General features: G+C 45.9%; 3 protein-coding genes across 4 annotated transcripts; 1 reads left to right on the forward strand and 2 right to left on the reverse strand.

Moving 5' to 3' along the window:
- Positions 1–9417: 9417 nt before the first annotated feature.
- Positions 9418–35315, forward strand: LOC310822043 (double-stranded RNA-specific editase B2-like; the record flags this gene model as incomplete). Its single annotated transcript, XM_083694332.1, has 9 exons — positions 9418–9532; positions 25125–26128; positions 28482–28602; positions 30329–30497; positions 31149–31300; positions 31588–31756; positions 32827–33008; positions 33891–34072; positions 35145–35315. 9 exons carry the CDS (start codon positions 9418–9420, stop codon positions 35313–35315), a joined length of 2265 nt encoding a protein of 754 aa, XP_083550458.1.
- A 2882-nt stretch (positions 35316–38197) lies between these two features.
- Positions 38198–51352, reverse strand: LOC310821738 (WD repeat-containing protein 37). 2 transcript variants are annotated; one of them, XM_083693918.1, is made up of 14 exons: positions 51230–51352; positions 49881–50056; positions 47098–47194; positions 46492–46587; positions 46057–46121; positions 42637–42772; positions 42110–42181; positions 41727–41771; positions 41267–41343; positions 40808–41042; positions 40512–40653; positions 40226–40360; positions 40016–40130; positions 38198–39659 (listed from the first exon to the last, which is right to left on the reverse strand). In XM_083693918.1, the coding sequence occupies exons 2-14, from the start codon at positions 50016–50018 to the stop codon at positions 39528–39530; spliced, it is 1485 nt and encodes a 494-aa protein (XP_083550044.1). In that variant the 5' UTR covers positions 50019–50056; positions 51230–51352; the 3' UTR covers positions 38198–39527. The 2 variants fall into 2 exon arrangements, with proteins under 2 accessions (XP_083550044.1, XP_083550043.1); XM_083693917.1 differs by having other exon boundaries at positions 47098–47197.
- Positions 51353–51620: 268 nt separating this feature from the next.
- gtpbp4 (GTP binding protein 4) lies at positions 51621–58705 on the reverse strand. The gene is made up of 17 exons (XM_083693916.1): positions 58612–58705; positions 58089–58259; positions 57876–57979; positions 57618–57754; positions 57215–57315; positions 56668–56760; positions 56029–56220; positions 55529–55594; positions 55282–55371; positions 54979–55089; positions 54418–54495; positions 54198–54249; positions 53985–54085; positions 53369–53566; positions 53180–53245; positions 52932–53078; positions 51621–52580 (listed from the first exon to the last, which is right to left on the reverse strand). The coding sequence occupies exons 1-17, from the start codon at positions 58657–58659 to the stop codon at positions 52428–52430; spliced, it is 1908 nt and encodes a 635-aa protein (XP_083550042.1). The 5' UTR covers positions 58660–58705; the 3' UTR covers positions 51621–52427.
- Between the last annotated feature and the right edge of the window lie 13055 nt (positions 58706–71760).

Below are 71760 nucleotides of genomic sequence, written 5' to 3' on the forward strand. Positions count from 1 at the left end.
TATTGTTTGTGTAAATAATGCTACATGAACACATACCACATTGTTTGAAATGTTCTAAAAATGAACACATTTTAAAACATTTCAACTGATTTCAAAACATTTCTGTTCCGGTGCTAAATCTGACCGAAGAAAACAAAAGAGAGAGAGAGAGGAACCAAGAGCTAGGTCAAATATTGCTTTGCCGGGGGAGCGTTTTGCCCAGCCCACGATCCTTGAGGACCTGGCACTTAGAATGGAATGAGGTCAAACCATATTCCATAATGTTTAGCCTTAGGAGAACACCTAAATGCACGATCTTGTAGCCTATTTCCCAGGATGTTCGTCTCATTGGGAGAGGAGTTCATTTCCTCTGCCTTGTGGGGGTAGAGCATAGAGATATATCACTAGAGAAGGCACCTGCTATCTTTCTCATTCATTACATTTGTGACAGTCTAGTACACTTTATCACCTATACAATCCATCACTTTCTAGGTAGGAAAGACGTGAGATGGACACTTCCTTCCTTATTGATCACATGACACTATCACTACCGCTTCAAGAGAAAAAGTGATGGATTGACAACGTGTATACTACAATTGCATGAGGGGCACCATGTAGCCAACTAGGGTGGGACTTCCTATGAGTTGGATCGCACGCCAATTGGATCACCGCATGTCTTCTTCTTCAAGGTTCATCTATTGATAATAAATGGCATTCAGGTGCATGACGCAATCTACTGGTGCCAATAAATGACTGACCTGAGACACTGGCGCTGTATTGATACTAACTACAGTGTATCACCAACATTTTAATTTAAGCCCACTCAAATCACAGATGAAAAAGGAAGTTCCCACCCTTCCTGTTTGTTAGGATAAATCCCAAATTGGGATTAAAACGGTTGGATTTATATTTAAAAAAAAGAAGAAAAAAAAAGGATTAAAACAAAACAAAAAAAGTCAAAAGCAGTAGAGGTAGGCCGGGTGAGATGAGAGACAGGGAGGGGGAAGACAAACTAACACAAACACGCACGCACACACGCAATATGAGTTTGAGAGACAGGGAGGTTAAATGCTATCTGGGAGATACGGTCCCTAGGGCCAGTCCAATCCCCACAGCACAGAGCTGGAGACTCAGATAACAAAGGAGGTACTCTACCAGACTCTCTCAGAGCAGGTTTGAATTCATCCTTATTTTACAAGGTAAGTTGACTGAGAACACGTTCTCTTTTGCAGTAACAAGAGTTGCAGGGGAGAGGAAAGGGATGAATGAGTCAATTGAAAGCAGGAGACGATGTGGTGGCCATGATAGCACTGAGGGCCGTGATTGGGACACACGATAAGTGCCATGATAACACAACCAATAAGGGGGACCCAAACAAACAGGCAACCTTCTGTATGCAGTTCCACACAGGAGCAACTGAAGCAATCAGAACCAGCAATCAGAAGGGGAACGTCACCCAAAAACACGCTCAGCACTGCAAAACTGACTTGATGGTAAAAATTGTAATATTTGGCTGCTAAATGCACTTTGTATGTATCGTAATATATTTGAATATTCTTCATATCGCTTTTCCCATTGTCCCAGAAATGGAGACAGTGTGTAAAACTGCGCAGGTTAGATCTATTTTTAAAAATCGGTGCTCAGCGATATGCCACGTGAACACTTGCTCATGTCTTTAAAATAAAATATTTTCACGCACAACAATGTTGCTTAATAAGCTTTATTTGCATTCTCCTTTTGAGTTTTCAGTAGAGGTTTAGCACGTTTGTCTCCAGATATTGTCATGGTATTCTCTGATGTGATGCAATCACTTTACCAGCGTAATAGCGATGAACTTTTTGATAACGTATTGTCAGAACAGTCGCATATACAGTATGATTTAAATCATAATTGCAATATCATTCATTAGGATTACCAAACTAAAGACAACGGCATGTGATTGACAGGGATTAAAAACCTGATGAAATGAGAGTGGTGGGATTATGCAGAATAGGCATTATGATGCACACAAGATGGGTTTGTGGGCTGTGCAGGATCAGACTCGAAGCACGGGAAATGCAAAGTGGGAATGTGTGGGACAGCCTGACGGATGTCACCCCACTGAAGTTGAGATTTTAAAACATTTAAAATTAGGTAGGGGTCAAGCCAAGGATCCTACTTGTTCTACCCCACAAACATGCAGAACACCACTTCAGTCTATGCATTGTTCAATGACAAGTTGTCACTCAAAACAGCTGGTAAAAGCAGGTGGCATGTGAGGTTCAGCCATTGGAATCCACATTAAGCAAAATTGGAACTCCATTGACAGGTATACCAGGGGTAACTAGTTAGCACTAATTTAGCAACATGCAGGAGATGCAGTCAAAAGGTATGGTGGTTCCGAAGAACAGCACAAAGCGAGGACGAATGACAATGTTTATACCAAGAGGGGGTTGGACCCAAACCTCCCACTAGGTGAAAGTCAGCCTATACTATTTAAATCCACTGAACCATGAATCACATTTTCTCGTCGCCCATAGACATTCAAGGTAAGGGACCATCTGACTAAATCCCTTTAACCCCAGCCATTAAGAACAGCCGAGATACTGAACAGAGTTCCTAGTGTAAGTTGCCTGAGTGGAGGCACCTTCAAAAATCCAAAGGCTCAATGCGTTGGGTAAAATATTTATTCAGTGAATAAACACCAGATACACTTTTGAGATCTCACTTCCAAGTGGCAACATTGGAATCTAAAAGAGAAAGATATCAGTGGTCAGTAGTCAAGACAAATTCATTCTGTAAAATGTTCATTAGGAATAAGACTCCAAATTGACTTTAGTAGATGTTAAAAACAGGCCTTACCCACGACAGTCGTTGCAGTAGAGGTGGCCTCACCCTCAAAGACACCTTCAGGCACGCCTTCCACTGTCAGGTCGCTCCCGGGCACGCCGTCCAATGTGAGGTTGCCGGCGGGCACGCCGTCCGCTGTCAGGTTGCCGTCCGGCACGCCGTCCGCTGTCAGGTTGCCGTCCGCTGTCAGGTTGCCGTCCGCTGTCAGGTTGCCGTCCGCTGTCAGGTTGCCGTCCGCTGTCAGGTTGCCGTCCGCTGTCAGGTTGCCGTCCGCTGTCAGGTTGCCGTCCGCTGTCAGGTTGCCGTCCGCTGTCAGGTTGCCGTCCGCTGTCAGGTTGCCGTCCGCTGTCAGGTTGCCGTCCGCTGTCAGGTTGTTCCCGGGCACGACGTCCGCTGTCAGGTTGTTCCCGGGCACGACGTCCGCTGTCAGGTTGCCGTCCGCTGTCAGGTTGCCGTCCGCTGTCAGGTTGTTCCCGGGCACGACGTCCGCTGTCAGGTTGGCGTCCGCTGTCAGGTTGTTCCCGGGCACGACGTCCGCTGTGAGGTTGCCGTCCGCTGTCAGGTTGGCGTCCGCTGTCAGGTTGTTCCCGGGCACGACGTCCGCTGTCAGGTTGCCGTCCGCTGTCAGGTTGTTCCCGGGCACGACGTCCGCTGTCAGGTTGCCGTCCGCTGTCAGGTTGTTCCCGGGCACGACGTCCGCTGTCAGGTTGCCGTCCGCTGTCAGGTTGCCGTCCGCTGTCAGGTTGCCGTCCGCTGTCAGGTTGCCGTCCGCTGTCAGGTTGCCGTCCGCTGTCAGGTTGCCGTCCGCTGTCAGGTTGCCGTCCGCTGTCAGGTTGCCGTCCGCTGTCAGGTTGCCGTCCGCTGTCAGGTTGTTCCCGGGCACGACGTCCGCTGTGAGGTTACCGTCCGCTGTCAGGTTGCCGTCCGCTGTCAGGTTGTTCCCGGGCACGACGTCCGCTGTCAGGTTGCCGTCCGCTGTCAGGTTGCCGTCCGCTGTCAGGTTGCCGTCCGCTGTCAGGTTGCCGTCCGCTGTCAGGTTGCCGTCCGCTGTCAGGTTGCCGTCCGCTGTCAGGTTGCCGTCCGCTGTCAGGTTGTTCCCGGGCACGACGTCCGCTGTCAGGTTGCCGTCCGCTGTCAGGTTGCCGTCCGCTGTCAGGTTGCCGTCCGCTGTCAGGTTGCCGTCCGCTGTCAGGTTGCCGTCCGCTGTCAGGTTGCCGTCCGCTGTCAGGTTGCCGTCCGCTGTCAGGTTGCCGTCCGCTGTCAGGTTGCCGTCCGCTGTCAGGTTGTTCCCGGGCACGACGTCCGCTGTGAGGTTACCGTCCGCTGTCAGGTTGCCGTCCGCTGTCAGGTTGTTCCCGGGCACGACGTCCGCTGTCAGGTTGCCGTCCGCTGTCAGGTTGCCGTCCGCTGTCAGGTTGCCGTCCGCTGTCAGGTTGCCGTCCGCTGTCAGGTTGCCGTCCGCTGTCAGGTTGCCGTCCGCTGTCAGGTTGTTCCCGGGCACGACGTCCGCTGTCAGGTTGCCGTCCGCTGTCAGGTTGCCGTCCGCTGTCAGGTTGCCGTCCGCTGTCAGGTTGCCGTCCGCTGTCAGGTTGCCGTCCGCTGTCAGGTTGCCGTCCGCTGTCAGGTTGCCGTCCGCTGTCAGGTTGCCGTCCGCTGTCAGGTTGTTCCCGGGCACGACGTCCGCTGTGAGGTTACCGTCCGCTGTGAGGTTACCGTCCGCTGTCAGGTTACCGTCCGCTGTCAGGTTACCGTCCGCTGTCAGGTTACCGTCCGCTGTCAGGTTACCGTCCGCTGTCAGGTTGCCGTCCGCTGTCAGGTTGCCGTCCGCTGTCAGGTTGTTCCCGGGCACGACGTCCGCTGTCAGGTTGCCGTCCGCTGTCAGGTTGCCGTCCGCTGTCAGGTTGCCGTCCGCTGTCAGGTTGCCGTCCGCTGTCAGGTTGCCGTCCGCTGTCAGGTTGTTCCCGGGCACGACGTCCGCTGTCAGGTTACCGTCCGCTGTCAGGTTGCCGTCCGCTGTCAGGTTGCCGTCCGCTGTCAGGTTGCCGTCCGCTGTCAGGTTGCCGTCCGCTGTCAGGTTGTTCCCGGGCACGACGTCCGCTGTCAGGTTGCCGTCCGCTGTCAGGTTGCCGTCCGCTGTCAGGTTGCCGTCCGCTGTCAGGTTGTTCCCGGGCACGACGTCCGCTGTCAGGTTGCCGTCCGCTGTCAGGTTGCCGTCCGCTGTCAGGTTGCCGTCCGCTGTCAGGTTGTTCCCGGGCACGCCGTCCGCTGTCAGGTTGCCGTCCGCTGTCAGGTTGCCGTCCGCTGTCAGGTTGCCGTCCGCTGTCAGGTTGCCGTCCGCTGTCAGGTTGCCGTCCGCTGTCAGGTTGCCGTCCGCTGTCAGGTTGCCGTCCGCTGTCAGGTTGCCGTCCGCTGTCAGGTTGCCGTCCGCTGTCAGGTTGCCGTCCGCTGTCAGGTTGCCGTCCGCTGTCAGGTTGTTCCCGGGCACGACGTCCGCTGTGAGGTTACCGTCCGCTGTCAGGTTGCCGTCCGCTGTCAGGTTGTTCCCGGGCACGACGTCCGCTGTCAGGTTGCCGTCCGCTGTCAGGTTGCCGTCCGCTGTCAGGTTGCCGTCCGCTGTCAGGTTGCCGTCCGCTGTCAGGTTGCCGTCCGCTGTCAGGTTGCCGTCCGCTGTCAGGTTGCCGTCCGCTGTCAGGTTGTTCCCGGGCACGACGTCCGCTGTCAGGTTGCCGTCCGCTGTCAGGTTGCCGTCCGCTGTCAGGTTGCCGTCCGCTGTCAGGTTGCCGTCCGCTGTCAGGTTGCCGTCCGCTGTCAGGTTGTTCCCGGGCACGACGTCCGCTGTGAGGTTACCGTCCGCTGTGAGGTTACCGTCCGCTGTCAGGTTACCGTCCGCTGTCAGGTTACCGTCCGCTGTCAGGTTACCGTCCGCTGTCAGGTTGCCGTCCGCTGTCAGGTTGCCGTCCGCTGTCAGGTTGCCGTCCGCTGTCAGGTTGTTCCCGGGCACGACGTCCGCTGTCAGGTTGCCGTCCGCTGTCAGGTTGCCGTCCGCTGTCAGGTTGCCGTCCGCTGTCAGGTTGCCGTCCGCTGTCAGGTTGTTCCCGGGCACGACGTCCGCTGTCAGGTTACCGTCCGCTGTCAGGTTGCCGTCCGCTGTCAGGTTGCCGTCCGCTGTCAGGTTGCCGTCCGCTGTCAGGTTGCCGTCCGCTGTCAGGTTGTTCCCGGGCACGACGTCCGCTGTCAGGTTGCCGTCCGCTGTCAGGTTGCCGTCCGCTGTCAGGTTGCCGTCCGCTGTCAGGTTGCCGTCCGCTGTCAGGTTGCCGTCCGCTGTCAGGTTGCCGTCCGCTGTCAGGTTGTTCCCGGGCACGACGTCCGCTGTCAGGTTGCCGTCCGCTGTCAGGTTGCCGTCCGCTGTCAGGTTGTTCCCGGGCACGACGTCCGCTGTCAGGTTGCCGTCCGCTGTCAGGTTGCCGTCCGCTGTCAGGTTGCCGTCCGCTGTCAGGTTGCCAGACAAGGAAGCAGCAGAGTGTGGAGAGGCTCCAAAATCCACTTCGTTAGTCTCCAAATACACTTGAATCAGAGAAGAATGTCAGTAATCAAGACCTGGCATAGTGAAGTGCAAGTTAGTCCCAGAAAATGTTTAGTGAACTCTTGAACAAGTATTCAACTAAGACGTTAAATGACAGGCTTTACCTTCTTTTACATTGTTTTTGGCAACAGATATCATGGACAGAAGCACCTTCAGGGAATTCTCGCCGGAGTCACCTAGAAAATATGGGGGAAATGTGGGTTAAGTAACAGTTGCAATTCAAACACGCCGCTCAGAGTGTCATCCAACAGAGTTGTGGTATCTGACGGCCATGTAACACGTTGCAATTAACTGAGTTACTGAATACCATTGGAACCAATCAAATCCTGCAGTCCTGAAACAAAAGTCACTAATTATTATCCCAGAAAAAAAGTAAATTAAAGCCACAATCCATCATCAAAATGCCATGCCTGGACAGACTGTCGATCATGCTAGTCAATGTTGTTTGAAGCTATACAGTGTTTTTACATCTCGATTGTTTGAACATTGCGAGTTAAAGTCCCACACATTATGGGTTATGCTGGGGTAAAACCGCTCATGAGGCATATTCTTTGAGAATCAATGGGTATAACAAATCTATATATCCAAAAAAGGCTTCACGAATTGTGGGTTGTGGCTTTAAGAACGCAAACTTCAACTACAGCAAGAGGATGACTACAAAGACGTTCCTTACCTCCGAATGGTCTCTCCACAGGGATTTCATTTTGGGAAAAAATGTTTCCAACAGGAGAACAAGAAACTATGGGGAAATAGCGCAAGCAGACGTTGATTTCACACACCTAAGCAATCTCATCAAATAATGGCTTTGACATGAAAATGTGTCAATGATTAAGTAACAAAATAGAAGGCCCATTTCACCCAACTGTAGCATGGAAACAATCCATTTTAATTATAACACTCAGTTTTCAAACCTTTGAGGATCCAACAATTGAGGGCAAAGCTCAGCAATACCCTCACAGCGTTCATGATGTGACTTCTGTTCCTCAAGAGTGAATATCTTACCTGTGCCTGTGAGCAGTTTATGAAGGCTACATCCTGTCTTCCACACCTGAAGCCAATCATGTCCTTATTAACATGTAGCAGCTTGATAGTCTTGTTAGCGCTTCAGCCCATTACAACGGACCCAGGGTTATTAGGTCTAGTTTGATATCGACCTTATAATCGAAGTGAATTTGGAGAATAGTATAGTTGCAGCTCGCAGCTATCTATATGCAAGCCATGCATAACCTACATGTGACATACTTTTCATCACCAATGCTATCCGTCACTTTTTGGCTTCAAGGGTTAGTGATATATTGCGATGTGGTCAATGAGCAAGGAAGGTCCATCTCATGTCTATCCTACCTAGAAAGTGATGGATTGTATAGATGATTAAATGTTTTCTGAATGTATGTATGTATGTAGCACGACAGTTTGGGATTGGACATAGCGCGCCACGCGCATTTGGACAGAGTTGTGGTGCACACAGCAGTGTTTTAATCCAAAATACAGTAACTCAGCGCGTGGTGGGGTTCTCATCAAGTAGAGATGAAGTGATGTCACTCTATGACATTCTGCACAGCAAGGTGGCACCCAAACACGAAGGTACGGGGTATGAGAAGTATGCGCACAAGCTTATACCGGTACCACATCGATGGCCCCTCGGTGGAATACAGCACAGTCCAAGACTGCTTAACGGAAGTGTGGACACCGCACAAGGTACACTGCACGAATATCCTCCCGAATGGCTGCGGATTTAGGAAGCGACACTCTAACGATGGGATCTTCAGACTTCTCAATAAAATGCAAATTCAAAAGTAAACGGCACAGATCCAAAAGAAAAGGTAGGTGGATATTATTATATATATATCCATTTGATATATATGTTACAACCATTTCATTCGGAATAGTTTTAAAAAGCCATGTCAACACAGTGTACAGTTGACTAACTTTCTCCAACTTCTATTAGAAGCAATAGAAAATCATAGAGGTTGGGTAAGACGATAGACTATTTCTCACATGATGCACTTTGTTGAATACTGTTTTTCATGGTGTTAAACTGTACTTACCGCTGGCCCAGGCAAGACTGATGAATACGGAAGGAAAATTATCAAAATAACTCCAATCAACAGAATGAGTTGACTAATAATTCAAATGGCTTTGATAAGTAAGCTCCGGTTATTTAAACGCGTTCTCTCATCACTATGACAGCCCTGACAATCTGTATAATATTTGGCTGCTAAATGTACTCCCACCGTAATATATTTGAATATTCTTCCTGATTTCGTTTTCCCCATTATCACAGAAATGGAGACAGTGAGTAAAACGACCAAGTTAGAAGATAAATTTTTAAAAATCGGTGTTCAACCACATGACCACTTGTATTCGCTCATGTCCTGAATATCCAATAAAAATATTTTCACGCACAACAACGTTGCTTAAATAGCTTTATTTTCATTCTCCTTTTGAGCTTCCTGTACAGGTTTGGCACGTTTGTCTTCAGATATTGTGACGGTATTCTTTGATGTGATGCAATCACTTCACCAGCGTAATAGCGATGAACTTTTTGATAAGTATTGTCAGAACAGCCGCATATACAATATGATTGAAATCATAACTGCAATATCATTCATTAGGACTACCAAACTAAGGAAAACGGTATGTGATTCAGGTTTTTAAATCCCTGTCATTAATGAAATGAGTGGTGGGATTATGCAGAACAGGCATTATGATGCACACAAAAAGGGGTTGTGGGATGTGCAGAATCAGACTCAAAGCATTGGAAATTCTAAGTTAAACAATACCATTTCAACAACTGAAGAATCCCTAGTGTAAATTGCCTGAGTGGAGGCACCTTCAAAAATCCAAAGGCTCAATGCGTTGAGTAAAATATTTATTCAGTGAATAAACACCAGATACACTTTTGAGATCTCACTTCCAAGTGGCAACATTGGAATCTAAAAGAGAAAGATCAGTGGTCAGTAGTCAAGACAAATTCATTCTGTAAAATGTTCATTAGGAATAAGATTTCAAATTGACTTTAGTAGATGTTAAAAACAGGCCTTACCCACGACAGTCGTTGCAGTAGAGGTGGCCTCACCCTCAAAGACACCTTCAGGCACGCCTTCCACTGTCAGGTCGCTCCCGGGCACGACGTCCAATGTGAGGTTGTTCCCGGGCACGACATCGGCTGTCACGTTGCCGTCCGCTGTCACGTTGTTCCCGGGCACGACGTCCGCCGTCAGGTTGCCGTCCGCCGTCAGGTTGCCGTCCGCCGTCAGGTTGCCGTCCGCCGTCAGGTTGCCGTCCGCCGTCAGGTTGCCGTCCGCCGTCAGGTTGCCGTCCGCCGTCAGGTTGCCGTCCGCCGTCAGGTTGCCGTCCGCCGTCAGGTTGCCGTCCGCCGTCAGGTTGTTCCAGGGCACGGCGTCCGCTGTGAGGTTACCGTCCGCTGTCAGGTTGCCGTCCGCTGTCAGGTTGTTCCCGGGCACGACGTCCGCTGTGAGGTTACCGTCCGCTGTCAGGTTGCCGTCCGCTGTCAGGTTGTTCCCGGGCACGACGTCCGCTGTCAGGTTGCCGTCCGCTGTCAGGTTGCCGTCCGCTGTCAGGTTGCCGTCCGCTGTCAGGTTGCCGTCCGCTGTCAGGTTGCCGTCCGCTGTCAGGTTGTTCCCGGGCACGACGTCCGCTGTCAGGTTGCCGTCCGCTGTCAGGTTGCCGTCCGCTGTCAGGTTGCCGTCCGCTGTCAGGTTGCCGTCCGCTGTCAGGTTGCCGTCCGCTGTCAGGTTGCCGTCCGCTGTCAGGTTGCCGTCCGCTGTCAGGTTGTTCCCGGGCACGACGTCCGCTGTGAGGTTGCCGTCCGCTGTCAGGTTGCCGTCCGCTGTCAGGTTGTTCCCGGGCACGACGTCCGCTGTCAGGTTGCCGTCCGCTGTCAGGTTGCCGTCCGCTGTCAGGTTGCCGTCCGCTGTCAGGTTGCCGTCCGCTGTCAGGTTGCCGTCCGCTGTCAGGTTGCCGTCCGCTGTCAGGTTGCCGTCCGCTGTCAGGTTGCCGTCCGCTGTCAGGTTGCCGTCCGCTGTCAGGTTGTTCCCGGGCACGACGTCCGCTGTGAGGTTGCCGTCCGCTGTCAGGTTGCCGTCCGCTGTCAGGTTGTTCCCGGGCACGACGTCCGCTGTGAGGTTGCCGTCCGCTGTCAGGTTGCCGTCCGCTGTCAGGTTGTTCCCGGGCACGACGTCCGCTGTGAGGTTACCGTCCGCTGTCAGGTTGCCGTCCGCTGTCAGGTTGTTCCCGGGCACGACGTCCGCTGTCAGGTTACCGTCCGCTGTCAGGTTGCCGTCCGCTGTCAGGTTGCCGTCCGCTGTCAGGTTGCCGTCCGCTGTCAGGTTGCCGTCCGCTGTCAGGTTGTTCCCGGGCACGACGTCCGCTGTGAGGTTACCGTCCGCTGTCAGGTTGCCGTCCGCTGTCAGGTTGTTCCCGGGCACGCCGTCCGCTGTCAGGTTGTTCCCGGGCACGACGTCCGCTGTCAGGTTGCCGTCCGCTGTCAGGTTGTTCCCGGGCACGACGTCCGCTGTCAGGTTGCCGTCCGCTGTCAGGTTGCCGTCCGCTGTCAGGTTGCCGTCCGCTGTCAGGTTGTTCCCGGGCACGACGTCCGCTGTCAGGTTGCCGTCCGCTGTCAGGTTGCCGTCCGCTGTCAGGTTGTTCCCGGGCACGACGTCCGCTGTCAGGTTACCGTCTGCTGTCAGGTTGCCGTCCGCTGTCAGGTTGCCGTCCGCTGTCAGGTTGCCGTCCGCTGTCAGGTTGCCGTCCGCTGTCAGGTTGTTCCCGGGCACGACGTCCGCTGTCAGGTTGCCGTCCGCTGTCAGGTTGTTCCCGGGCACGCCGTCCGCTGTCAGGTTGTTCCCGGGCACGACGTCCGCTGTCAGGTTGCCGTCCGCTGTCAGGTTGTTCCCGGGCACGCCGTCCGCTGTCAGGTTGTTCCCGGGCACGACGTCCGCTGTCAGGTTGCCGTCCGCTGTCAGGTTGCCGTCCGCTGTCAGGTTGCCGTCCGCTGTCAGGTTGTTCCCGGGCACGACGTCCGCTGTCAGGTTGCCGTCCGCTGTCAGGTTGCCGTCCGCTGTCAGGTTGTTCCCGGGCACGACGTCCGCTGTCAGGTTACCGTCTGCTGTCAGGTTGCCGTCCGCTGTCAGGTTGCCGTCCGCTGTCAGGTTGCCGTCCGCTGTCAGGTTGCCGTCCGCTGTCAGGTTGTTCCCGGGCACGACGTCCGCTGTCAGGTTGCCGTCCGCTGTCAGGTTGTTCCCGGGCACGACGTCCGCTGTCAGGTTGCCGTCCGCTGTCAGGTTGCCGTCCGCTGTCAGGTTGCCGTCCGCTGTCAGGTTGCCGTCCGCTGTCAGGTTGCCGTCCGCTGTCAGGTTGTTCCCGGGCACGACGTCCGCTGTCGGGTTACCGTCCGCTGTCAGGTTGTTCCCGGGCACGACGTCCGCTGTCAGGTTGCCGTCCGCTGTCAGGTTGCCGTCCGCTGTCAGGTTGCCGTCCGCTGTCAGGTTGCCGTCCGCTGTCAGGTTGCCGTCCGCTGTCAGGTTGCCGTCCGCTGTCAGGTTGTTCCCGGGCACGACGTCCGCTGTGAGGTTGCCGTCCGCTGTCAGGTTGCCGTCCGCTGTCAGGTTGTTCCCGGGCACGACGTCCGCTGTCAGGTTGCCGTCCGCTGTCAGGTTGCCGTCCGCTGTCAGGTTGCCGTCCGCTGTCAGGTTGCCGTCCGCTGTCAGGTTGCCGTCCGCTGTCAGGTTGTTCCCGGGCACGACGTCCGCTGTGAGGTTACCGTCCGCTGTCAGGTTGCCGTCCGCTGTCAGGTTGTTCCCGGGCACGACGTCCGCTGTCAGGTTGCCGTCCGCTGTCAGGTTGCCGTCCGCTGTCAGGTTGCCGTCCGCTGTCAGGTTGCCGTCCGCTGTCAGGTTGCCGTCCGCTGTCAGGTTGTTCCCGGGCACGACGTCCGCTGTGAGGTTACCGTCCGCTGTCAGGTTGCCGTCCGCTGTCAGGTTGTTCCCGGGCACGACGTCCGCTGTCAGGTTGCCGTCCGCTGTCAGGTTGCCGTCCGCTGTCAGGTTGCCGTCCGCTGTCAGGTTGCCGTCCGCTGTCAGGTTGCCGTCCGCTGTCAGGTTGTTCCCGGGCACGACGTCCGCTGTGAGGTTACCGTCCGCTGTCAGGTTGCCGTCCGCTGTCAGGTTGTTCCCGGGCACGACGTCCGCTGTCAGGTTGCCGTCCGCTGTCAGGTTGCCGTCCGCTGTCAGGTTGCCGTCCGCTGTCAGGTTGCCGTCCGCTGTCAGGTTGCCGTCCGCTGTCAGGTTGCCGTCCGCTGTCAGGTTGCCGTCCGCTGTCAGGTTGCCGTCCGCTGTCAGGTTGTTCCCGGGCACGACGTCCGCTGTCAGGTTGCCGTCCGCTGTCAGGTTGTTCCCGGGCACGACGTCCGCTGTCAGGTTGCCGTCCGCTGTCAGGTTGCCGTCCGCTGTCAGGTTGCCGTCCGCTGTCAGGTTGCCGTCCGCTGTCAGGTTGCCGTCCGCTGTCAGGTTGCCGTCCGCTGTCAGGTTGCCAGACAAGGAAGCAGCAGAGTGTGGAGAGGCTCCAAAATCCACTTCGTTAGTCTCCAAATACACTTGAATCAGAGAAGAATGTCAGTAATCAAGACCTGGCATAGTGAAGTGCAAGTTAGTCCCAGAAAATGTTTAGTGAACTCTTGAACAAGTATTCAACTAAGACGTTAAATGACAGGCTTTACCTTCTTTTACATTGTTTTTGGCAACAGATATCATGGACAGAAGCACCTTCAGGGAATTCTCGCCGGAGTCACCTAGAAAATATGGGGGAAATGTGGGTTAAGTAACAGTTGCAATTCAAACACGCCGCTCAGAGTGTCATCCAACAGAGTTGTGGTATCTGACGGCCATGTAACACGTTGCAATTAACTGAGTTACTGAATACCATTGGAACCAATCAAATCCTGCAGTCCTGAAACAAAAGTCACTAATTATTATCCCAGAAAAAAAGTAAAGTCCCACACATTATGGGTTATGCTGGGGTAAAACCGCTCATGAGGCATATTCTTTGAGAATCAATGGGTATAACAAATCTATATATCCAAAAAAGGCTTCACGAATTGTGGGTTGTGGCTTTAAGAACGCAAACTTCAACTACAGCAAGAGGATGACTACAAAGACGTTCCTTACCTCCGAATGGTCTCTCCACAGGGATTTCATTTTGGGAAAAAATGTTTCCAACAGGAGAACAAGAAACTATGGGGAAATAGCGCAAGCAGACGTTGATTTCACACACCTAAGCAATCTCATCAAATAATGGCTTTGACATGAAAATGTGTCAATGATTAAGTAACAAAATAGAAGGCCCATTTCACCCAACTGTAGCATGGAAACAATCCATTTTAATTATAACACTCAGTTTTCAAACCTTTGAGGATCCAACAATTGAGGGCAAAGCTCAGCAATACCCTCACAGCGTTCATGATGTGACTTCTGTTCCTCAAGAGTGAATATCTTACCTGTGCCTGTGAGCAGTTTATGAAGGCTACATCCTGTCTTCCACACCTGAAGCCAATCATGTCCTTATTAACATGTAGCAGCTTGATAGTCTTGTTAGCGCTTCAGCCCATTACAACGGACCCAGGGTTATTAGGTCTAGTTTGATATCGACCTTATAATCGAAGTGAATTTGGAGAATAGTATAGTTGCAGCTCGCAGCTATCTATATGCAAGCCATGCATAACCTACATGTGACATACTTTTCATCACCAATGCTACTCGTCACTTTTTGGCTTCAAGGGTTAGTGATATATTGCGATGTGGTCAATGAGCAAGGAAGGTCCATCTCATGTCTATCCTACCTAGAAAGTGATGGATTGTATAGATGATTAAATGTTTACTGAATGTATGTATGTATGTATGTATGTATGTATGTATGTATGTATGTATGTATGTATGTATGTATGTATGTATGTATGTATGTCTCCCGGAGGATCCTTCAGTCCTTCTACTCTGGAGCTGTGGAGAGCATCCTGGCTGGCAACATCACCGTCTGGTACGGTAACAGCACGGCCCAGGACAGGCGAGCTCTGCAAAGGGTGGTACGCCTGGCAGAAAAGACCATGGGAGCTCCAACCCCCCCTCTCCATGTCCTGTACACCAGGAGGTGTAGGACCAGAGCCTACAGGATAATGAAGGACCCTCACCACCCGAAAAACGGACTGTTCCAGCTGCTGCTGTCAGGCAAACGCCTTCGCTGTCATGCAGCAAGAACAGAGAGACTAAGACTGAGTTTCTTCCCCCATGCCATCAGGATCATCAACGATGACCCCACCAGCGCCCCCCTCAAGTCACTCACACACTCACTGACATCATAACACATATGCACACACATAATTATCCATTGCAGACTCATCCTCCACTGTAATTATCTGTACTGTCAACCTGTCATTGCCGTTGTATATTGCCATTCCATTGCGTACATTGCTTCACCGCTGTTTATACTGCTTATACTGTTTATACTGTTTATATTGTTTATACTGTTTATACTGTTCATACTGTTTATATTTTTTAGTACTTCTATTTTATTTTATTTTATTCTATTTTAAAACTTATTGTTGCACTACTCTGTGGCACTGTCACTTTTGCATTTCACTGTATACTTGTATGCACGTGACAAATAAAGAATCTTGAATCTTGAATGTATGCACAGTAGCTTGGGATTGGATATAGCGCGCCGCGCGCATTTGGACAGAGCTGTGGTGCTGCTGGGAAGCACCCAGAACGCAGCAGTGTTTTAATACAAAATACAGTAACTCAGCGCGTGGTGAGGTTCTCATCGAGTCGAGATGAAGTGATGTCACACTATGACATTCTGCACAGCAAGGTGGCACCCAAACACGAAGGTAGGGGTTTTTAGACGTATGCGCACAAGCTTATACCGCTACCACATCGATGGCGCCTCGGTGAAATACAGCACAGTCCGAGACTGCTTGGGTCGTGCAGTTTTTCATTTAATCGAAATAAAGTGGAAACCACACACATTAAAGGTAACGGAAGTGTGGACACCGCACAAGCTACACTGCACGAATCTCCTCCCGAATGGCTGCGGATTTAGGAAACACTCGAACGATGGGACCTTCAGACTGCTCTCTAAAATGCAAGTTCAAAAGGAAACGGCGCAGATCCAAAAGAAAAGGTAAGTGGACATATGTTACAACCATTTAATTCGAAATGGTTTTCAACGCCATGTCAACACAGTGTACAGTTGACTAACTTCCTCCTACTTCTGTTAGAAGCAATTTAAAATCATACAGTGGTTGGTAAGACGATAGATTTCTCACATGATGCACTTTGTTTGATACTGTTTTTCATGGTGTTAAACTGTAGTTATCGTTGGCCCAGGCAGGACTGATCAATACGGAAGGAAAAGTATCAAAATAACTCCAATCAACAGAATGTGTTGACCAATAATTCAAATGGCTTTGATAAGTCAGCTCCGGTTATTTAAACGCATTATCTCATCACCATAAAAGCCCTGACAATAATCTCTATTGTCCTCTTGGCAGGTCAGTTTTTTAGGATTACATAAACATTGTTTTTGAAACACTAATCTTCAGTAAATGCTGCAGGTTATTATTATCATTACCCCATGCTGGGCTATTGTACTCCAAGTCAAACCTATGCCATATTCAAAGTGCCTATAAGCGTATTCTGATCTATTAACGACCTATTGGCCTTTTTGTTGTGCTCAAGGTGCAGTGATGGTAATGTCCGCGTAAAACCGGCGGGGTTTGAACCGAGAGACCTCTTTCATGGATGCCGCAGACTTGAACCGTTCTTCCAGGATGCATACTCTTGGTATGATATCTATAACTGAGCGTACACCTCGCAGGCAGGGCTACCTCATCACGAGAGCTTGATTCCAAATCACCTCCGCTACACGTAATAATAACGTACTTGGTACTTGGAGACAGTACTTGGTTTTGAAATGTAGAATCATTGGCGTCCTTTTGAGGCGGCTTATTGTGGTGAGTTGACAAGAAGACTATTTTCTGTATTGACATTGATTGGATAGGTGTAAACAATCCTCTCAAATCAATCAAATGTATAGCACGATTTACATAGACAAATGTCGCAAAGTGCTTCACAACAAGAACAGTACTAAACTTTATAAACAATAAATACAGTACAAACAACATAAACTAACACCGAACCATAGACCCCCAAAAAGCAAGCCAAGCTAAAAAAAACAAAAAACATTGGTACATTGGGTAACAATGTGCTGTAGACTAGCTTCATCCTGTCCTCCATCTTGCATTGGACCATTCTACCAACCGTCCATCCTGCTTTATCCTCTTTGTGAGAGTGATTGGACATTGTCATACAGGGTCATACAGGGTCATACTATTACAAAAAAAGTAAACATTAAAATAAAAAATAATTTACCTTTAATCTATCTTATTTATTAACACAAAAATAGATGCATACATTGCAAGTCATAGATGGGAGATATTAACAATATCTCTGAATTTATTTATTTGTGAGCGTTGGTAAGACCAAGTCTGAATAGGAATGTGGAGAAATGATGTATTTTATGAAAAGTGAAAAACGTACAATTCACTCAGCCTAACGTAAGAGAGAAGTATTGATAAGCCCCATCATTCTCTGTTTAAATGCCTAGGGGGTAGATCAGCTTTGAAAGTTAGTAAATGCAGTTTAAATGTTGTCAAATAGAAAAGCTTCATTTCTAGTCCCGATTTCTTTTCCCCTGCCCCAACCCTCCCCTAAATGTCACAGCAAGGCGGCCATATTTGTTGATTGGATAACATTTTGACAGCCTATCGCAATCACACCTTGCAGAGCAAGCCAGCAATGCAATTTTACTACACTATTGCATTTTACACAGTGCAGTACCATAGTATTAGGTTGTATTGCAAGTCACTGGTGTCCAGAGAAGGAGACAGCAGAAACATGTGTTTTGTGCTCTTTCAGACACATAGTAGTAGTTTGTCGTAGTTATTTATGGCCTATGGGGTCTTCTATCATGTTTATCATGCTTAGGTAAACCTGAACTGCGTTTCATTATGTCGACACTTCCAAATGTGTTTTCCCAAACAACAAGTGCAGTCAAGATAATTTGAAGAGAGTGTCAGTGTGATTCAGTAGAGAGAGAATAGGCCTAATGACTGAACCATTGACCTTTCATATTCTAGTGTCGTTTAAAGCTGCCATGTTAGCTAAATGTATTTCTCATAATTACTCGGATAAGGGTATTTTATATATATATTTTCTGGTTTGGTGGAGTTACAGAAAAGCAGTGGAGGGTTGAATATGAAATGGAGACATTTACACAGCTGTCTGAACATCGGGGGGGTTTGCAGATTTATGCAACAGTGTTATTGTTATTATGCGCCGAATTCAATTAAATTTCACATCGCCATATGTTTTGAAAATAATATTTCTATCTTTGAGATCCAAGTAATGACTTGTCAGGCCTTTTCTCTGTGTAAGGCTTAGAGTTCTGAATAGCTTTTTGTCAGTGTTGTTTTTATTTGATTTGACATGGCGATGATTTATTTGATTTGATGGCTCTTCTTAAAGTCTGTCATGCAGGTTGGAGTGTGTCAAGTGGAAGGCTTGCTTTTTCTCAGGCTTGCACTCTCGGAGGAGGAGGCTGGTGGAGGTAGAAATCGGAGGACGGGCTCATTGTAATGCATGGAATGGAATAAGGAATGGTATCCTCATTCCATTCCATGCATTACAATAAACCTGTCCTCTGATTTCTACCTCCACCAGCCTCCCCTGTTCTCACTGGATGCGTGTGATGATGGGGCTTTCAGAATGAGGATTTGTTCAGGTAACAGACAGCTGATTGCTTGACTGGCTTTCACAGGAAAAATCATCCCAGGCCTTTGGTTGAGTAGAGATTCTGAGGAATCTCCTCTGTTGTCCAAAGGTATGAATGGAAATCATAACAATAATATCTCTCCAAGACATTTCTCTGAGTTTTTTTTTTAATTCAGCATGTTATTGTAGCCTGTGTCACGACAATCTGTTCCAACATACCCAATAGGAGTGTGTGTGTGTGTGTGTGTGTGTGTGTGTGTGTGTGTGTGTGTGTGTGTGCGTGTGTGTGTGTGTTCCAACATAGCCAGGAGGGTGTGTGTGCGTGCGTGCACACGTCTGTGTGTTGTCTTATGGATCAGCATTTCAGAGTATATCATAAAGGTTCTCTCTCCATGAGTCTAGAACTGTGTCAGTCTAGTGTGTGTGTGTGTGTGTGTGTGTGTGTGTGTGTGTGTGTGTGTGCGCGCGAGCGTGTGTGTGTGTGTGCAAGGTTCTCTCTATTCCACTGATCACCACTGATAGGAATAACCTGGTGAACTCCAAACAGCAGTGCTACACCAGCAGATTGCTTTATGATGTCAGTGAGCCTTGAGTTAAGTAGCATCAAAGGCAACTTACTGTGAAGTGTAATTATGACAGCAGCTCTTTATGCAATAACATCTCTGTGTTTCAACCCAGACATCTTTATTTGATGCCCTGTTGTCATCACTGTAGAAGATGCAGACAGCGTACATGAGTCTAGGACTGTGTCAGTTTGATCTGTGTGTGTATGTATGTGCGTGCGTGTGTGTGTGTGTGTGTGTGTGTGTGTGTGTGTGTGCGCGCACACGTTCATCAGAGTAGAGTACATTCTCTAGAAAGAAAGACATGTTTTTGTTTAGTGTTAGGGGAGACCGACTAGCCCTGGGGGAGGAGGAGGAGGAGGAGGAGGAGAAGAAGAAGAAGAAGAAGAAAGCTATACCTGGGAGAGGAGGAGGAGGAGAAGAAAGCTCGACCTGGGAGTGGAGAGGGAGGAGGAAGATAATAATACATAGTATTTTCTCAAAGTGTATCCAGTGGAGTGAATTATATACTGGCAAAGACAGTACCAATCTGCTAGCCCACCAGCCCCTTTCCCCTGTCATCCCCCTCTTCTCTCATCCCTCTCATCCTCCTCTCCGCTCTCATGTACTGTAGCTCATGGCTTATTTCTCGCCCCATTTCCCCTCCCCCTGTCTCTCCATCCCTCCAACGCTCCTTCCTCCACCTCTCTCTGCTGAGCCGGCGTATTACAGTTGGGAGAAACGAAGCGACCACCAATTTGCTGCCATTAGATGTGAAATGCTTGTTTGATCAACTAAATGGACTGTATTGTGTTTTGAATGTGTGTCTATTGGAAAAAAAGGTTTCCTAAAAAGATGATGACCATGAAAATATGCAGATCCTTGACAGTGGAGGAGGAGGAAGCTGAATGTTGTTTGTAGTCTGTAGAGTTGTGTGTCTGGGTGTAGCGGAGGTGGTTTGGAGTCATACTTTCGTGATGAGGTAGCCCTGCCTGAGACCTTGAGGATGTCCTCTTGGCTTCATGGTAGATGCTTGGGTCTTCCACATGGAAGACCGGGTTTGAGCCCTGCCCGTATTTTATTCTACTTTGAACTCACCAGCGGCATACTGAGGGATGTCAATATCATCAAGAGGCCGAATAACTATTAAACATTAGCGCCAAGTTATCATTTTGTTGATTGTTAATCATGTTGTATCGCATCATTTAATCTACTCCGGGGAATCAAGTCAACTCGAGTGTGTGTAATTCAAAAATACGCCCAAATGGATCTTTCGTACTTATGTGTCAATGTTTCTCCAATGTTCATTTTGTGATTGTGTACGTACAGTAACAACAACAACAACAACAACAACAACAACAACAACAACAGCTATCATTGACAGATGGGCATGTGTCTGTCTCCTCACATCATTTCTTCCCTCTTCATAAACTTCTATCTAAACTTCTAACTTTTTTCTATTTTTCTGTCTAATTCTGCTGGAAGGCACCATTACCAGCCTCTCTCTGCTGTGACACTATGGAGCTTTGCTGCTGTCTCTCTGTATCATTTGCTTAATGACTTAATGACAGTCACACTGGTGGCATTGAGTGAGCTACCAAGACAAAAAGTGATTGCCTGTTGAAAGTATTAATCAATGTCTGCTGACAGTTTTGTTTTTGCATATATTGATTAGGCCTCATATATACAATCATGCTGTATGCCATTTAGCAGGACTTTAATCCGATTTACAAGAAGATGCCGTAGCTTTTTGGACAGGAATGATGATTATATGTTGTTGCTTAGTTGTTGTTGTTGTTTATTTATGGTTAGTTGAAGACCTGTGCTGCCCTAGGAATCGTGGCTTTAATAAGATGGGTGTATTCTGGTCAGCCTATCAGATCAGACGATGCATTAAGTAGAGAGCAGGGGAGGCTGGTGCGGTTTCACAGGCTCATTGGAATGCACGGAATAGAATGCCGAATAGTATCTAACACCATTCGGCATTCCATTCCGTGCATTCCAATGAACCCATCCTCCGATTTCTGCCTCCTATCTATAATCTACAATCGGGCTATTCAATTACGGGCCTGGAAGGACGAAACACTGAGTCATCGTTCAGAAGGTTGGAACCTTTGTGGCGGAGGTGATTTGGAATCACCCTCTGGTGACGAGTAGCCCTGTCTGAGGCTTGTAAGGCCAGATGTAGCCCTCGTACCACGAGTATGTCCTCTTGGTATAACGAGTTATGTCTTTGTCATCCATACGAGAGGAACCTTGGGTCAAACCCCACCGGTTACACATCACAGAGATATAGTGTGTGTTTGTGTGTGTGTGTGTGTGTGATTTTGATGAACAATATAGTTGACTATTGTTGATACCACCAGTTAGATCATCAGAGAAAACTGTACACAAAGTTGACTCTTCTCTTGCCCTTGAGGAAAGACGGTACTTATTAGAGGAAATGAAACCACTTTCCTTTCATTAAACTGTAGCAAATGAGATTATCCACAGCTGTCATACTGTATGGCAGGCCACACACACACACACACACACACACACACACACACACACACACACACACGCTGTGCAACGGGTACTTTTCACTCAGCTTTCCATGCTTAATTTCATTATTCCATTAAATAAGCTTCATTAACAATGACTGGATTAACACATTGATCTCCAAGACATTTTAATCAGAATCCTTCTGGAATATGATATCCCCATCCTCACCATTGTGATTCTGTGTGCTCCTCTGTGTAATGACGTCTCTATGTAATACCATAGCCGTGAGTTAGAGGTGTCTGAGGGGATGCAATGGTAGATGCTTCGTGAAAAAGCTTTTAGCAGTGTGTCCTACAGTACAATAAGAACATGTTACTCATGCTATATGGAATGATGTTTTACATTTTACATTTTACATTTACGGCATTTAGCAGACGCCTTTATCCAAAGCGACGTACAACAATACATTTGTTTAAGTAAGTGAATCATCTATCCAACAGTCATCATAAGACAAAGTAATCAACGCTCACACCAGGGGCCATTGGCAGTCGTAATGCCAGTAGGCTAATTTTAATTTTAATTTTTTAAATAGATTTTATTAGCAGGAGAGAACTTGTACAGGGGGGTAGCAGGGGAGAAGAGGTCTCGGGGTTAGGGTTAGTATAGGGGGGGTAGTGAGGGTGAAGTTAGGAGGGACTGTTAAGCTGTAGCTTGAAGAGATGGGTTTTCAATCTACGGCGGAAGATCGGAAGTGACTCTGTCATGCACGTTGTGATACGCAAGGCGTACGAGGGAGATGAACGGTCCTCAATAGGATCCCAACTGTCACTGGCAGCTCAGCACTCATCTGATAGTTGGTGGTCTCACGAAGTCAAGTCGACTCTGCCTTCTGACAGTTGGTAACTTAGTGAGGGCCATTTTTTCCTCTTCATGCATCGTGTGTCACAACTTTCTCACAACATCATTGTTCTTAAGTGTCAGCTCAGCGCGACTCTCTTAGCTGACAGTAAATCATTTTGCGTGTCTATTGACTTGTGTACTGTGAGTGTAGTGGAGGTGATTTGGAATCACGCTCCCGTGATGAGGTAGCCCTGCCAGAGACACGTGAACTCAAGTGTCGTCCTCGGACCCTGAGGATGTCCTCTTGGCCTCGTGGTAGACGCTTGTGTTTTCCAAGTGGGAGACCTGGTTCGAAACCCCGTCCATCACATAAGCAGGGTTTGTACTGGTATTGCTAAATGGCCTTGAGGAAACAGATACATCTTAGTGCAATTGGTGTCAGTGGGTCCAGGGGCCAAAACCAAGACCATCTCACAAACCCTAACATGTTAAGATATGACTGGGGCCGCAGGAGAGGGACTTCCTCCAGCTATAACCCTGAATGAATAATGGAAAACAGACAGAGACCTCTACACACTCTCTCTGCATGGATAGTGGCCGCACTGGTTCATGTACAACACATGTATGTTCTGTTGTCATTGCTCAATATCATATCAATGTACCCTCTCTTCTGGTATGACCAAAGAAAAAACCTGTGTGTTTCCAATGGTGCATTTCTATCATTTTACTGCTTAGTTCAAACGAAGCAATTTTAAATAATGAGTAGCCGTTGTTTTCTGAAACCTGGAGACATCGGAATACCCACAAGTCATATTTTAACACCCAGTACAATGTTCTGAGCCTGAAGTGGTCCTGATGCCTCTCGCTCAGTTCAGGCACATATGAGGACGCCTCTCAAGCCCTCAGTCCTTATCACCCACACCTTTCAATTACCTCAGTTTGCTCTCAGCCAATCCTGTGTTTGTTTTCTTTAAATCCCTTCAGACCGAAATCGAATGCACCTCCAACCCCCCACATTAGGTTTGCATTATCAGCCAGAAATGTGTTTACTTCAATCCATTTCATTCCCTATTATGATATAGTTCTGCAAATAACTTTTTGCCTCTGAATGGTTTTAGATATCTTATCATTGATAGATGGGGGGCGGTTTTGCAGACACAGATTAGGCCTAATCCTAGACTAAAACCACCCCTATATGTACAATGAATCCATTTTTACAGAATTTTTTTTTTTAATCAAATTTCACCTTGATCAAATCTAACTGGGCGATGACCTCCCAGTAATGTCAGTGTAAGGTTATATGGGGTACAGTATGATGTGTGACATTTCTTCATACAATGGGATGGATTCCAGGGGAGGCTGGTGGAGGCAGAAATCTGAGGACGGTACATTGTAATATATGAATTCAAATGAGGAATGACATCAAATGTGTGTTTGCATGGAATGGAAGGAGGAATGGTATCAAATGTGTGTTTCTCATTCCATTCCATGCATTACAATGAGCTCATCTTCTGATTTCCATCGCCACCAGCCTCCACTGGTAAATTCCCCAGTAGTCTCTATACCTACAGGTAAGAGTAGAGTTGTAGTAGTGTAAAAGTAGGAGTTGGCAGGTGAGACTAATTTCCAATACCTACAGGTCTAGAGTCGGGCAAGAGAGACCATAGAAATAGAACGATTCTAATTCTGTATTTTATATTTTATGGTTTCAACTTTATTTTGTTTTAAAGTGCATTTTCACTAAGGTCTCAAGGCTGTGGCATTGAAGAGATGATTGATTGGTGTTAACGGGCCCAAAGTGTGCCAAGAAAACATTCCCCACACCATTACACCACCTCCACCATGAGGAGGTGTACAGGTGTTCCTAATAAAGGAAGTGAGTGTATTATTTAACATAAATAAAAGCATATGGGTCACAATAATCTGGACATGGGGAATGGGGAAAGGCAGTGGGGAGGGGAGGGGGAGTTGCTAAGGGCAACCGTATGCAGCTCTAAACAGGTGGGTCTTGAGGTTCGTCTTAAAAGTGGTACTGTAACTGTCAATGACCCCCTAACAAGGGCAAGCAGGTTATTCCACAGAAGTGATGCTGGTTAAGAAAAACCCGTCACAGCTGTTTTCTTTTTGATGCGGGGGACGACAAGCAGTCCCGCATCTTTAGATCTGAGAGTGTGAGTAGGTTGACAGGAATTGATCAGATCTGCTAATACTTGAGACCGTTAAAGGCTTTATATGTTAAAGACTTTATATGTTAAAGACTTTATATGTTAAAGGCTTTATATGTTAAAGACTTTATATGTTAAAGGCTTTATATGTTAAAGACTTTATATGTTAAAGGCTTTATATGTTAAAGACAAGACCTTGTGATTCTATCGTATTCTCATTCTTATTCTATGGAAGAGACAAATCCCCAGTAAACGTCTGCCTTTGTTGTTGTTCTTGGTATTGTTGATGTTGTTGTTGTTGTTGTTGTTGTTGTGTTTCAGACAGAGCCAGTGTGCTGTCATCCCTCATTGGTCCTATGAAGTTGAGAGACACGGGGACAACATCAATGGAGGACGGAGACACTTCAAGTAATTTTTTATGGGGATTAGTCAAATGTAGCGTCAATCTTTTTCTTCTTGGTTCACGAGTCCTTTCAGTCTAAAGGTTATTTTGCACAAAAGACTGTTGAAAGAACAAGAGTACTATTCAAAAGCCCCTCGTTTTAATGGCATTGTCAGAGATGCTTGGCTATGAGTAATTTATTCTCAACATTGTTTGTGAAAGCCCATTATGTTAAACGATTTTGAGAGGTAACCAAAGGGATGAGATGTGGGTGTTCTACCGTATATACGACGTATATACTCCCATCATTAGTTAGTCACTAACCTTGACTTTACCACATTTCAAGGGAACTGGCTCTCTCTTTGAACAATTCCATTTCAGTGTTTTCCTTTTCTTTCTGTTGATCAACATCATTTTGAGTTTCATGGAGGTTTTCCTAAACTGTGTTTTACTCTTCTCTCGTTTGGTGAACAGGTACCAGCAGTGTTGATGTAAAGGAGAACCGGGTCAGTAGGTACCACGTGGACTTCCCCACCACGCTACCTGGCCAACACCGCCCTCCATTCCTCTACACGGACATCTCCAGAGGCGGGACTAGAACACTGAAGCGGAAGCAGCCATTGGTGGAGGGCCAAGATAGACTCCTTTACCAGCTCCAGCTGATCTGTAAGAGGACGTCCTGGGCTGTCAATCAGAAGAAGAACGCCTTGGTCCACCTGAATGAGCTACGGCCAGGCCTGCAATATGAAACACTGTCCCAGACGGGTCCGGTCCACGCGCCTGTCTTCTGTGTAGGAGTGGAGCTGGACGGGCTCAGGTTCGAGGGCCGAGGACCCACAAAGAAGAAGGCGAAGATGAGGGCTGCAGAGCTGGCTCTCCGCTCCTTCATCCAGTTTCCCAACGCCTCCCAGGCTCATGTCGCCATGGGCAACCTCCTCAATGTCAACGCAGCAGCGGACTTCACCTCCGACCAGGCGGACGATCCCGATGACACGCTCTTCAAGGAGTTTGATCCACCGGTACAGGTCAGAGACAGAGATCTCCCTCACCCTAGGGCAGGTGGGTGGGAGCTGCTTTCCAGTAGGCCTGCTGTGTATAACCATGGGACGTTGGTGCGCCTCATGCTGGACCTGATGTCCTCAGACAACCCTAGGAAACACAGGGTAGGCTCTTCCATAGTGGGGCAGTGTCCAATGGGCCTCCTAAGTGAGCTGAGTCCAGTGGGCCTCCTGAGCGAGCTGCGTGAAGGGCTCCGGTATGTCTGTCTAATGGAGAGAGTCCACGGCAGGCCCGTTAAAAGTTTTGTGATGGCGGTGCGGGTGGACGGGAGGATATTTGAGGGCTGTGGGCGCAGTAAGAGGCTAGCTAAGGCCCAGGCAGCGACGGCAGCCCTGCAGGCCATCTTTAACATCAATCTAGGGCTGGAGAGGACAATGGGACTGACTAACAGCTGGACCAAGAGCTCTCAGTTACCCCAGGTGAGTACACGTCACTGAATAATCAATCAGTCAATCACATTGATTTGTATTGTGTCATTGTTTACAAAGACAGTTTGGCACAAAGTGTATTAGAACATGAACAATATAAACAATAAATACAATATGAAGAAACACCTGACTGTAACCCCCCCCCCCCCCACACACACACACACACACACACACACACACACACACACACACACACACACACACACACACACACACACACACACACACACAAAAAAAAGCAAGCCAGGGAAATAGATTATGGATTATGAATTGAACAGCTTTGGAGGTCATTTCATTTACAATATCAGTTGACGTATAGAAATTGACTAAATTAGAATTCAAACTGACCCTGATGTTCAATTGGGCATTCTGTGATTGTGAATGACCATGGAGAAGATAAAAGCCCATGAAAAAAACTAATTTGAGAGCATCATTTGAATCTCAATCTATTTTGCAGTCAGTTCTACGCTATTGAACGCCTTCCTCTAAAAAGATGTTGTTCAGCGTTGTTGAACACACCCTGGCCCATTGTCCATGCTACAGTGTGGTCATCCTAACTCCTAAAAATTCCTAAATGACCCATCCCATCCACGTAATGTGTCTGAGGGGTGCTCGGGGAGACACCAAATGGGGTGTATCAGATCAGCATGGCCTCCACGTCCAGAGGGCTGGAGGCTGGGGGCTGTAGTCCTGTCCGGACAGTCCTCCTGTCCTGTCTTGCCTTACCAAGCACAGCAGCCTAACAACCCTGTTATGTCTGTCTGGCCTCATAGCCTCTCAGCCTCTCAGCCATAGAGGACCTGTTATTGTCTTTGTCACCTTTTGCTGCCTTGCTTAATTGCAGGATATAAGAGGACTTTTCAAGTTGACAAGTGTGACTTGATCCTAGGGTGGGTGATTTTATCATGGTGGATGGAGAGAGGTTGTCTCGTGGTTGAATATGATTGGGGTTTAGATTAGAACAGCAGAGGCTGGTGGAGGTAGAAATCAGAGGACGGGCCCATTGTAACGCGTGGAATGGAACAAGGAACGGTATCAAACTCGTACCTCCACTTTAACTTCCTCTGCTGGGTCATTAGCTGGTTTCTAGCAGACACATTTCTTTTTCTGACTGGATTTTTCTTTTAATTATCCCCCTTTCACTAGGAGCTGTCTGTCAAGCAGCGAGACACTTTAATGAACATTATTATATTACACCATCTGATTAGTGAAGGGGGAGGAGCCACAGCCTAGAGGAGATAGGAATGAGCGGAGGAGGCAGTGGGAAGAGCATATTCATCTGACTGATAATTGTTTTCACACAGACATTCAGAAACAACCTTGTGCCATAGTTGTTGTCTGCTGCACCACATAATTTTCTCCTCAACAACTTCCTCCTCCTCAACTCCAAACATGTTCAAGGGGGTACTGACGGATGGTCGGTACTCGTTGTGGATGAGTCAGCTGTTTTTGGTACTAATTCATGCCTAGGTTTCTGTTTTCATTAAAATGTGGTAGATTTGATTTCAACAGTGAATATTGTCAACAGATTCTCATTATTCTGGCTGTACAGTGCTCATTACGGTAGTATTTCTCAGGAGAATGGCATGTTGGGAGAATGTGAAGAGGAGTTATATTCAGGGGCACCATTTCTGTCTTCAGCCTCTGGGAGAGCTGACAGAAAGAAAAGCAACATCTATCAGAATCATCGAACGACTGTCACTGTCACAGTCCTGTCTGACCGAGATCGTATCTGTTTGTTTTGGTCCTCTGTCGTGATGAGAAATCTGACAGAGGTCATGGTGTTATTGACTTGAAAACTAGAATTATTCTACTCTTGGTGAACTTTCCTGGGCCTACTTTAGGTCCATGTTAATGTGAATGCAAACCGACTCCCGATCATTTAAGTGCACTTTGGATAAGTGCACACTCAATTTAAGTGCATTACAGTTTTCCAGTCCCTTTTTCAATTACGTTCATTTTCATCACTCTCTAGATAATTGCATGCTACGATTTAATGTACGCTGTTATGATAAGCCCAAGACATTGCATGGCTGGTGGAGGTAGAAATCCCCAAAGGACATATACAATATATATCCGGGCATTTGTTCATTTGCAATGCATGGAACGGAATGAGGAATGGTATCAAACACATGTCTTTGATACCATTCCTCATTCCATTTCATGCATTACAAACTGTTTGATTTGGAAGTAAGATGATTGGAACTCAGAAGTTAGATGTTTAGAAGTTAGATGTTTGGAAGTTAGATGTTTGGAAGTTAGATGTTTGGAAGTCAGATGTTTGGAAGTTAGATGTTTAGAAGTAAGAAGTTAGATGTTTGATAAGATGTCTGTGTGATTCCAGTGTTTTGCAGAGTCTATATTCCACCTGGTGAGAGAGAAGTACGAGGAGCTGACTGAGAGTTGCTGCTCGACCTCCTTGCACACCCGTCACAAAGTCCTGGCTGGGATTGTCATGACCCGAGGTACGACACACTTCACTGCCTTCTAGAATCTCATACTTAGAACTAGAACAAACTGACATGTTGATTAATTTGCACTGTCCCCGTCAACTCCATTGCTAAATCAATAAATTAGAGCAAACTTGTAGTTGTTGGCGTAGCACATGCAGTAAAATATTAAACAGGTCTAATTTAAGGAGAACTGGTGCATCTTGATACAACTGTTGATACCAGTGTCAAAATGTATTTATTTATTTATGTAAATTATTTATTTATTTATTTATCTATTTGAAATTCTGGTGACAGTTTTAAACCCCTGAAGATGTATCATCTCTTAATTATTAACATGCTTCTGAATATAGATACATTCACATCAACAGTAGTCAGTCAATTGGTGTGCATGTTAGTACAATTGAAGGTAGAATTCATTATCTTGTGTTTGGCCTGTCTTTGCATTATTCATCTTCTGCTTACTATTAAAGGGACGCTTCACCACTTTTTAACCTCATATTCATTATCTCCAAAAACAATATCTTCTGTTTGCTCTGAGAACTGTTGCGTTGGTATTTTACCCAAGAGAGAAGGTAAGCAGTTAGACTGTGTAGCAACCAGAACATACACACATTATAACGTTGTAACTTTATATCTACTTTATACCACTGATGCAAGGAGGCAGCCATTACTCTCTTATAAATATTTCATGAGGCGCTGTCGTAACCACGCAACAACATAATAAAAGTAGAGCATTATACTTCGTAAAGTACTATAAGTCGTTTCTTATTCATAGACCGTTCAGGTTCTCTTCTGAGTTATAGTAGGGTGACAGCACGATCAGATGAGGTCATGTGTAGGGAATTCTGAGTCTGAGGTAAAATGGTAAAAAAAGACAAGCCTTTCATTGGCCAATGATATTGTATGTCAGTCTTCATGATGGAGTGGAGGCAACTGGTTCCAATGTATGCATAAAATGTATACGTACTGTTCTATTCTATTCCCCAGGGCATGTTACTTATGCGGTCCTCTGTGGCTCAGTTGGTGGAGCGTGGCACTAACAACGCTTAGGTTGTGGGTTCGATTCCCGCTGGGACCATATATACTGAAAAATGTATGCACTCACTGCAATATAAGTTGCTTTGGATAAAAGCGTCAGCTAAATGGCACATCTATATATAGAAATTGGAGGATGGGCCCATTATAATGCATGGAATGGAATGAAGAATGATATCAAACACGTGTGTGGAAACTAAATTGTAGTATTTTGTAGCCTCGTGATAAAGCACGATTATTGATAGGCCAAGTCATTACTGCGGACAAGGCGTGCGTTTGATACCGTTCTTCTTCCGTCCCATGCATTACAATGAAACCGTCCTCCGATTTTCCACCTCCACCAGCCTCCCCTGGGTCACAGGTGCATCAATTATGCATTGCCAGTTGTCATGCCGGTGCTGTGTTGTTTAAAGTTCTGATCTATGGCTAGCCCAGATGGTGGCGCGGAGGACACAACAACGATTTGTTAGATGAAGAACTGTTCTGGTCTAGGAGAGGTGTGGGTCTGGAAGCGCTACTATATCAATCAATCAATTCAATGTGTTTGTCTAGCGCTTTTTACGAAGACAACTTGAGCTATGAAGCTTTCAGGAAACTCACCCTAGGTCTTGTATTCCTTTAGGTTTCATCTTGCGCTTTTTACGAAGACAACTTTAGCGACCATGCTTTCAGGAACCTCACCCCAGGTGTTGTGTCCCTCCAGGTTTTGATCTGAGGCGAGCCCAGGTGGTGGCGTTGGGGACAGGTACCAGGTGTGTCGGCGGAGAGAGCGCCGGCGACCGGGGCCTCAGCGTCAGCGACTGTCATGCTGAGGTCATCACCAGGCGAGCCTTCCTCCGCTTCCTCTACTCCCACCTGGAGCTCGTGCTGAGGTAACTTCACACCCAATAACGTCCCTTTTCTGTTTCGTTTAGTGCACCACTGCCAGGAGGCTGGTGGAGGTAGAAATCAGAGGACGGGCTCATTGTATGTGTTTTGATACCATTCCTTCTTACATTGCATGCATTACAATTACAAAGAGCCTGTCCTCTGATTTCTACCTACACCCCCCCCCCCCCCAAACCCACACAAAACACACACACACACACACACACACACACACACACACACACACACACACACACACACACACACACACACACACACACACACACACACACACACACACACACACACACACACACACTACCTGTGTCATGTATTATCACTCAGTGTCACTTATTTGTTTAGTTTTGACAGACAAACAAACAATCAAAACAATAATGTTATGGCCTTAGGACAAAGTTGAAAGATATTTCACCACTTTATTGATTTCAACTTGATTAATTTCAAGTTACACAGGTGTACATCAGGTGAATGATGTTTCATGGTGGAAATGAAAATATGTGGAGCTTTTTTAATCATTTTATGACATTAATTACTAAGCCCTTACTAATCAAATTCATTTCCACAGTCCTCAAGTGCTCGGCTTTATTAGTTCACACAGATTGAAAAACATCTTGCTAATCTTTGTCTTTGTACAGCAAGCGGCCAGACAGTTCAGAGCAGTCCATCTTGGTGCCAGACCAGGGGTGTGGCTACAGACTGAAGGATGGGGTCCTCTTCCACATGTATGTCAGCTCTTCACCATGTGGTGACGCACGCCTCAACTGCCCCTACGAGGTCACAGCCACACGTAAGAACCAGGGGAGGCTGGGGGAGGTAGAAATCAGAGGACGGGCTCATTGTAATGCATGGAATGGAATGAGGAATGGGATCAAACACGTGTGAAAACGTATGAATGACATATACGTGTGAATGATTATACACTATTGTTCTGATTGAAACACCATTGTCAGAGAAAAGTTGCATTTGTTGCCACATCATACCATGTTTCCTCTGTGTGTGTGTGTGTGTGTGTGTGTGTGTGTGTGTGTGTGTGTGTGTGTGTGTGTATATGTGCATGTGTGTGTCTTCTCTCAGACCGCAGCAGCCACAGACTAGTCAGGAAGTTCCGCTGCCACCTCAGGATGAAGGTGGGCGGCGGGGAGGGCACACTTCCTGTCAACGTGCGGACAGCCAATCAGAGATGGGACAGGTCGTTGCCGTGGGAACCTCCCGTGACCATGTCCTGCACAGACAAACTGGCCAGGTGTGCTCCATCTAGACAAGATTCAACTTTTAACTGGATTTAGTTTTAAAGTGCAATTTTCACCAAGGTCTCAACACTCTATACATCATACAAAAACACATCATACATCATACATCATACAATTTTCAAAACACACAAGATAAATAAAAGCATATGGGTCACAATAATATTGACATGCAGATTGGGGAAAGGCGGTGGGGAGGGGGAGGAAGAGTTGCAACCGTATGCAGCTCTCTTGAGGTTAGTCTTAAAAGTGGTAACTGCCGCTGGCCCCCTAACAAGGGCAGGCAGGTGACACAACAAGAGCATAATGCATCATTTCTTCGTACAGCAGCTCTTACTGTTCCAATCGGAATGTTCCAGAATCTCTTCCTTACACAGAGATAGAACAGTGTAGTGCTTTGTGCTTGATTGTCTCTGCAGATGGAGTCATAGAATTAGAATTAATGTGTGGAATGCTCTAGAACTGCTTGGTCACTACCCCGCTGGTCTCTAGAACCAGTCATGTACAGACTCCAACACGTTCAGAATTCAGCTGCCCGCCTGCTCAGTAGAACCCAGTCCAGAGACTCACCCCAGTTCAGAGATCACTCTAGTCCTCCAAAACCTCCATTGGCTCCCAGTCCAATGTAAGATTCTCCTAACCACCTACAAAGCCCTCAACAACATGGCACCCTCCTCACCTCTCTGACCTCCTCCTCCAGCACACCCCTACCAACCTCCTTGTCCCCATCACCAGGACTAAACACTGGACCTGGGTGGACCGGGCATTCTCCACTGCAGCCCCAACTCTTTGGAACACTCTCCCAAACCACATGAAAGAATCCAGCACGCTCTCCTCCTCCAAACGTTCCCTCAAAACCCATCTTTGTCAAATTGCTTTTAATCTTTTAACTATTTTTTTTATTGTTGTTTTTACTGACTGTGCTTTTGTTTTACTTTTTATTTATTGATCTGTTCTTGTTCTCTCCATGAAATGTAGTGTCTTTGAGTACTGAAAAAAGCGCTGCACAATATTGTTATTATTATTATTATTATTAGATTGACCCTAGCTTGCTGTATCTCCTCAGGTGGAACGTTCTAGGGCTCCAGGGTTCTCTCCTCTCTCTCCTGGTGGAGCCGGTGTACCTCCGCAGCCTGACGGTCGGCACGTTGTGCCACACGGGCCACCTGGGCAGGACCCTGGCACGCCGCCTGGGGCCCGTTGCCCACCTGCCCCCCTCGTACAGACGCAACCAGCTGCTGCTCGGCTGTAAGTCAGGGACATGATGATTGTGAGTGTAGTCACGTACACTCACTGAACACTTTATTAGGCACACCTGTACACCTTCTCATGGTGGAGGTGGTGTAATGGTGTGGGGAATGTTTTCTTGGCACACTTTGGGCCCGTTAATACCACTCAATCATCGTTTGAATGCCACAGCCCATTTGAGTATTGTTGCTGACCGTGTGCATCCCTTCATGACCACAATTTACCCATCTTCTAATGGCTACTTCCAGCATGATAATGCACCATGTCACAAAGCAAAAGTCGCCTCAAACTGGTTTCATGAACATGACAATGAGTTCAGTGTTCTTCAGTGGCCTTCCCAGTCACCGGAATCCAATAGAATCTCAAAGGAATGCTTCCAACATCTTGTGGAATCAATGCCACGAAGAATTGAGGCTGTTTTGAGAGCAAAGGGAGGCCCTACCCAGTATTACTATAGTGTTCCTAATAAAGTGTTCGGTGAGTGTATTCAGTAGTTGTGTAGCATGTGAGGTGATTTGGAATCACACTCTTAGAGTAGCCCTGCCTACGACTTCTAAGCGCAAATGTAGCCCTCATACGATGAGGATGACCTCTTGGTATAAAGGTTTACATCTGGGAGAGGTCCCTGGTTCAAACCCTGACTGTTACATGAGGGAGCTCCACTACAAGGGGGAGGCTGGTGGAGGTAGAAATCGGAGGACTGGCTCATTGTGATGCATGGAACGGAATGAGGAACGGTATCAAATGAGGAATGAGGCGTGTTTGATACCATTCCTCATTCTATTCAAGGAATTACAATGAGCCCGCCTCTGATTTCTACTTCTGTCAGCCTCCCCTGCTCCACTCTCTCACCCAGCCTGTCCTCTGGTCTCTGTTCCCCAGGCCTGGGGGGCAGTGAGGCTCATCAGGCAGGGACGTCCCCCAGCGTCAGCCTGAACTGGACCTCTGGGGACGGGCAGCTGGAGGTGGTCAGTGCCTCTACCGGCCGGAGGAAAGACTCAGGGACGCCATCTCGGCTCTGCAAGCACTCCCTCTTCACCCGCTGGGAGAGACTGCAGAACCAGGTAAGTTGTACGTTCTCGACGGAGGTAGAATCCTCAAAAACGTCTTTCCTTGACTCCTCTTTTCTTCAAACACATTGGAGGAGTTCTGAGAAGGAGGCGAGGATGGAGGATACGAGAAATCGAGGAAAGACTTGTGAGGTTGGACCTGAGAAACTAGAATGCTGCACCTTCAACCCAGACTAGATGCTACACCTTCAACCCAGACTAGATGCTACACCTTCAACCCAGACTAGATGCTACATCTGTCTGGAACCTGGAAACAACAGTATATACTTTATAACCACATTTGAGTATTCACTTTAAGGGCAAACCCAAGCCTTTTTCAAATGCTACTTCCACTTTACTGTACTTAGCCCAACCAATTGTGTTTGTAGCCCTCAAACAAATCATTTGCTTCATTACAGTGAACACAGTGCTTCATTAGTATGCAGATCTCATTTCATTTGCAACGTTTGCTCACCAAGTCGCTCTGTGTTCATCTAATTCTCCGAAGGATGATGATGGTTTTTTTTAAGTACAGATTGATTTCCATTGTGAAATTTAAATATGGATGCGACACATTCCGCTGTTCTAAATGATGGCGGTGGAAATTTTCACGACAGTAAAAGAGTGTCATCATTATTTTAAAAAAAGAAACTAAAAAAATAAAAACTTTTGGAATTGCTTCCTGCAGCTAATGCACTCAGCACTCAGAGAGAGAGAGAGAGAGAGAGACCGAGACCGAGACCGAAGAATGTTAATTTGCTGGTGAAATTTCAATGGGGGAAGATAGCCCAGCTGTTGAAGTTAACAGTTTGTGTTGGGTCATTACTTTTTATTCTGGCTGGGTGGTGTGCTTTATTAACCCTAGCCCCTCTCCTCTCCTCTCCTCTCCTCTCCTCTCCTCTCCTCTCCTCTCCTCTCCTGTGTCTCCTCTCCTGTGTCTTCTCCTCTCCTCTCCTCTCCTCTCCTGTGTCTTCTCCTCTCCTCTCCTCTCCTGTGTCTTCTCCTCTCCTCTCCTCTCCTCTCCTCCCCTCTCCTCTCCTCTCTTCTCCTCTCCTCTCCTCTCCTCTCCTCTCCTCTCCTCCTCCAGGTGTCAGGGGCAGAGAGGGCCCAGACCATGCAGACGTACTCTGGGGCTAAGATGGCAGTGGGGGGCTATCAGAGAGCCAGGCAACAGTTTGTCCTCTCACTGCAGGAAGCCGGCCTGGGAACCTGGGCGAGGAAACCACCAGGACACCAACACTTCCATGGCAGTGTGTGATGGACACGCTGTGTTTGTGTGTGTGAGAGTGTGAGAGAGAGCTGCCCTCATGGGAATAGCCATAGAAGCCAAAAGATAGATTTGTCATCTCCCTTGGTCACACACACACACACACACTTGTTGAATTTCCTACAACCACCTGTTGTCTCTTTCAAACAATCCTCTTATCTTATCATGCATTCATGCAACCATGCTCGTGAATTATTGTGTTTTTTATTTGAAAATGAATCTTACTTAAACACTTTAGACATAGTTACTGTAGCCCTGGAGTGATGAGTGAGCCAATTGCATGGGAATCTTCTTGCCTAAAGCAACATGAATAAGTGGTGACATCTAGTGGCACAAAGAGTACATTGCATAATCAACTGTGATAAAGTGTGATCATAGTTAGGGTTTCACCCTGGTCATGAACATTAGTCTGGTACTGAAAACACGTGGCGGAATCGTGTAGTGTATGCTCAGCATAAGGCTGCGTGAATGAGTGTCACTCAGGGGAGGCTAGTGGAGGTAGAAATCGGAGGACAGGCTCATTGTAATGCATGGAATGGAACGAGGAATGGTATCATTGTAATGCACAAATACTTATTTTATTCCACACATTACAATGAGCCCGTCCTCCGATTTCTACCTCGAACCAGCCTCCCCTGGTGTCACATTATGTCTCTTGTTGTAGTTATGGTCGATCTTGTTAAGTGTGTCTGAAATTACGTTGTTCTTCTAGACCATAATGTATTCTCCATAATATATTCTCTCCCGTACTTTAGTTTGTCCACCCAAATGTCTTGTATTTATTTATATTTATTCCACAATCGATTTCATGCTTCACATATAAATCTCAGAACTAAAATGATTGAACTATAGTTACACTTTCTATCAATATCACTGAACTTTGCTATTATGTGAAATATAAAACAGTCATTGCTATATTTTAATATAATAAATATTAAATTTGCAATTTTGTGTTTGCCTGTTTCCTGACAAATGGATACAATATAAACTATTCCATGTAAAACACATCTCAACATCACTCAACTGATTTCAAAACAAACATTTCACACACGTAATGAGTTAGGAGAAGGGAGTCTGAGACAGAGAGGTATGTGTGTGTGTGTGTGTATGTGAGAGAGAGAGAGAGAGAGAGAGAGAGAGAGAGAGAGAGAGAGAGGGAGAGAGCAGCTTGGAACCCGGTACTCCCTGCTCACAGCTGTATTGGTAAATTGGGGACAATAAAGACAAGGACACAAGGTGAGAGAGTGATGAAACAGCACAACATTTTTATTTGATTTCACAAGTTGTTCCTTATACATAGTTATCTCACACAACATCGGTGTAGGCAAAAACTATTTCATGTGTTTATGACATCCGTGTGGCGGTACTTTTCTTGTTAAAAACAAACCCCTTTTATCACAAGTACAGCATCAACGGGGAACTACGCACGCCACGAGGCCACAGTTTCACAAGGTTCTTATTGTTAAAAAAAACAGCTGATTTCTAGGTGGGATGTTGGTCGTTGAATGGGTATGGTATGATGGTGAGGTATCTCCAGTGAAATGTATACAGGACAAAGGTTTATGAAACATAACAAGAGGGCAAAACCATAAACCTGTAAAGAAAACCATGCAAACGGTGAAACTTAATGCTGCGTCTCAGATTGAGACTGTGTGTCAGGTGCGTTTGAATCAAGTTCTAAGAGTCTGCTTTAGAAGAAAATCATTGGCAAACTAGGAAATAACATATTAAAGACACATTCACAGGTCACCCAGCGTTGGATATATCTGCCATTCAAACGAATGTGTCACTTGCATCTGGGATGGATGTCGTCAAAGACGTTAGCTACTGGCTGATTACTATTGTCAGTAGTAGGGTTGGGGTCAATTCCATTTCAATTCAGTCAATTGTCTGAAATTCCAATTCCGAATTCTCCTCATTGGAAAGCATAGAAGAACATTTGGAATTGGAATGTCAGTTTACTTTCTGGAAGGACTGAAGTGAAATGGAATTGACCCAAACCCTGGTAGCATCCTCTCTGTATCCTTGGTTTACACCAGTGGAGGCTGGTGGAGGTAGAAATCGGAGGACGGGCTCATTGTAATGCATGGAATCAAACACGTGTTCTATTCCATGCATTACAATGAGCCCGTCCTCCGATTTCTACCTCCACCAGCCTCCACTGGTGTATTAGTATGCTCGTCATGTACAAGACCGCACAGCACAATCTTCCGTAGCCCTCAAAGATAAGGGATCAGTCATCACCATCCTTGATGGAAACGATATAATCACATGGGACATTACACTAAATAAGTGTTGCAAACCCTCTACAGACGAAGCAACGATACCGGCGCCAATGAAAAACGTTTAGGCAATAATGCGATAGATTTTCACAGGATGAAATGAAATGAAAAGAACACCTCATAATCATGAACTCAAAAGGTTAATAATAAAATCTGTCGCAGAAATACGCCATCAAAGCCATAGGGGCCACTTTGAAACTCTCTCAATAATATATTACAATTCATATGGTACAAATGTGACACTTATAGCGGGAGAGGATTTACAATACCCACACTTAAAAAAAACGTAGCTTCCCCCACACCCGCCTGGCCTGAACACCCGATACCGACATGATCACAATGATGATTTTGTTTTGTGTATCAAGTCATTGATGATCATGTGGATGCGAGTTAAATGACTTATCATTTTGTCACATATTGGCAAAAACACAGCGCAAAAAAGTCCCCACAGAAGCGTTTAAACAGCCATGAAGTTGGCTTGGGTCATAAACTCATGTCTTGGACATATTACAGGCACCGATACAAACACACACCGTCGTTGGTTTTGGTTACAGAGGAGTGCAAGTCATCTGTTCTTGCGAGACTAGAGTGACTCTTTTAACATACAGTTTTAATACGCTCAAAACTGTTTTCACATCGACATTAATTATTCTTCATCGAAAAACAGACACAGGTATCGTTATAGTGACATCGAAATGTCCCCCCCCCCCCCCCCAGACACACCACGGACAATGGTCTCGTTGTTATTTTTTTTCGATGTTTGTTTGATATTTCGGCGTCGACAATGGAGCATTACAGGCAGTTAGATGACAGCTATTGCATAACAAACGCTCTAAAGAGATTCCACTTTCTAATGCATGTTAAGCGAGTACCTTTTGGTAACAAACAGGACTGATCTACCACCTTGTAACAGCGTCTCAATACTGACAACTAAAGGGCACTACCGGAAAAAGGCTAAGAAGCACAGATCACCATTTAGTATTGTTCATAAATCCTAATATATCTAACAAACACATTTTTATAACGTCATGATTTTCATATTTCATAACGTCATGATTTGCCCCCCCCCCCCCAAACATCCCTAAAAGTCCTTTAAAATGGCACAACATATTGTCTTAGAATAGGATTGAGTCAATTCTGTACAACACCTGCAAATCAATCATGGTATTTAAAACAATTGAACAATGAGGGAAAATGTAACAGCTATTGGGGTTTTCAAGGTGCATGGAGAGCCATGTAGGGGCTCTCTGTCTGGCTGACCAGGGCTGAGCTGGGAAGCAGAAGACAGGGAAGCCTATCCACCTGTCCACCGTGTCAACGTGTGATTCTTCCAGGTTAGCACAGAAGCTATTCTAGCTCTTCATTTGAGCAGGTTGGAGGGGCAGAATATGCTGCGTTTCACCAACACACGTCTACATAAAATGCCATCATTATCATCATGCATCGAAGTGTGTGTGTGTGTGTGTGTGTGTGTGTGTGACTGATCTTTTCTGAAAATGTAAGGCCCCACTTTTTGTCACGGTGCTGTCATCTTCGTCCGAAAATTAATGAATTATCCATGATTAAAAAAATAGGATGAACGACAAAGCAGGGTCCTCATTTTCTTTTTTGTTACTTTTGTTACTTGGGGCAGTTTGAAAACCGCACGCACGCACACGCGTATGTACTGTAGGCTATATTCCATGCAGACTGTGCACATTGGAAAGTGTGAGAAGAGAAGAACACACACAACGTCACAACAGAGAGCTGGGAGGGGGGGGGGGGGGGTGTTGTTGGGTAATGTAGTTCCTCGTCTCCCCTCCCTTCCCGAGGGAGAGTGTCTGGTCTGGCTGACCAGGGTTCTGCTCTAAGGTGAGGCTCAGGGAGCAGACTGTGCCAGGCCGGGTGGCTCAGGGCTGACCCTGGGTCAGAGGTGGTGAGGTCACTTCTCCTGCAGCAGAGCGGGGATGTTGATGTTCCAGCCAATGGCCTGCCGGTCGAAGCCGCAGCTGAACAGGTTACAGGAGGAGTTGTCCTCGCTCCAGGCCGAGCAGCACACCATACGCCGGTGGCCCTGCACACACACACACACACACACACACACACACACAGGCAGACACACACAGGCAGACACACACAGGCAGACACACACAGGCAGACACACACACATACACACGTTTACACTGCTATTTCCACTTTGCAAATTCACAGATACCTCAACATTAATACAGGAGTTATTGCACTATTTGTACTATGGATACATCCATCCAGACCAGGGTTTAGACCACATCATTACAACCAGGAATACCGATGCAGACTAGCCTACATGTGGATCAGTTTAAATCCTGGAGGGGGGGGGGGGGGGGGGGGAGGGCAACTTCATAACACCACTAATACCAGCAATATACCCCTGGGGGCAAAGCTGCATACCTGTCGGTTGCTGCGGGGGAGTCGAGCCAGCCGCACCCCGGACATGTCAAACAGACGGACCTGGCGATTGTCGTGAGGAAGAGCGATGATTCTTTGGGTCGTCGACACGCTTATCCTGGGAGAGAGTTACATCATTATCATCATAACACAGATTACGTTTTCTGACTTCACATTGTTCAAATGACATGAAAGAATATAGAGAAGTCTTACCTATTGACAGCAGAGTCTGTACGAATAGTTGCTATGGGTGACCTCATGTTCTTCAGGTCCCACACCTTGACCGTGCGGTCGTCGCTCCCGGAGACCACGTTGTCCCCGACCGTGAACACAGCTGACGTCACCGTGCTGGAACACATGAGAGAGAGAGAGAAAGAGAGAGAGAGAGAGAGAGAAAGAGAGAGAGTCAGTCACGCTCACCACAGAGTGTGTTTGTGTGTTACTGATTCTGTGTGTCCCTGGAACACATGGAACGTGTGCGTTTGTGTGTGTGACTGACTCGGTGTGTCCCTGGAACACGTTGACAGAGTGGATGGATGGATCCCTGAAGTCCCACAGGCGGAAGGTTGTGTCTCTGGAGGAGGTGACCACCAGACGCTGGGTAGGGTGTGTGCAGCAGTGGGTCAGCTCCTGGTCATGACCTGGACACACACACACACACACACCAGAATGAATCACAGAATGTCTATATAAGCTACCCAATTGGCAAATATATATATATATATACACACAGCCAAAAAAACAAACTTGACCATATTCTAAGAACACAGTGGAGTGTCCAGCTGAGTGACTGACCAGTGAGTGAGTGTACAAGTTCAGACGTCTCCACGTCATACAGATTGGCAGCCCTGTCCCAGGAAGCAGTGACCACCTGCTTCCCCCCCACCAGCCAGTCTGCAGCGATGACCACCCCCTGGTGGCTGCGGAGGGTAGTGGAGGCCACGCGGATGGAGGGACACTCGTTAGGCCCGTCGGCATCCCCTTCTGCCTCATCTTTGTCGGAGAAGTCGATGTCGTCGTCACAGGGCAACTGGTAGTGTTACACACGAACAGACACACACAGATGCAGACACAAAGACACACACACGCAGTTTTTAAGTTGACCTACAGGTGGATTCTAAGACGAACAGATCGAGAACACTGTATCTAAAATGAAACAACTGATTAGGGCCCAGAGTTTTTCCTTTTCCCCCCTGACCTGACCAGGAAAACCTCAAGGCCCTACTCGTACTACGACTCAACAACCCAGCTTACACTGATGTCTGCAACAGGCTGGGGGGTGGGAAGCTGCACCATGTATCTCCAGATATGGGCGGTCTGGTCACCAGAGGCTGTTGGGGGTGGGCGTGGGGGGTGGGGGGGGGGCAGAGAGAAAGAGAGGACTCAGAGAGGGAACACATGACTTCCAACCAATCCACGATTTTATTGCCTTTTAACCTTTTTGGATGGAAGATATGTCCCTCTCATTTCCTGTTCAATCAATCAAAGTAGCTACGTCTCCCGGGTGAGAACGACAGCCAGCTAGGATAAACGCGGAAAGCTATTTCCGCAGGAAAAAAAAAAAACGGGACATGAAATGTTACTACGGCGACACGCTGGGGTGATGCCAATAAAAATGGTGGATAGGCGGCTTGGAATCAAAGATAAGAGTGTTGTGATCAAAGCCGTTTTCCGGTCGTTCTGGACATTCGGGAACACATTTCTCCTTGCTCACCTGTAAGGGCCATCTGTTCAGTGGGGTGGAACTTGATAGAATTTACTGGAAAGAAACAAACATATCACACATGTATGGTTTGCTAGGTGATAATGGTCAAACAAAGACATTCTATCACTCAGAAAATGTTGTACCTGCTCATTAAAAATGCTCAAATAATATCAGACCAACTTATTCATGCATATCAGGAGAGGTTGGCGGAGGTAGAAATCGGAGGATGGGGCTCATTGTAACGCACGGAATGGAATGAGAAATGGTGTTTGGTACCATTCCTCATTCCATTCTGTGTGTTACAATGAGCCCGTCCTCCGATTTCTACCACCGCCAGCCTCCCCTGATGCATATGCGTTTCATGGGTCACATGACCACAACGAGCCTCTCACCTGATCCTGCGTGGCCCACATACTTGAGGAGGCACTTCCCTGTCTCGATGCTCCACAACATGGCACTGTGATCTACACAGACAGACACACAGAGACACACAGAGAGACACAGAGAGACATAGAGAGACACAGAGAGACACAGAGAGACACACAGACACATGGTGAACAGTAGCTAAGACCAGCAGGATGCATTTAGGCCACTGAGGCTTTGTAATCATTGACAAATACACTTTGTCTCTGTCAATGTGTTAAAGTACAATAAGCAAAAATACTCCTGTCTGAAAACAATCATTACAAGACCTTATGATCGCCTTATTACCAGCCTTATTACCAAACACATCTTCTGGCAGTTAGGGGACTAAATATTAAACCAATGTGAAAATGTCCATTTAACCTTTAAAATAATTTAAAAAAAAAGTTTAATAAATGAGTGAGTGAAACCAAAGTGTCCATCCAGAGTCTTATAAATAAAATAAATAAATAATAGCTGAGCAAGGTCTGGACTCAAGACATTGAGCTGTTCCTACCGGCTGATGCGGTTCCCAGCACCACAGGCTGGATTCTGGTGACACTGAGGTCCCATATGCCGTCCCTGTGGCCCACATACTCCTTCACCAGCTGGCACACAGCCCGGGACGTGGTGGCTTTAAAACTGGACACGATCTGGGAGGGGCAGACACGACACTGGTAAAGGTCTCGAAACCTATCCCTGCTGCGTCCCCGATTCTCCACCCTTCTCCTTGAAGTGTACTGTACACTTGTCTTGTTCACTTCACTCTCCTCACATGGATTTAAAAGAATAGGAGTGGTGTAAGCAAGGAACTAAGTAAGTCAGCTAAGCTCTTACAACAGTCCTATGCCTTTAAATCCATGTGAGGTTAGTGAACAAGTGCATACTTCAGGGAAAAGGGAGTAGAACCAAGACACAGGGAAGGAGTTGGTGCCAAGCAGGGCAGGGGTGGAAGCAGGGACTGCAGAAGCGGAGAGGAGGGGGACATTACTGCAGGAAACCAGTCAGTAAGAGACCTCGGGCACAGCTAAGAAGCTCTGGTTGGTTTCATCATCATTCATATCAACCAGGGATGCAGAGGAACAACGTTAAAATCTGCTATTTTTTTTGTAAAAAGTCTGTAAATGCAGTTCGACATAAAAAAAAGGTGCGTAAATGGCATTAATGTGCGTTTATCCTCCGTTACATCCCTGATATCAACTCAGTATTGTGTCGGAGTTGGACACACACACACCAACAAAATATGTTGCATTAATCAAACTTGATTTTTAATGCAAAGCTGTGAAAGAAAATGTTGTTTGACGGGGGACAAAGAATAGATTAAGCAATATAAAGTTATTAAACATAGGAGACATAGGAGTTATTAAACATTGAAATAATATTGAAGTCAAACAGTTATCATCAGTATCCTGATGGTTTAAGGTGTTTACGTCTAAGATTGAGATAAAACAGGCAGGACTTCTGTTGGGCGTTGGAAACAAACCACTTAATAAGTCCCAACTGTGAAGGCAGGAGGGAATAAATCATCAGGTCATCAGGTTTTACACAAAACAAACAAACAACAACATGGAAACAAACAAACAAACATTAAACTGTGTAAATACAATCTAATAAAAATGGGGAGTCAAAATAAGAACACGCAATAAACATTTATAAAAGCACAATAACACCATTTAACACCAAAAATGTTATGTCCGAAAAGGTTGATGTGTCGAGTTGCAGACAGTTTGTTTTCCAACTAAATTCTGCATTTGTTGAGGGGATTGATGGTTTATAAGCAAGCAGTTTGGCAGCCTAACTACACGTAGCTTAGCTAGCTAGCAGCAGCTCTGAATTTCTCTGGTTGGTTCAGCTAAAACATCTGAGCATGAACGTTGAACACAGACTATACTGAAGGGGAATTTTCTGTATGAAAAAGGAAAGCTGAAGCTGAGTTAATGTAGTAGTATAGTATAGTATTGTAAAGTATAGTTGTAGTATGTATCAAAGTAATATCAAAGTACACCCACGTGTATGGTTGTAGTACAAATAGCCTACAGTAGCAGAGAGAACTGTTGCTGAATTCAGAACCTGTGTTAATGCAACATGAGCACAACATGCTACATTTAACAATGAGGCAACAGGCAGTGGAATGTGTTAGATACCGCAAAGCCTTGCTACATCAGCTGGAGTAGGCTAAGCTACATAGCTACATCTGTGTTGCTACATCAGCTGTAGTAGGCTAGGCTACATAGCTACATCAGTGTTGCTACATCAGCTGTAATAGGCTAGGCTACATAGCTACATCAGCTGCAGTAGGCTAGGCTACATAGCTACATCAGTGTTCCTACAACAGCTGCAGTATGCTAGGCTACATAGTTACACAAGTGTTACTACATCACCTGTAGCAGGCTAGGCTACATAACTACATCAGTGTTGCTACATCAGCTGCAGAAGGCTAGGCTAGGCTATCTGGGGAACAATGGGGTGTACTTTCAGTGCATGATTAGTGGTCTGCCATGACCATATCAAATTGCTGCTTGTTTTACATCTGGGATAGACTTTGCCTCAAGTGCCTTTCCCGAAAATGGCACTGTACTTGAATTTGCAAATTAAAACCATGGTGACTCTATAAATCTAATTAAGTAAGTGAAAACAGACAACAATCTGAGACGGACCCAGGTAGCATTATACGATGATAGAGGAACATCAAAAGATCTTATTGCCTAACTGATCTAACTGCCACTATGGAATATAGGCCAACACATGCCCTTTAACCCGTAGGGCTCCGACATTAACATTAAATGCATTCCACTGAGCTGTTTTCTGCCCATAGACCTACTACAGAATATGACGGCATCAGGGGATTCTGGTGGTAGTGGAAATCAGAGGGCAGGCTCATTATAATGAGATCCCTCATTCCATACCATGCATTACAATGAGCTCATCCTCCGATTTCTGCCTCCACCAGCCTCCCCTGATGACTGCATATATGAATTCAATGTGCTTCCACTGCATAGGGTTCCTTGTGAAGGCAAAAATGTGTTAGGTACCTAGGTGACAAATAAAGGGTACAGCCTTAAATACGTTTTAGTCTGGTGAGTGAAACCAATTAGTGTCCGTCCAGAGTCGTCTTATAAATAAAATAAAAACTCCTACATTTGAATGGCCAATTGTCTTGGAGAGGGAGGGTCCGCCCCATGGCTGGGCTGCTCATGCATATTCATAATGGCACACACAGGGTGGGGGTGAGGGGGGAGGGGGGAGGGGGGGTGGAGGGGTGGAGAAGTTACCCATGAGTCTCCAGCCCACAACTCCCAGTTTGTCACATTGAAGTTGCGAGCTGGTCCACCTACTCTGCCATGGAACGACTGTGAGCGCTACAGAGCACAGGTGAAGAGGAGAGCAGGGTGAGTTTCCCAAGAAACTTCGTGGCTAAAGTACTTTATCTATTTTGAAAATCCAGGCCCACTCCTCCCCTAGACAAGCAGCCAAGTTTCTTCATTTAACACATTTCGTTAGCTGACGCACAGAAGATTGACCTGCAAACATTGATTTTACAATTTTTACTGTCTCGCGGCTTTGTAGTCGCGTCGTCAGGGTAAATGAAGTAATACTCAAGCGACGAAGCTTTTGTGAAACTGACCCCAGTTGGTTTTTTTCTTGAACTCCCAACATCATCTGAATTCTTAGATCAAACCTGTCCCCTGTTTGATTACATCTAGATTGTGTGTCACCAACACACAAAGTAACATTCACTTATGACCATTTCCAAAGCTTCTTCTACAAACATACATACCACATAACGTACATTCCACACCTAGAATTATCAATGCATCCCAAAATAATTTCTTCAGTAATATGTAATCAAATATAACCAGTATTGTTAGGCCCAAAATCCGTTCCACATACAGTCCAGCTACAGTGTAGGATGCATGCCAGAGTGGAGGGCGTTTACCTTGCTTGTAGATGCCTTGTATGTGGTCTTCAGCTTCTGGGAGAGTTGGCTTGTGCTATGACTTGCTGTGGACAAAAAGAACAGACCGCATGATTACAGGAAAGATTGAGGGAAAACAATTGTAGATGATAAGTGATCCTTGGGACGACCCTACCCTGAATCCTAACCCTAACCTTAACCCTTATCCTAAACGCTTTGAATCTCATCTCGGGGTGACATCAGGGTCGGGCAGTCCAAAGCATCCCACTTAGCATTTACCGAAAAACAACAATGAAGACTATCACAGTGTAGTCCTAGTGTATTGTTGTAAAATCGTGGATCTCTCATTACATTTCTTTTGGTTGTTATTAAAGTCCTAAGTCCTCTGTATCAGTAGTATCATGTGGTTAATGATGTATAAAACATCACATCAACAGTAATTCTGCTGTCTCAAACCTTTTGCTTTAAGTGCCCCCTTGGTCAGGTCTCCACCCTCGATGGTTTGTCCTTCCGCCGTCAAACGATCGTTCAGGGTTTCAATCTCTCTGCGCACTACAAATAAGTAGAATCCATGTCAGGTGATACTAATAGCAATTGGCTTGTTAACCAAACAGACCAATCGGAATTGGGGTCCTCTGTGGCTCAGTTGGTAGAGCATGGCGCTAACAACGCTTAGGTTGTGGGTTTGATTCCCGCTGGGGCCATATATATACTGAAATGTATTGCACTCACTGCAATGTAAGTCGCTTTGGATAAAAGCGTCAGCTAAATGGCATATATTATTATTATTATTATTACATTAATCGGAATCAATCAAATACGCTGTAAAATATGCTCCAATCAACAACCTTACACAGGAAGACAAAGGTAATGTCATCCACCGTTATTAATGTGATGTATAAATAAATGCAAATATCAGAATCAAATCAACACATTTCTATGGTTTCTTCTGTAGACAGAGTAAATTAAGTGAAGTCATCTGCTGAAATAACCCTACATAAACACCATGAAAATGTCAACCACCAAAAGTGTGCTACATTTGACATTTTATTTAGTACTTACACTCAATATTTTCAATGTAGAGGTTCTCAAACTCCCTCTCGATCTGGCCAAACAGGTCTAGAAGATTGCTCCTCAAAGACAACGGCAGTTTGGAGTCCTGCTGAGGTAAAACGGGTAAGAGACGGACACGCCTAGAAACCAACCATTAACAGGTGGGGGAAGGGACACCACAGTAACACACATACATCCAGTAGGGCTGGTTACCCGGACCTAGATTAACCCTAGTCGTAGACTAAGCATAATTGTCTATAGAGAATCTCCATTGACAGTTTGGTTTAGTCCAGGACTAGGCTTAATCTGTGTCTGGGAAACTGGGCCATAGGGCCCAACACAATAGCTACAGTACCAGGGTTGGGGTCAATTCCATTTCAATTCAGTCCATTCAGGAAGTAAACTGAAATTCCAATTCCATTTCCAAATTTCCTCTATGCTTTTCAATGGGGAAAATGTAGAACATTTGAAATTGAGTTTACTTCCGGAATTCACCCGCTAACCATTGTCTTACGACAGACAGCGCGACTCCCTCAACACTGTTGGTAGTAGTTCAGGGTGAAGCAGGAGTCGCGCTAGAATGACAACACCTGACATAAGACAATGTCCCGTAACACGATAGATACATATGCTGTTACCATCACAACAGGCCAACTGACAAGTATGTCTAGGACTCTAACAAACACAAAATGCTAACTGCTTGTCAAACATCTTTGAAAACTAGGCCTAACATGTCAACTCAACAACATGGTACCCTAGAGTTAGCGACTGAGCTAAGGTTGTGGGTTCAATTCCCACTGGGATTACACAAACAAAAAATGAATGCACTCACTGTACTGTAAGACGATTTGGAAAAAAACGTGTGCTAAATAAAAAAAATAAGAGGCATATAAATGTCACAGGAAACCACATCTGAGGGAGGAAGTCAGGAACATAGCAAATGGTTTCTGTCTTACTGTTACAAACCAGATGAACGAATCTACCCAAGTCACTTTAATTCTAACACAGAAACACTCATTCTACCAGAGCCTGGATCTCGGCTGAAAAGAGACCCAGCTATAAATGCACAGACACAGGCCTATTCGGGGGTTATACAGGCTCATTGTGTCCTTGCTTCCAGCTCCAGCTGCTTTCTAAGGAGCTCAGTGGAGAGCGCTCTTTGCATTCATAGGCTCACAGTACTGTAACAAGGCCTGATGCCAGGGGGCAAACACATGTACGCTACAGTGCACACATTAACAGTACAGCCAAGCAAGAGCATGCCGGTTTGATGAGTCAAATGCTCCAGGGCATTTGAGAGAACCTGTATAGCATCATAGAGAGACTTGCTAAAAACGCTAAAAACATAACATTCTCTTCATAAGAGCAAAGCTCATTTGAAATGCATGTTGGACTGGGCTTCCTGGGGATTCATGACACGAAACCTTGTTGGCAAAAGGGGAAGGAAAGGTATGGCACAAGAACCCAACACTCTAGAACACTCGGGAATTCAAGAACATAACACAATACAATACATCTAGTCTAGTCTATCTACTGTAGTAGGCTACTTGATGGGAAATCTGTTGAGAAATGACGCTACTGTACATTGTAAGACACAGGGGTCAATGTTTCCAAACACCTAACTTACCTCCATTCTCAGGAAGTTTTCCAGATTATCAGAAGATTTAGACTATGACCGTTCAACGAGAGTGGGCCAGAATAACAAAAACAAAACAAAACAAAAAAGTTATAAAACAAGGATTAGGTAGTGGTTTAACCCCATGTCCTGGATCGCTGAGATGAAATGATTCCTCCACAAGTAATTCAAGTTAAAAATACACTGCACTTCCAAGAGCATTAGCAGACATGAACTGAAGAACAGAGCCCGAGGTACTTGGCTGTTGACCCTTTTTCTCAATAAGCTCCTCAACCTTGTGGCTGAAAAACTGGGCATCTCCTTCGTAACCGAATTTAGGCCTAGAATTTGGCAAACAAGCAGCTAATCTCCTTTTTCAGATTGTAGAGGAAAATACTTGTTATTATTACTAGCCACTGTCGAATTAATACAAGAGATGCAGTTACAGGAACTACGAAAAAAGAAGAGCTTTCCACAGAAACATATCCACGATTCAACGGATCAAATTCATCATTCATATCAGCTGACATTCCAACTGCTGGTGAACTTTGTGGAAAAGAACCAGTGATGCCTTAGGCTGTATAGAAAGGGAAGACACTGTGGCTCTTCAGACGAGTGCGTCTGCAATCTGTTTTGTTAATCTATTTGTCCGTCCATGTCAGCAAACATCCCCTCACTTCAAACGTACTGTTCTGATCTGACGAAACCACCCTTATATTGATTGAACTAAGTGATGTCGAAATGGATGAGTTTGTGCCAATTTGCTTCAACTAGAGAGTGGAAAAAAGCAATCAAGTGCTGATTCTGACACCGGTTCAAAGCTTGGTGCTCTCTAAACTGACATAGTAACATAGTGTAATCGGCTTAGGCCTACTTTGGGCCAGTGTGATCTTAAAGCTGCTAACTAAGCATAGTGTATCTGCAATAGTAGGTAACAACAACAACAACCACAGAAATGTGAGTGGACTGCTTCACTGCTCAGTCTGCCTTCAGTGTTCACCACATTGCTAGAATGATTAAGCGTGTTCATTTCATGTATATATATATATAAAAAAACATTGTCTCTCCCAGTCATAGAACACAAAACACTAGACAGGCTGCATAGAAATATGTGATCTGATTGGCTAAAACCACGTTCCTTTCTCATTGGCTCTCCCAGTGCTGACCCTATGCTTACCTGTCCCTCCAGCATCTCCCTCTGCAGGCCTGTCCGCTCCTGCTCCGTGCTGTTGGTCCTGCGGATGGACAGGCTGTGGGACTTGCGCTTCTGTTTGGCCTGGCGTGCGGCTGCACTGCTTCCACTTTCTACAGGCATCCCTCCTCCTCACAGACCACTGAACGCTCAATCTGAAACTGTGGAAGACCAAGGAGGGAACGGCAAGGGGTTGGTTAGAGACCATGTAGACCGCTCTGTTATGCTGCATTCAAGTGCTCCCCCAGAACTGGAAAACGCAGAAGTTCGGCAACTTGTGTACCTTTGAGATCTGAGTTTCCCCAAGCGATCTCAGAATTAGCCAATAGGGAACTCCATGCAAAATGCTACGCTAAATCTTGATGGGAAGCTCAGAGTTTCAGAGGAGCACTTGAATGCACCGTTAGTCTGGATCTATACGAGAAGGATCAAGGGAGGAAGGAATGATTTGATTCAGTGGAGGCCGGTGGAGGTAGAAATCAGGCTCATTGTAATGCATGGAACGGAGTGAGGAATGGTATCAAACACGCCATTCCTCATTCCTCCGATTTCTACCTCCACTTATTTGATTGAATAGCATCAGTGTGGATCTGTGTGTCTAAGGTAAACAAACATAATCGCATCCAAGAGGCATATCCATCTGCTCATTATTGTGACAGCATCACAACTTCAAGCACTGTGTCACAGTAATAACAGAGATAGAAGAAACAATACACTGATCATCATGTGAAATAACATGTTAGATCAACTTAAGGGTTATGCTCATTGAGACATAAAATGATCAAATCACATGTCAGCATAACAACCTTAAAATCAGAAACCATTTTGCCCTTGAGAAAGTGTTCGGAAGGTGAGATGTGAACAAAAAATGCAATGTTGAGCACTTTTTAAATGTGCTTTAGCCAGCTAATTATGAAACATATTCATCTGAGATCACAGGTGCGAAGATTGGCCTAAGCTTTGAGCTGCCTGAGTCGATCAGCTCCGTCTGTCACCCTGATCCGCTGCCCTGGCAAACCAGACAGCTAGCTAGCCAGCTAGCAATCAAGCTAACGTTGTGACAATGTTGATGTCACTGACTGAGGTGACAGTTAAAAAAATGAACGAGAGAGGTTTGCACAAAACTGAACTTGTGTCCCGTAACAAAAAATTACCAAGGTGGGTGACTTGACAGTCCAACGATTGCAAGACGAAATGTTAGCTGTACATAGCTAGCTGGCTAAGCTTGCCACACTGACTGACTGAACATGAGTTGTCATTGCTGGCAGGCTTGGCAGGAAAAGCTAGTTTAGCTAGCAGTCTAGGCTAATATGCAAACGAGAGACCATACTTACATGAAAGACTAGCTAGATATGCAGGTTTTTATTCAATGCTGTGCGATTTATAGCGATCATTTTCCTCAAGAGAATAGAATAATCTTTGCTGGGTTCGCCTGATCCTTGTTGACGTCTCCCCGCTGTCAACGATAGCAGCTGATGACAGGGCTCGTCGTTTCATCCGGGTCCCTGATCCACCTATAGAAGTCACGCCCACTTCCGGGTCTCTGGTCCCTCGTTTGCGTCTTTGTGCTCTTAAAAAAAAGTTTGATGTTCTTTAATCTTCGTCAAGGACATTTATGCACTGAAAGTTTTATAAGGACTGTTATGAAAAACAGCAACTAACTTGACAGCACAAGATAAATATCCTAACATTGAATTGTTCTCAATAAGGCAGTGACACAGAACATTTTAGTTATCCATTTATTAAGTCCCCCACTTGAAGTGTTTACAATGTAGAAGAAAATAGGATTTAACCGACATCGTCTTTATGGTATCTACTGCAAGCAATACACTTTATACTTTTATCATGTTCATTAACTTGTTCAAATGAGAACGGTAAGGCAAGATGTTCCAATGATGGCGTGATGTGGCAAATTGAAAAATATTCAGATACATTTTACTTGAATGTGTCTTTTGTGCCTTCTTCTCAGACTTCACCAGGCTTATTTAGTAACAAGCCCGGTGGCAAGTAGCCTCAGCAGTTGGAGGCTTTAAGAGACAGAAAACTATCCATAGATGTTTCATTGCTAACAGACAGGGGAGGCTGGTGGAGGTAGAAATCGGATGATGGGCTCATTGTCATGTATGGATCGGAAAATGAGGAATGGTAATAAACACATTTGGTACAATTCCATTCCATGCATTACAATGAGCATATGTTTGATAACATTCCACATTCCATTCCATGCATTGCAATGAGCCCGTCCTCTGATTTCTACCCCCACCAGCCTCCACTAGTACTTTGTGGATGAGCTGGGTGAGTCTACCTCTTTCCACAAACCACTGTTTGAGCTGCAGCTTTTCAGGAAATCCACTCCATATCACATAATAATACCAGAACATTATTAATAATTCAGAAAAAGGACAACATTTATAATGTTCAGTTGAAATTCTGTGAGATGGTATACAGTTCAGACAAAGCTGGATTAGACTCTGAAGGTGGTCGTCAACCGCATCAATGCCTTCTGCTCCTTCCGACACGATGTAGCCACGTTTATCTGTGATCGTTGGTTCCCTGTTTTCTCTTCCCAGAGAACAGATGTTTGGGCTTGAGGTCGTACACATGCCTATCTGCCTCTCCCTTCTTGCCGTCACGGTTAATGCCTCTCTGGGAGACCTTCATCATCTTCTTAGCCTTCTTGGCCATCTATAAAAGGAAAATATACTTTAATCCTCAGCAAAAAAACAAACATCATCATCTCCAAAGCTTACACAAGTTCATAAAGCAGGACGATTTACATTCTTAATATACTTATTTATCCACATCTTTGTAACAAATCACATTAACCTAGTGGTTAGATGATGTTTTCGTGTGTGTGTGTGCAGGTCTCAGATATTGTGGTTGTGTTATACATCAGGCTTTCAGCGTGGTGCATGATTTCTCTTCACAGACCTCCGGTTACAAGCAAGTTACAAGCAAGTGCTGCTGCTCAAAATAAAATACAAAAATACAAAAGACAATCCCTGTGACATGACAAGATAAAAGTCAATAACATACCGTCTCATCACGAACACCAGATTTGTCACGTGGGGGGCGAGAGGCGCTCTGACTGCGGGTTCGAGACAAGGGAAGAGCGGAGGGCTCGCGTTTGCGTTTCTTGGCGACAACGCTCCTGGATCTGCGAGCGTTCTCGGCATAGTGAGTCTGAAAGTAGACGAGCAGGAACATGCCGATGTAACATCTGGAGTGTGTACAAAGATGGTGTATTTCACATGCATACTACGCTATCAACAGGAACTACTTACGCCATCTTTGTCTGACATGTCCAAACCAAGATCTTGCATCTCCCTCTCCAGAGTTGTTCTTTCCACCTGCAATGTTATTACATTGATGAGCAACACAGTTTATACATACATAAGTATAACAAGTTATGAAAAGATTTATCTTTCAAGTTAAGCGAGATATATATATACACAATATTATTAATTGTTCACCTTTTTGGTAGATCTTGGCATTCTGGGACCGTGGACGTCCTTGTCCTTAGAGGCGATGATCTTCAGCTTCTTCTTCTCTCTGATCTGTTTGGCAAGCATGCGGATCTCCTGCATCTCCTCATCCTCACTCTCTTCATCCGAATCGTACTCCCCGGCCTTCTCCCTCAGCTCCTCCTCCTTCTCCAGCTCCACCAGGTTCTGTGGGTGCAGGGAGAGAGGTGTGTTAGTTAATGGGTTAGTGGACAGTTGGTGATATGGCAGAGGAACCTTTTTTTTCTTTGTGAAATGCGTTTGTGCCTGTGTCATATTTAGCTTCATATTTTAGTTATCATTTAAGGTTTGTCAGAATATTTGTATTCTCGTCAAGGGTCTGTCTGTCTGTGCATGCCCTTTCCTGACCTCAAATCATTCCAAATACTATCGCATTTGCTTGAGTGTTCCTAGAGTGCCTGATGATTTCACTTCTGGGACTATTTCATTGGTTCCATTGCACTAGGCAATCTCAAATCAAGCACAGAGAAGTATTTCAAATACTATTTCAACCAAGATCTAATCTTTTCATTCTTGGCATCCATAAATATGCTACCAGAGACTATCGGTGTCCTGTCCCACTCACCTTCATGATCTCAGGGTCGATATAATCTGCTATGTTGTGACCTTCCCAGATCTCAGGGATGATATCGTGTTTCTCATCTTGATTCATCAGATCCCAATATTCTGGAAAACACAGAATAGAGATGTCAGACATTATAGAGAGACATGCCAATTCACTTCTCCTAAAACATGAGACATTATCAGTTGTTTACGCTCTAAAGAATACAGTACATACTCTGCAGATCCAGAATATAATCGTCTCCCATCTCCATCTCCAGATCTCTCTCCTGAAAAATTATTTCAATAATCAGATTTGAATGAAAGAATACAACATTTTCCAATGTTTGTTTAGGCTACAACATAGCACACATCCAAATGAAAGTTCACTAAATCAGGCTTTTAAAGCCATATTCTGATTCCAATGAAATCAACACTTCCAATGATAGCAAACGTACCGTTTTGCGTTTAGGAGCGTCCACCTCCATGGCTTTCCTGCGAGCCATAGCCCCCTCTGGGATGAAGGGTGGTCTTACCTAATAATGACAAAACAGTCTAGTGAGTATATATAGGAGAAGTCCCATTCCAACTATTCACTTTCAGGTTCTGCTAGATTGCATTATCACAAATGCTACTACAATACAGTTGAAACGCTAAATTAACTGAGTGACATAATAACACTTTCAACAACGATGTTATTGGCGATTGAAGATAGAGTAACTATCATTAATACATCAGTTTAAGGTGGCGCAGCATCCCTCTTACATTCCTTAGGGAGAACCCTGACTTTCATACTGTATACTAGGGTTAAATCCAATTCCAAATTTCCTCAAAAGTAGTATTGGAATTTATGTTAACTTCCTGATTTGAAATGGAATTGACCCCAACCCTGCTATTACTCTCACATAAATGTCCAACACTTGGACGGAATCATACTGGTCAAAGAAAGCACATTGTGTATTACATGAGCACAGATAGAAGTCTGGAAAGACATGAACCTCTATAAAGAGGGGGTTTACCTTCTCGTCTCTCTTAGCAGGCACGGCCAGATGTAATCTGTTGAGGACATCATGGACCTTCTTGCCTTTCATCTTGCCATCGACACGATGGGACAGCAGTTTGTCACAAGCCTGAAAGTCAGGAAAACAACAGTAAGAGATATACAACAAAGACAACAAAGACAACAACAACAACAGACGGTTACTGGGGATTTGTCTCTTCCATAGAGTAAGAGTGACAATCAGATAAAAACTTTGAGGTGATTCTAACATATGAACAACTAAACGTCATGCTAGCAGGTAATCTGACATGTGACTGCTCACCTGTGTTTTTACTGTCATCACTCCTTCCTCTGTCAAAGTGCTGGTTTCAATCACAGGGATCCCGTCTGCTTCAAGGTCGCTGAAGATTTTCTGAGAGAGCAAAGCAAAAACAAATGTCATCATGAGCAAGGCACATCTTGGGAGAGCATGAAAGCAACACTCCTGCCAACTACATAAGGAGATATAAATAACGATTAATAAAAGTTACGCTCTGAACCTTTTGTTACAAATGAACAAAACTACTAACCTGGTTTTCCTCTGTGAGTTCGTCGATCTTCTTAATGTCACACTTGTTGGCCACAACAAGTAGAGGCTAGAGAGAAACAACATGAAGATTACTTCACCATATATATACTGCACTGTTTTTGAACCAACTTAGTTATAGTCACAAGCCTAGAAAGAAACTCAATAAAGCCTAGTCTAAACTATTGATCTTAAAGGGGTGGGTTCCCAGACAGACCTACATCCTAGAAAGTGAATGCACTTTTTATTCCAGGAATTGGCTTAAGATGTGTCCAACAAAAACACCCAAAGGGTAATGAACAGTGCTTTGAGAGTAATGCTGCATTCAAGTGCTCTTCGGAAAAAAGGAGACCTGGACATTTCCGACTCTGCAACGCATGTTTCTTTCAGATGTCTAAGTTTCCCACGCTCAGAATTAACCAATAGGGACCTGTACGCAACATCTTGGTGGGAAGCTACGAGTTTCCGAAGAGCACCATAAATCCTTAACACACGACCTCTGACCTTGTTGGCAAAGAGAGGCCTGATGTTGTTGAAGAGCTCCAGCTGCTCCTCCAGGGTGTGTCCACACTGCTCCGAAGCATCCATCATGTAGAGAACAGCGGAGCGCAGGTGAGCCAGGGCTGTGATGGCCTGCATCTCGATGGTGTTCCTCTCCTCCAATGGGTGGTCCAGGATCCCTGGGGTGTCAACCACCTGACAAGACACGCATGGGGGAGTTAACTTAGAAGATAATTAAATCAAAGTGTATTCATCATATGCACAGGATACAGCTGTGAACGTACAATTAAATTATTTGAGCTACCTCTCAACAGGGCAGTGAAATGACAAGTATAGGAATAAAATTAAATATTCTAAAAAGAGTAATAACAATGCGCAATATACAATCAACAGTCAAACAAAATATATACAGATAAGTAGTATAAACGTAATAGAATATAGCAGCAATGAATAGAATAGATGTAAATAAAACATTTCAGGGGTGAGTCCTACCCATATGCTACTACTACTGCTGATCAGGACAGAATCTAAAGCGTTTATGGGTGTCCCTGTAATGAACAGACACAATCTTGTTCCTGATAGAAAACAACTAATCTGGTGCCAACAGTTCCAGTGACAGATGATGTGTGTGTGCCATCCTACCTGCCAGCGAAGGTACTTGTAATCCATGTGACCCACAAACAGGGACTTAGTGGTGAAAGCATAGGGCTGGACATCCACATCTGCTCTTGTGACCTGATGAAGACAGCTGTACTTTAGTAACATATTATTTATCTTGTAATACATAAAGCCTAATGATGCTAAAATGTTATTTGAGCATTAAAACAAACAAAGTGTCTATCATACACACAAATCAGTTGATCAGGATGAACTGACTATTGAAATGTAAAAAGACAAGCATGTTTAACAAGGTGCGCTCCCAATTATCTATCCAATGGTGTTTCAGCAAGCATGCATTAACCAGTTATACAATCACTGTATTATAGAAACACATTATGGGACGGATGGGGTTTGAACCCGGGTGTCCCACATGGAAGACCCAAGTGTCTATCATTAGGCCAAGAGGACATCCTTTCCGTGTCTCAGGCAGGGCTACCTCATCACAAGTGTGATTCCAAATCACCTGCGCTACAATTTCATAATCAGGATGTACTGACTTGCTTTCAATTTCATTGGACTGTTTGTTTACCTTGTTGATGAAACTTGACTTGCCCACGTTAGGATAGCCACAAAGCAGGAGAGTACGAGTGTTGGGATCAATCGTAGGTAAACGGGAAAGATGCTGGCGCACTGTCAGAACAACAGTAAACAAAGAATGTCAAGGAAAACAACAATAACCCAAAGTTGTTCCCTATTTGTTTGGAATTATCTACTGACATATTGTGTATGCCATTTAGCTGACGCTTTTATCCAAAGCGACTTACATTGCAGTGAGTGCATACATTTCAGTATATATGGTCCCAGCAGGAACCAAACAACCTAAGCGTTGTTAGCGCCATGCTCGACCAACTGAGCCACAGAGGATGCAGTTCAGACATGACCAGACGACAAGCTTCATTGAAGAAAGTTAAATGACACTACTAAAACTTTACCTTGTTCCAGGTAGTCCAAGCTCTGCTTTTGTCGTTTTACGATGGTGCACATACGACCCAGGGCCGCCCGCTTCAGTTGTTTACAGCGGTACAGAGAATCTCCATACTTCATAAGACGTACATAGTCTTTGGCAACACTGCAACACAACACATAAGGTTCAGATGGAGTGCTCCATTTGAACTGAAACAGATACACTTTGTCAAGGTGTAAACAAAAACAATTATTATTATTATGATTATTTTTAAATTGTATCTTACTTGTCAATCAAATTCTTTGCGATGTTAATCTGTCCCAAAGCCAATTTGTAATGGTCTTTGTCATACAGAACGTTCATCAAATCAGCATAGAACGGATGGATGTCCTGCGGAAGACAACAACAACACATTATGCATTTGACAGAAGTTACGAGAGTGTGACCATGGTGAAACGTGGCCAACTGATTTTCAGATTGAGGGGGGGTTTATACTCACGTCCAATTTTGGGAAATCAGTCAGGATCTGGCCGAGTCTGTCATGGTAGTTTTGCTGGGTGAATTTCACTTTGCGCATATAGAAATGCCTGATGCGGTGAATTTGGTAATGCCTGTGTACTACGGTCGGTGTCTTCCTTTGAGTTTTCGATAAAGTGATGTCGATGAAGTCCTGATACGGTAAACATGGGAAAAAAACACATAAGTGACATTGCGATACAGAGCGTAAACAAACATCAAGGTGTCAATATAGTGCATTCTTAACAAACAAACAACTCGCATCGAATAACATGTTTTTTTTGTTATTATTTCGTGACCAAATGTTATTTTCAGCGACTAGCATTGCATAACATCTGATGTCTGAGGGCTTCTCTCTCTTAAAGCACAACACGTGTCCAGTCCCTCTCGGAAAGCAAGCATTCCGACTCGATTCACACCAATTTTCCAACACATCGACACACCGTTCGCAACTAAATACATGACGGATACAGTAATACACCCATTTCATACGATTAGGACATTACCTTTGAGGTGGGAACCACCATAATCTTCTTAAAATTGTAAAGTGCCATTTTCGCTGAACACGTTGGTCCGCTGACGGCACGGGGAAAGGATCGACCGGTGTTACGGAAGTGATGCTGTTGTCTTGTGTCAAGAGCGCCACAAGGTGCGGAGAAATGTACGGGCTTTTGACTACACTGCCCTCCAATGTCCAAAGGAGGTAAAAATCCAGGATCCAAGGAAAGGATAGGGCTTGTAAACATTGATGATAGCTTGTAAATCATCATCATAAAAGCTTATCATTACAAAACAAGATTTCACTTTAGAAATGTCCTTGGAGTCATAAATGGATGAAGACCCAGTAGATAAATTAAAATGATGACTTAATAAACCAAGGTAATTTTTTTTTTAAGTATATTGTAATTTGTCACTGAAAACTTTGTCACATCTCATAAAACTAGCATTTGGCAGTTAGCACAGATGGCATCTGTGTGCTATGCAGGACTTATCCCAAAGCAGAGAATACAGACAGTCTGACGGGCAATGCCTTCTGGTTCTAATTTTAAAATACAGTGTACTGCAGTGTATTGACTTTGTGTCAGCCTCCCACAACTTCAGGGGGCTGAGTCAAGGTTGATTTGCATCTGTTGTGATGTCCTAGTCTACAGCTGCTTGCTATACACTGTCCTTGAAGCTGTAATGTGATGCACTGTGATATATTTCAAACAGTCCAAGGGCATTTTTTTTTGCACAATAATAATGATTGGATGACTGTATGCTTGGTAATGGTTCATATGTGATTGCAATGTGATTGTTCGTTTGTGTTCTAATATGATTGTTCGTTTGTGATTTCAATATGATCGTTCATTTGTGATTTCAATGTGATTGTTCATTTGTGATTTCAATATGATCGTTCATTTGTGATTTCAATATGATCGTTCATTTGTGATTTCAATGTGATTGTTCATTTGTGATTTCAATGTGATTGTTCATTTGTGATTTCAATGTGTTTGTTCATTTGCTCTGTGGTCTATTTAAAAGCATGATCCTAAAGCCCGGTCTCGACAAGGTTAGATCCTACATGATCCTACATTGTGGATAACCTCATGAATGTGTGGAGGTGGGAAGTGGTTGATTGTGAGTGGTAGGGTGGAATAACAACACAATGTATATAAAATATGACTGAAAGAAGGTGGTTTGAAATGAATCTATACTTGGATTCATTTTTCTTTTTTTTTTTTAAATGTGTATTTAACCTTTATTTATTCAGTTAGCCAAACTCAGACCGAGGTCACTTTTGCGGGTGTGCCCTCATCACAATACAACATGATTACAAAATAACACCTTAAAAACACAACACAACAAAACGCAAAACCCCCACATTAATCCATCGAAACAAGAGCATGTTGTTCATGAAAGGTATTACACCCACTGTACAGTTTACTACCTGTATCCTGTGCATATTACCAGCACAATTGACTTGACCTGACTTGCTTGCAACGAGGCAGATGATTCATCCAAGTGTATTCTACTGAAGAGACTGACATCATTGACACTGTCGACTTGACACTTGGACGGTTCACCCGTCATGTGATCCTCCTAAGTAAACAACATCAACAACATTTTTTTTTATTTTTTATTTTTTTGGGGGGGGGGGACCACAACTTGGATCTAAAAAAAAACAAAATAATGTCAATCTCTAACCCCTCTGATAACAGTAACAAAAATATTCGAGGCTTTCTACAACTCTACCCGAGGTAACCAATCCACACCGATTCTCCCCTGATCCACACCCACTTAGCCCATCACGAGTGGATCCCCGAGCGAGCTGCGTGACTTTCCACCAACGGGGCTGCGTGGTTCCTGCGGTCGGAGGCGGGAGTTCCTCGTCTGTGTGACAGCTTGGAGTTGGATGGTCACTGCACAGCGAAAGGGAAAGGAAACGGCTGTTTCTCCATTCCCCCCACTGGTACCTCGAGTGAATCAAGCTAGCCGACGAACGAACGAACGATCGAACGCTTCAAGTTGACAATTCTGGAATTCGAGAGTTCCGCTGACGTTCCATCTCCGCTTTCCAACGCGAATAACCCCCCACGTTTGGTAAAAAAAATCGTAGAAAAAAAGCCCTGTTTATTGTAGTCCGACTGCACAAAAAACAAGTGCAAAGTTGATAGCCAAGCTAGCTTGCATTTGCTAGTTGGGGCTAGGGAATTTTGTTTTCTGAGATTTTAAAAGGGCGGGTATTAATTTCAGTGAGTCATCCCATCCATTGCAGCCACCGCGTATTATTTGCCTATTCGAGGACTTTGTAACGTTAGTGTTAAATTGTAGCTAGCGTGCTAGTTAGCTTGCCAATACTAGCGTATTCAGTTTGGAAGCCAATTCAAGGCCTTGCTACCACCAGTCTTTGCATCGCCGTGCAGTGAGAGTTGACAGGTGAGTAAGCGCCGTTACCCACTGTCGTCTTCCACAAACGTTTGCAAACGAAGCCTGCTGATGTTGTGCAATTAGCCAAATACAAGTGGCCTCCTATATTTGGGTTATTTTGAGCAAAATGTCCTATAGCTACTAGCTTGCTAGCGCCTCTGAGTGCTAACCATCTGACGTTTGCTATATTATCTTCTAGCTAAAGCTTTGCGAAAGCGTCAGAGCCAAGAAATTGAGAGATGAATGATTGCGATGTTTTGTGGGAACGAATGCGTTAGCTCTCCGTTATTTAGCGAAATTGTCTTGTAAAAGTTGAGTGTTGCGAGGCTAGCGGTAGTGTTTATTATCATTACGGGTCTGTTTAGTCAGCAAATCACTGGATGTGCATCTGATGGCAGATGGCCGCCTCGCCGAATTTGTGGCGTTACTGAATCTGTCAAGAACTTGCGTGGTTGCAGAAGTTGCGTGCTATCGCGAACTTATTTTGCTTGCGAATTAACGTTAGCTGGCTTAAAGTTAGATGATGTTGTTTCCGAAGTTTTTACAGCTGCCGTGTAAAAAAAAAAAAAAAATGCGAGAAGATCGAGGTCTTGCTGGGCCGTTGTTAACGATGATGGGAGGGGGGGGGGGATCCGAAATCACGGAGGTGGCCATGTTTCACACGGATGGCCTGGCCTCGGCGTCAGCCAGGACCGACTTGGATCAAAGTTGCTTGAATAACGAGAAAACAGCATCATCATGCATTGCTATTCGTTACGTAGTCAGCACCATATTTTACAGTGAGCATTGGGGTTGGATTGTTGGCTAGTTAACATTGGCACACTCCACACTGTATATCAACACATTTTGTTGCAGACCAGAGGTGTGTTAGAGCAGCAGCACCCTACCACGATACAGTTCAACCAGACAGGAACTCAGGTTCATGCCAATTCAAACTGTAAACACAAAAATCGTGTCCCAATTCACAGAGGATCTGATTGAGCTAAGTTTGCACTTTTCCCCAAAATGCATCGTTTTTTAGGTATTTGGCTAGGCCACCTATCACCTACATAGCATAACACATCACAGTGCACAGAAATGCAAGAGCCTACTTTATTGATTTATGGAGTGGTAGCATTGAAATGATCCGGTGGTAGAGGTAGGCTCGTTTGCCAAGCAGGTACATGCCGCAACATGATGAACATGGCAGTTGTGTGAACATGGCAGTTGCTGTGAAAGGTCATGTAATTACTCTTAAGTAGTGATGTAGCAAGTCAGTACCATGTCTATGTAAACAGCACCTATAAATGATGCATATGCATATTTGCTATTATTTTTTGCTACTGTGCTAAGTGGGGATTTAGTAGGAGGATGAAACAAAAACAAAAACAAATGGGTCTTAATTGTTTTGGATGAGGCAGAGTCATAGCCTAGCAACTGTTGGCATGTAGCCGATGTATTATGCCAGAGTAAAATTGTTTTGATAAGTTGATGTGGTTTGGTTTAATGGGAAAGCATCTGCGTAGAAACACGCATCACAATGGCCTGTTGAGCGCCTCTCTCTCTCTCTCTCTCTCACACACACACACACACACACACACACACACTGTCTGTGTGAATGAGTGTGGATGTAGATGAAAGGTCGTAAGCTTTACAGCCATGCCATCGGGATTCTGCTTTGTATGCAAACACAACCAGGACTCATGTAAGAGACAGGCATCCAATTGTTGGGAGGATTACCACTCCTTTACAAATGGGACCTGCTGGATAGAAAAGGGGGTACTTTTTAAATGTTATTTCCAATGGTGTTAGTCATACTTCAATTTCTCTTATTGACTGTCTGTGTTTTGTTTTACAGCCACAATGACTGATAAATATGAATGCGATGAATCAATAAAAACAAATTGACAGCGGTAGTGTTTATTATCATTACGGGTCTGTTTAGTCAGCAAATCACTGGATGTGCATCTGATGGCAGATGGCCGCCTCGCCGAATTTGTGGCGTTACTGAATCTGTCAAGAACTTGCGTGGTTGCAGAAGTTGCGTGCTATCGCGAACTTATTTTGCTTGCGAATTAACGTTAGCTGGCTTAAAGTTAGATGATGTTGTTTCCGAAGTTTTTACAGCTGCCGTGTAAAAAAAAAAAAAAAATGCGAGAAGATCGAGGTCTTGCTGGGCCGTTGTTAACGATGATGGGAGGGGGGGGGGGATCCGAAATCACGGAGGTGGCCATGTTTCACACGGATGGCCTGGCCTCGGCGTCAGCCAGGACCGACTTGGATCAAAGTTGCTTGAATAACGAGAAAACAGCATCATCATGCATTGCTATTCGTTACGTAGTCAGCACCATATTTTACAGTGAGCATTGGGGTTGGATTGTTGGCTAGTTAACATTGGCACACTCCACACTGTATATCAACACATTTTGTTGCAGACCAGAGGTGTGTTAGAGCAGCAGTGTTTTGTTTTACAGCCACAATGACTGATAAATATGAATGCGATGAATCAATAAAAACAAATTGACAGTTGTTGGGTTTTTTTCCCCTTTCTAGACTTTTAGCCTGGAATCCATGGTGAGGTTGTTTTGTTGAAGGGTTGGTTTAGTCGATGGTGCATTCAAAGTCCTCCTCTGAAACCCTTTGAGCTGCCCACCAAGATTTAGCGATGGATTTTGCTTGGGGCTCCCTATTGGCTGATTCTGAGATAGCACACAGAGCGTTTAAACCCGGAGTTCCCAGAGGTGCGCGGGTTGCTGAGTCAGAAATTCCGTAGTTTCGTCATTCAGAGGAGCACCTGAATGCAGCATAACTTTCCTCTGTGCTTAAAAACAAACGTGGCGTTTGTGGAAAGGTTAAGTGTAGTTAACTCTCCCCCGTGCTATCCAAGGTGTGGTTTGCTTTCACATCAGCGTACTGTATATATATAACTTTGTTCTGTTCTAAACGAGGTGTTGTTGCTTCTCCACCCACAGCTTACTTGGTGACAAAGAGCCTTCTCCCTGAGGAGCCCAGCAGTAGACGGCTCATGACTTCTGATCAGGATACAAAAGTTGTAGCTGAACCACAGGTGCAGCAGGTCCAGGAAGCAAAAGAGAGCTCTCATTTGGTAAGATATCATCTTCATCCTCCAATCCTTTTGGTTGTGTTTTTATTGATTTATTGATTTATTTGTATTTTAAAGTAGGGATGGGTTTCGATTATGGCGATTAATCCATCAAAGTCAACCCGCTCTCATTTGATAGGGAGCACCACAGATAAATACATCAGAAGAATTTGTTGCGTTTCTGTAGCGCGTTTTGGGGACACCCAGAGCGCTCACATTGTATGGAGGGGGAAGAACCCGCCACTACGAATATGTGGCACCCAGGTGGGTGATGCCACAGCAGCCATTGTGCACCAGACAGATATCATCACAGCCACCCTTTGGGTGTCTTTCTAGTAAGGATGGCTTTGATCGATCAATAGCTGGCACCCAAACCAATTAAGTCAATAGTCGCCCCTGGCAACCGTACATTTGATTGATTCCCCAAAACCTGACTCGGACCCATCCCTAGTGTCTAGAGCCTAGCTTATAGGTCTGCACAATTCTGCGGGTACTAGTGGTCAGTACACAATGAGCAACATCTCTGTATCCACCCCAACCATCGTTTCTCCTGGAGTTTGTGGTTCCCTCTGTCTGTGGAGCAAAGGCACCTGTGGCAGCGTTTTACAAGTGTGAGCCAACGGAATAGAAATCTTTTTAGGTAGGTGGGGCGTGATATGGGGGGGGGGGGGGGGGGGGGGGAGCGGGCGGGCGGGCGGGCAACAACCGCGTTAACACCCCTGTTGAGAGTCGGCTGGATAAACACAGATTTACCGCGGAGGAGTTAAGCTCTTTAAAAAAAATAGGGGGGGGGGGGGGTGGGGTGGGGGGGACGTGTTGCCAGCTCTGTGTTATGCACGGTACGGTGTCCCTCTCCCTAATGCATGTCCTGTTGCTGCTGGAGTCGATTGCGTGTCGTTTCCCGTAACCTGACAGACATGTTTGTGCAGGTTATTAAAAAAAAAAAATATGTTTTAATTGTTTTATCGTATGCAGCCGATCTATAACCTAGAGGCAGGCAAAAGTGCTGTTGGTTTTTAAAGTGGAGATGCTAAAACGGATCCTTGAGACGACCCGAACCCTAAGCATAACACGTACCTAACCGTAACCCTGACCAGATCCGTTTTAAATCTCAACTTCGGGGGGGGGGGTGATGCCAGAGTCGGGTCATCCCAAGCATACCCACTTAGCATTTACGTTTATAAAAAAAAAAAAAAAATGTAAGTCTCCCTCCCCGCTGAAGTGATCATTCAGCTGGAAACTCTCATGGGGATTCTGTTCCTGTCTAATCCGGTATGCTGGCCTATATCCTACCGACAACTGTCACTGCATTCACACTGTGTGTGTGTGTGTCTGTGTCTCTGAAACACTTGTCACTTAATTCACACAATGTCCATATGTCTGTATGTCTCTGAAACACTGAGCTTTGATTGACAGCAGCATATGAGTCGCTCTATCATTATGGGGTTGGACTGGCTGGCCTTTTACCTTGACACAGAGAGGTGTGGGTGGGGGTGGGGTGGGTTGTGTGCGTCTTTGAGAACGCATTAGATAGAATATGTCGTGAATGCACGGCATGCTGCAATTATGAGGAAGTCCACATTCGCTGTGATTCGCCCTGGCTTTTTCAATCACTTCTTTTAAGGTGGAAAGAATGTTAAGTTATTTAAATCGTCATAGAAGTACGTGGAAAGCTCAGCCTATGTCTTGTCCCGAACAGTTCCAGAATTAGGAAACGGAAAAGGCATTGCTGCCTTTTTCCAGTGTCACTTACACGTGCGTGAGATTGGAGACCAGATTGGTGGCGGGTCCCTAACGGACTCTTGGAGGTATTTCTACAGAATGTCTTAATTCAAGGGACTTCATTGTGAGGGAATTATTGAGGCCTATGCGCTCCCGCTCACCCACTCTTGTTATATAATATCACACACACACACACACACACACACACACACACACACACTACAATCTGCTTGTTAACATGTCTAACCAGTCTAGTGGATGAAGGCAAGCCTTGCTGTTGATGTGTTCCATCTCTCTCTCTCTCTCTGTGTCTCTCTCTCTGTCAGTGCTACCATATGCTATGTGCATGTGTGATAAGAACATTCATGAACTGCATTATCATTATGACCTATTTATAGCTTGGCTCTGTTCCAGACATCTTATCTGTCACACATTCCAGCTGTGTGTGTGTGTGTGTGTGTGTGTGTGTGTGTGTGTGTGTGTGTGTGTGTGTGTGTGTGTGTGTGTGTGTGTGTGGCGGCGGGGGGGGCGTGGCGGCAGTTTCATATTAATCTAATGGCGCCCACTGGTTCTAGAATAGGGCCAAAATATAGTACCGATATTTATACTATTTATGTATTTATATTAAAACTAGGAACTATAGATCCAATTATGATCACACTTTACATTGCCCCTATACCTATGTAGTTACTCTGTAGTCTAGAAATAACATTGTAATAACAATCTGTTATATACAATAGTAATTGCTTTGGTAAGTACATGGTAATGGAGTTATGGCAGTCATGATGTAACAACATACATGCATTGGAGTAATTACTGTTACTGTGCAGGGGAGGCTGGTGGAGGTAGAAACTGGAGGACGGGCTCATTGTAATGCATGGAATGGAATGAGGAATGGTATCAAACACGTTTGCGGCAACTTAATTGTAGTATTCTGTCGCCTGTCATGAGAAGGCACAATTATAGACAATAAAATCATTACTGTGGACGACGTTTTCATTTTTATCCTGTCGGCTGGCCTCAGCCAATACCTGTCTCTCTGCCTCTCAGTGTGTCTGCCTCTCAGTGTCTCTGTCTCTTTGCCTCTCTGACTCTGCCTCTCTGACTCTGTCTCTTTGCCTCTCTGACTCTCGGCCTCTCTGACTCCGCCTCTCCATTTGATGACTGTCTGCCTTGTGAGAAGGCACAATTATAGATAGTAAAATCATTACTGTGGACAAGACCGTTTTCATTTTTATCCTGTCTGCTGGCCTCAGCCAATACCTGTCTGTCTGTCTCTGTCTCTCTGTCTCTCTGTCCGAAGACCGATGGACCAGTCCAAATCGTTTTCATTCGGGGACTCTGGCCCAGTTTTGAATACTTCTCAAAAGGCATCCCTCCTTCCTCGAGGAGATCACTACTGATCTGATTAGCGAGGGCTAAGCAGTGGAATAAAACCATGCTACACTGGTCAGAGAGTGGGCGGAACTGCCTCATGACAAGGACCATAACTTCTCTCTGTCCGTCGACTGGCTAGTTTATAGTGTGAGTCACATCCGCACCTCCCCTCTCGCTTTCTCTCCCCGACTCTTTCCCTCCACCCCTCTCTCCTCCCCCCCCCACCCCCCTTTCTCCCTTTCTCTCCCTCTAAGTCTCTCCCTCCCTCCCTCCTGAAATACATTTTCAATCAGGCATGGGGAAAAGGTGAATGTATCCCCCTCAGAGAGGGAGCCACGATCTCTTTATCCAGGAAAGGTCAAGCGGAGCTGAAACGCCGCTCTGAAGCATTGGACACAGTGATGTCAGCCCTCTAGTTTCTGTAGCAGCCAGGTCACATAGACGAGAGCAGAGCAGAACAGAGCAGAGCAGGAGGGAGGGGACTAGAGTATTACATTATGGCATGAGTGGATTAAGGCCTCGCTGGTTTTGATGGTGTGTGTATGTGTGTGTGTGTGAGTGAGTGAGTGAGTGAACGGGGGACAGGGCCCACTGAGCCGGCAATGCTGTGTTGGTGAAATGTGACCCAGAGAAGCGGTACAGGCTGATTTCTATCTTGGCTGCGTCCTATCAAGCCAGGCTACATACATCGCTCTATCTCTCTCGGTCAGGCAGCCCCTCTGAACCGCCCTCCTGCACAGAGAATCAGGACAGTTTTACAATAAGGCTTTGACAGCAACTAATGACGACTGCGAACTGCTTGTCAGTAGAATATCTAAATGCCCGGCTTATTAATGAGAAGGCCTTGTATACCTGGAGGCGTGTTCGGCTGTGGATCGCAGTTAAGAAGCTTGAAGATAACCAACGTCAAACTTAGAATTCAGTAGACATAATAACGACAGATTGGCCCGTGGATCGCTGAGGGTGTGTGTGTGTGTGTGTGTGTGTGTGTGTGTGTGTGCCTGCCTGTGTGCCTGCCTGTGTGCCTGCCTGCCTGTGCCTGCCTGTGTGCCCGTGTGTGTGCCTGTGCGCGTGTGTGTGCCTGTGCGCGCCTGTGCGTGTGTGTGTCCGGCTGCCTGCCTAGCCCATCCCTGGGCTCAGGTTGTTTCCAACACGCACCTCTAGACTAGGACTAGTGGATCCTTGTTGTTGACGTGGCCTGTGTGATGGATGACGATGACTCACCCCTAGGCCAGCCATGATGGGGGGGGGGGAGGGGGGCAGGGAGGCAGGGGATGGAAACCACGGACCAATCAGGAGCGAGGACGAGGAGGTAGCCACGTCAGACACAGACGAGAAGCCTCGTCGTTAGATTCGCGGTGGTCGGTGTTATTCCCTGACAACCTGTCGCTCTGACAACCTGTCGCCCCGACGTCTCCGCGCAGCAGCTTGTGGCGAACGACGAGATTGAGTTTGACAGCCCAGACGGAGGGACAGACAGACAGACAGACAGACAGACAGACAGACAGACAGAGGAGCCGACTCAGACTCGGAGGAGAGCTGACACACACACACACACACACACACAGAAGGGGACGGTGATGAGTGTGCAAGGCAGCGGGGGGTGGGGGTTAGGCTGAATGTGCAGCTTCAATGTGACTCTGATGATGGTAGCAGTCTTGAAATCTCCAGGAATACTGCAGGGATACAAGACTCATTGTCTTTGGATCTACTTGTAGTTTGGGATACCCGGCAGGGACAGTGTTGTGGATCTACTTGTAGTTTGGGATACCCAGCAGGGAGACTGTCTGTAGTTTGGGATACCCGGTAGGGACAGTGTCTGGATCTGTAGTTTGGGATACCCGGCAGGGACAGTGTTTTGGATCTGTAGTTTGGGATACCCAGCAGGGAGACTGTCTGTAGTTTGGGATACCCGGCAGGGACAGTGTTTTGGATCTGTAGTTTGGGATACCCGGCAGGGACAGTGTCTGGATCTGTAGTTTGGGATACCCGGCAGGGACAGTGTTTTGGATCTACTTGTAGTTTGGGATATCCGGCAGGGACAGTGTTTTGGATCTACTTGTAGTTTGGGATATCCGGTAGGGACAGTGTTTTGGATCTACTTGTAGTTTGGGATACCCGTCAGGGACGGTGTTGGATCTGTCTGTAGTTTGGGATACCAGGCAGGAAAACTGTCTGGATCTATCTGTAGTTTGGGATACCCGGTAGGGACAGTGTCTAGATTTGTAGTTTGGGATACCCAGCAGGGACAGTGTCCGGATCTGTAGTGCGGGATACCCGTCAGGGACGGCGTTGGATCTGTCTGTAGTTTTGGGATACTCAGCAGGGTGACGTGAGCGCTCTCCCCTCCAGCCATGGATTGGATGGCCATGGCCATGGCGATGCCCTGGCGCTGTCCTCCCCTCTCCCAGCAGCCAGCTGAGAGCAGTCACAGGCTGCAGCAGCAGCAGCAGCAGCAGGCTCTGCCTCAGGACGTTGATGATACGCTGGCTCTGACAGCAGCCCTGCACTACAGTCTCCTTGCTTGTGAGACGTGTTTATCATGGAGCTGGCAGGACACTTACTGTGCTTTCGTAAGTATGGCCAGAGTTGTTGTTGTGTGTGTGTGTGTGTTGGTGGGTGGGTGGGTGGGGTGTCTGTGTGTGTGTCTGTGTGTGTGTCTGTGTGTGTCTGTGTCTGTGTCTGTGTGTGTGTGTGTGTGTGTGTGGTGTGTGTGTGTGTGTGTGTGTGTTCCATGCATTCCAATGACGGGCTCATTGTAATGCATGGAATGGAATGATGTGTTTGATACCATTTGCTCATTACATTCCGTGCATCACAATGAGGGCGTCCTCCGGTTTCTCCCTCCAGCAGCTTCCTCTGATGGTGGTGTAGAGTAGACGTTGTTTGACCCGTTATCAGAAATATGTGTTCTTTGTAAACAGTCACTGTCCTCACTAGGCACCGTATAATCTTGTCCAGAAACAGTGATGATGTCTGAAGCGTGTTATCTGAAGCATGTTATCTCAAGCGTGATAATGTCTGAAGCATGTTATCTGAAGCGTGTTGATGTCTGAAGCGTGTTGTCTGAAGTGTGATGATGTCTGAAGCATGTTATCTGAAGCATGTTATCTCAAGCGTGATAATGTCTGAAGCATGTTATCTGAAGCGTGATGATGTCTGAAGCGTGTTGTCTGAAGCATGATGATGTCTGAAGCGTGATGTCTGACGTATGTACGATGAATGCTATATCGCTTGATCCAAATAACGCACATATTTAGACGTGAGTATCTGGTGTCATATGTAATGCCTTTGTTGTGAACTTGAATTACCGTGAGACCAAATGTGTTAAAATAATACTAATAAAGTGTGCTCGTTGGCTAGGCCAATACCTTGGCTTTTCCGTCACGTCTAAAACTAGCGTGACGCTCTTCTCCTGCTGCCGATGTCCTCAGCCACAGTTGAGCTCCGTAAAAGGCCTAGCTGAAAATAAGAGTAATCCCCGAAGAGACAGAGCGCTTGCTAGTACGCCACTAATTAAATTAATCACTCTCCACGTCGTCATAACACATCGTACGCTTTTCAGGCTTTACCGCGGCGGCTTTACTCCGTCGGGAAGAATCCTCATTAGCCATTCGCTAGTTAGTAGTACAGCACTGTTTTTGTTGTACTCTCCACAGACCGTACGTAGCCTAGAGTACAACAGAGGCTTTGTGGCTAGCAGGGGAGGCTGGTGGAGGTAGAAATCGGAGGACGGGCTCATTGGAACGCATGGAACGGAATGAGGAACGGTATCCAACACGTGGTGGCTAGTTATGGTATTAGGGATGGGCCGCTTACTGTATGACACAAAGATTCAATAAATCACTGTCATTGTCTTCGTCGGGGCGTCTGACGGCTCTTTTCAGCTGTGCTGAGGCGATGCTCGGTGGATGAATACTGACGTTGGGCATTGCTATTTTTATTTTTTTGCACTGTACTATGTTGTTGTTATTCCACAGGCTGTAGGTGAACAGGTTAAATACTGAAGCGGGTCAAAGGGCAGCAGGCTAGCGCCACAAAAAGAATGAGCGTCAGTGAAGAACCTCTTTGGGATCCTCTCTCATTATTCACCGCCTGCTAATGTCTTCTAATACTCTAATTCTCTCGCCCCCCCCCCCCCCCCCTCCCTCCCTCTCTCTCCCTCCCACCGTAGGAATCCCTTCAAGGCTTTCTGACCTAAACCCCACTAACCTTAACTCTCTCTCTCTCTCTCTTCTCTCTCTCTCTCTCTCTTCCCTCTCTCTCGTCACAGGAATCCGCCAAGGTTTCGGACCTGAACCCCAATGCGAAGGCATGGGCCAACCACATGCTTAACCTGGACACCACCGCTGGGACTGGGACCGACTCCCCTGCTGCTCTTCAGACATGGAAGGAAGGATCTGGTGGTGACAGATCAGCCGACCCCGGGCCACCACAAGGTCAGTCAGCCAGCCCAGTCAGCCAATCACCTGACACGACACAAAGCCAGAGATGGAAATAATCCTCACCCCTGGCCTGGCCCCCGGTCCTTGTCACAACGGGCAGCACCGGTTGAATCATTCAT

This window comes from Argentina silus (assembly GCF_951799395.1).
Source record: "Argentina silus genome assembly, chromosome: 22".
NCBI classification, from domain to species: domain Eukaryota; kingdom Metazoa; phylum Chordata; class Actinopteri; order Argentiniformes; family Argentinidae; genus Argentina; species Argentina silus.

Coding starts and splice junctions, on each gene's coding strand:
- LOC310821738 (XM_083693917.1), bottom strand. CDS start 50,018: ATGCCTGTAGAAAGTGGAAGCAGTGCAGCCGCACGCCAGGCCAAACAG. Junction 46,122..46,491: donor GGGGGCACTTAAAGCAAAAG/GTTTGAGACAGC, acceptor TTTTGTCCACAG/CAAGTCATAGCACAAGCCAA. Junction 39,660..40,015: donor TCCCCCGCAGCAACCGACAG/GTATGCAGCTTT, acceptor GTGTGTGTGCAG/GGCCACCGGCGTATGGTGTG.
- gtpbp4 (XM_083693916.1), bottom strand. CDS start 58,659: ATGGCACTTTACAATTTTAAGAAGATTATGGTGGTTCCCACCTCAAAG. Junction 57,316..57,617: donor CTTGGACTACCTGGAACAAG/GTAAAGTTTTAG, acceptor TTGTTCTGACAG/TGCGCCAGCATCTTTCCCGT. Junction 53,567..53,984: donor TCGACCCTGAGATCATGAAG/GTGAGTGGGACA, acceptor CTGCACCCACAG/AACCTGGTGGAGCTGGAGAA.